This window comes from Nerophis ophidion, unplaced genomic scaffold (genome assembly GCF_033978795.1).
Source record: "Nerophis ophidion isolate RoL-2023_Sa unplaced genomic scaffold, RoL_Noph_v1.0 HiC_scaffold_99, whole genome shotgun sequence".
NCBI classification, from domain to species: domain Eukaryota; kingdom Metazoa; phylum Chordata; class Actinopteri; order Syngnathiformes; family Syngnathidae; genus Nerophis; species Nerophis ophidion.
Genome location: NW_026907021.1, coordinates 77,532 through 149,620, shown reverse-complemented (window position 1 = coordinate 149,620; position 72,089 = coordinate 77,532). Strand labels below are relative to the sequence as shown.

The window sequence follows — 72,089 nt, the reverse complement described above, 5'->3', positions numbered from 1 at the left end:
CACCACTCACTATTGTCCCAGTGAAACACGTGTTTGAAGGAAGTGTGCACCACCTACTATTGTCCCAGTGAAACACGTGTTTGAAGGAAGTGTGTACCACTCACTATTGTCCCAGTGAAACACGTGTTTGGAGGAAGTGTGCACCACTCACTATTGTCCCAGTGAAACACGTGTTTGAAGGAAATGTGCACCACTCACTATTGTCCCAGTGAAACACGTGTTTGAAGGAAGTGTGCACCACTCACTATTGTCCCAGTGAAACACGTGTTTGAAGGAAGTGTGCACCACCTACTATTGTCCCAGTGAAACACGTGTTTGAAGGAAGTGTGCACCACTCACTATTGTCCCAGTGAAACACGTGTTTGAAGGAAGTGTGTACCACTCACTATTGTCCCAGTGAAACACGTGCTTGAAGGAAGTGTGTACCACTCACTATTGTCCCAGTGAAACAAGTGTTTGGCCAACATTTGTTCCGCGGTTGAGAACACCTCGATGACGTCACACAGTAGGAAGAACAAAACAAGATGGCGTCTGGCGGAGAATACGTTGTTTTGGTTATTATGGTTACAGGTCTTAATTACAACGTACATGTGCACATGTGTGTCGTTTAACAGAGTAAACGTCGTTATTAATTGTTTGTATGCGGATACATTAGTCTGAGTGCACTTTGACGTGCTAGCCTAGCCTGCTGGTTAGCTTAGCTTGTTAGCTGCTAACAAAGAGAGGCGGAAGTGATCGACACATCAAAGCAGAGATCCAATGTAAGTGTAAAGTGTTTTTATTGTGTGAACATGTCTACATTACAAATGATGTGAGTGTTGCTGACTCAGCGACTAACTGCTGCCGTTGAAGAAATATTTGTGATGTTGGAAAAAAAAACAACAATAGCAAATTACAAAATAGGAGAAGGAGCGACAACATCAACAACTGGACACTGTTTTCAAGAAACATCAAGTTGTGTTACACATCAGTCCATCTTCTTCTGCTTATCGGAGGTCGAGTCGTGGGGGCAGCAGCCTAAGCAGGGAAACCCAGACTTCCCTCTCCCCAGCCACTTCGTCTAGCTCTTCCCGGGGGATCCCGAGGCGTTCCCAGGCCAGCCGGGAGACATAGTCTTCCCAACGTGTCCTGGGTCTTCCCCGTGGCCTCCTGCCGACTGGACGTGCCCTAAACACCTCCCTAGGGAGGCCTTCGGGTGGCATCCTGACCAGATGCCCAAACCACCTCATCTGGCTCCTCTCCATGTGGAGGAACAGCGGCTTTACTTTGAGTTCCCTTCGGATGGCAGAGCTTCTCACCCTATCTCTAAAGGGAGAGACCCGCCACACGGCAGAGGAAACTCATTTCGTCTGCGGGATGGAAGGTGACGGTCATTCAGTGTTGGTTTCCGGCCATGTCGCTTACGTGGAGTGATTTCTCCAGAATCTCTGAACCTTTTGATGACATTATGGAGCGTAGATGTTGAAATCCCTACATTTTTTGCAATTGCACTTTGAGAAACGTTGTTCTTAAACTGTTTGCTCACGCGGTTGTGGACAAAGGGGTGTACCTCACCCCATTGTATTCCGTTTATATTTACATCTAACACAACTTCCCAAAGGGTATTTTATATATATATATATATATATGTATATATATATATATATATATATATATATATATAAATATACATATTGATTTATGTATATATGTTCAATTTAACAGATGGGATTGATTGAATGCCCTGAGAATTTTTCTGGACATTCTTTTGTAATTGCCACAAAATAATGTGTAGTATTTTGTTAATTTCTTGCCAAAAGTATTTTAATTTTATAAATATTTTCAAAGCAGAATATGGACCTTAGGGCCCTCTGGCCCCCCATGGAGGACCCGTAAAATCTGTGCCTCTTAAGACCTCACTGTTGGCTTTGTAGGCTCATGTTACTTCTCAACTAGTCAAAGTTGATGCTAATCAACCTGTTTCTTCTCCTTTTCACTGAATGTGAAAGCAAAAGTGAGTCCACAAATAACCCAATCATAAAGCAGAATCGAAAATTAAATCTGAATTGGTCAAATCTTATCTATTTCCATCCCAGTATGTGTTTATCTTCTTGTGTCCTGCAGACGTCTGTGAAAAATATCGTCCACCTGAGCAGCAGGAGGGGTCCTCCAGTATGGCGCAGAGGAGGTCACAGTACCTCCACGTGAAAGAAGAGGAGCCACAGCCCCCCTACTTTAAAGTGGAGGAAAAACAGCGGCTGTCCCCCCACTTCATAGAGGAAGAGAAGAGACACCTCATCAGTGTGACGAGTGAAGGTGATGAGGTCAAAGGTGAGGGTGAGGAGGAGAGAGAGGCGGAGCCTCCAAGCAGCAGTTTAGCAGAAGCTGATGGAGACCACTGTGGAGGATCACAAGCAGACAAGCTCTTAGCTCCACTATCAGATAGTGAGGACACAACGTCACACTCTCCTGACACTGATGATGAAGACTCTAAAGATGATAAGACATGTCACACTGACAACACTCACTTCACATGTCCTCTCTGTCACAAAACTTTTAAATACAATTGTCATCTGAAAAGGCACATGAGTACACACACCGGAGAGAAACCTTTTTCCTGCTCAGAATGTGGTAGAGATTTTAGACTAAAACACATGCTAAAAGTACACATGAGAACACACACTGGAGAAAAACCTTTTTCATGTTCAATCTGCGGTAAAGATTTTACTCACAGGCACGATTTGAAAGTACACATGAGAATACACACTGGAGGAAAACCATTTTCCTGCTCAGAATGTGATAAAAGTTTTGCAATAAATCAAAGTTTAAAAGTACACATGAGAACACACACGGGAGAAAAAAAAAAACGTTTTCATGTTCAATCTGCAGTAAAGATTTTTCTCAAAAGCACAGTTTGAAAGCACATATGAGAATACACACTGGAGAAAAACCTTTTATCTGTTCAGTATGTGGTAAAAGTTATATAGAAAAACAGCAATTAAAATCACACATGGGATCGCACTCTGGTGAAATCCATACGCCTGTTCGAGCTGCAACAAAAGCTTTCATCACCTAAACACTCTTACATTACACATGAGAAGACATCCAGGAGAGAAAGTGTTGAGTTGCAGTGTGTGTGGTGAAAGATTGTCTTCTAAGTACCAGTGTAAGAAACACAAGTGTGCTGGTGAGAACAGCAGCAGCAAATGAAACTGCAGGATTTGAAATAAACTGTCCAGACTTTCATTTTGACTTTCTAACAACATCAGCACATATAACATGTGTGACATCATTGTTGTGTGTGTAACACAATCTTGTTAATATGATTCTATCATGTATAGATTAGACACTAAAATGAACAGAACAATTTGACTGAAAGGGTGAGAATAAACAGTACATAAATATGTTACATACAATTAACATTGTATGTGTATATATTAATAATTCACTTTTATACTTATTCAGAATAGTGTTTTATATGTTTTTATTAAATAATGAAGTGTTACATGTTTTATTTTCTAATTGTAGATGATTCCATCGATGAACTCCTTTATATGATGTACATATTTGTTTTACATGTGTTCATACCTTTGCTTTTGAGTACACATAAATCCCTCTTAGTTCATATTTACTGCTTCACATCTGAAACATCTTCTGGACCACTTCTGGAAGCATATTATTATTTACTTTATACATCATTTGAGCCGTTGCATTTATACAAAAACATTGACTTTAAAAATGTGTGACTTTATGAATCATTTGTTGGTTGTCAATAATCCATTCTATTAATCATCTTTATTACTTTCTTGTGTAATATGAATATTGTGGGATTGTTTTATATGTATGTCCCCAGACTTTTATGCAATAAACAATGTATGTTTCAACTAAAGTTGGGTTCAATAATTGTAGTTCAAATTGGAAGGATGTATTTTATTCTAGTTAGTATTGCACTCCATTTTTTTCATGTTTTCTTTATGACTTACATGTAGTGTCCAGCTTACTTCATCATCTATATTAACTCATAAAAATGTGATGACCTTTACTCTTTCCATTTCAATATCATCCGTCATAATTTGTGTTTTACATTTTTACAGTCTCCAAAAATGATATATTTAGTTTTATTGATGTTTAATGACAGTTTATTGATGTGCAGCCATCTTTTTATGGACAAGTTCTCTCTGGAAAAAATAAAATGAGAGTTAAATCAAGCGGTAATGAAGATTATTTTCTACATAATTACACTCAGTAGTGACAATTAAAGACACTTTCATCCTGTTCATTTGAGCAAAGAAAAAGAGTAAAGTGTAATATTGTAAACAATAGAAGAATATTAATATCAGCAGTCAATATTCCAACATTGTGAAGCTGACCTATGGTAAAAAACATATTCAGCATTAAAGGCTTTATGAGAGTGATGTAATTATCACAATCAGGAAAACTTTATTGATCCCCAAGGGGAAATTAAAATGTCAGCACTGTTATAAACATGTGAATATTCAATGTAATAATGTATGATATTAATACCATAATAAAGTGGTACGTTTGGAGATGTGTAATATTGTTTGTATGAACATCCTGACTGGTTTTATGCTAGAATAGTTTTAATTAGTAGAGAGTGAAACAAATGAGGCAGTAATGATAATAATGGTTTGTTTTAAGCCTGTTTATGAATAATTAAAGATAATTAAAATACCAAATGTAGCTTAAATCCTCAGTGAGCTGAACTCCAGCAGTAAAGATGAGAGAAATAATGTGGAAAGGTCAGAAGTCAAATGTTTCTTCAGGTAATACATGGAGCCTCTGCTGCCACCCAGCGGCCGTTGGAAAGAATGCATACATTTAGTTTTGACCTCCTTAAAGGCCTACTGAAAGCCACTACTAGCGACCACGCAGTCTGATAGTTTATATATCAATGATGAAAGATTAACATTGCAACACATGCCAATACGGCCTTTTTAGTTTACTAAATTGCAATTTTAAATTCCGCGCAAAGTGTCCTGTTGCAAACGTCGCGGTATGATGACGAGTGCGCGTGACATCACGGATTGTAGCGGACATTTTGTTCCAGCCCTGATCCCAGCTATAAGTCGTCTGCTTTAATCGCATAATGACACAGTATTCTGGACATCTGTGTTGCTGAATCTTTTGCAATTTGTTCAATGAATAATGGAGACGTCAAAGAAGAAAGATGTAGGTGGGAAGCGGTGTATTGTGGCTGCCTTTAGCAACACAAACACAGCCGGTGTTTCCTTGTTTACATTCCCGAAAGATGACGGTAAAGCTTTACTATGGAACAGAGCGGTCAAGTGAACACGGTTCCCTACCACATGTCCAACGGCAGGTTTCGGTGAGAAAATTGTGGTAATAAGTTGGCTCTTACTGTAGACATGAGCGGAGAGCTTGCGTCATTCCTCCTGCACCTGTCAAAGAGGCAGCTGCAGACTATCTTGCCTCCTCCGACCGGCCGCCCCAGAACATGGGATGTTTCCACCGTGGAGGAGGGGGAAGAAAAAAAATCTCAGGCCGGCCCCAACGGCTGCCTTCGCTTTGCCTCAGAGACACTGGCGGTCAGCACACCCGTGGCCACACCCCTCCGACTTTCAGGTACAACCATATAATCTCACTCAAACACTAGTAACACAATAAGCAGATAAGGGATTTTCCAGAATTATCCTAGTAAATGTGTCTAATAACATCTGAATCGTTCCCACTGCCCTCGTCTTTTTTTTCTTCTAGGCCTTCATTCTCAGTTTCCTCATCCACGAATCTTTCATCCTCGCTCAAATTAATGGGGAAATTGTCGCTTTCTCGGTCCGAATACCTCTAGCTGCTGGTGGCCATGATTGTAAACAATGTTCAGGTGTGAGGAGCTCCACAACCCGTGACGTCACGCGCGCATCGTCTGCTACTTCCTGTACAGGCAAGGCTTTTTTATTAGCGACCAAAAGTTGCGAACTTTATCGTGGATGTTCTCTACTAAATCCTTCAGCGAAAAATATGGCAATATGGCGAAATGATCAAGTATGACAGATAGAATGGACCTGCTATCTCCGTTTGAATAAGAACATCTCATTTCAGTAGGCCTTTAAAGCTGCTTTTTACTTGTAGTCCTGTTTGTGTCCAAGTCTGTAGTGTGGGACATAGTACAAAAGGAGGACAATCTGTCGATAGCCTGTTGAGGGCAGCAATATACCTAAGATATACTACAAGTCTGCTGGAAATAGAAAGAAGAAGAAGAAGAAGAAGAAGAAGGAAAAAGCAAGATGGCGTTTGATGGAGAATGTCTAAACGTTGGCATTCTAGTTCTGTATTTTTAATCAGTGCATACATGTGCACATATATGTCCTTTAATAGAGTAAACATCCTCAATAATTGTTTGTATCCGAATAGCGAATACCGGGCCAGGACATTGGCTTCATTGCAAGTGGACTTTAATTTACATTTACAAGTTACAATGGGATTTCAAAAATAAATATACATCGTCACATCTTTTATGATGATTGTGAAGGATAGAAAAAAATTCCTGCCAAAAATTGCAGTTCCCCTCTAATGTCAAACGATTAAATTTAAAACTTAACGTTTATGAGCATTAACTTATGAAGCCTATTTGGATGAGAGGACCAGTTGTGATGGATTGAATGCCCTGAGAATAAAATGTTGTGCTTACTTGGACTGTGATGAAGCTGTGAGGACTCAGGTGGTTTGTCTTCATGCTCTTCAGTCTTCACAGAGACAACAGTCAGTGGAAACTTGCTGACATCAGCCTCCTCCTGCCCTACAGGACACTCTCCCTCCTGACTCATCCACACTTCCTCCTCTTCCTCTTTAATGTGGGGGGGCTGTGGATCCTCCTCTTCCTCTTTAATATGGGGGGGCTGCTGGACGTCTGTTGGGTAAATAAGTAAATAAGATAAAGAGGGAATAGAAAAAGTTTTGGACTGACACTGTTAACACAAAGGCATTATTTGTGTTCTTTCGTGTGTTGTGTTAAAAGTGTGTCTCACTTAGCTCATTACAGGGGAACATTATCAGCAGACAACATTATCAGCAGACAACATTATCAGCAGACCTATGTAAGCGTCAATACATACCTTGATGGTGCAGAAAAAAAGACCATATGTTTTTTGAACCGATTTCCGAACTCTAAAAGGGTGAATTTGGCGATTTAAACTCCTTTCAATTGTTCGCTGTCGGAGCAATGACCTTTCACCCGTGACGTCACAACATGAAGCAATCCGCTATTTTCTCAATCTTATTACACGCACCGAGTCAAATCAGCTCTGTTATTTTCAGTTTTTTTGACTGTTTTCCCGCACCTTGGAGACATCATGCCTCGTCGGTGTGTTGTCGGAGGATGTAACAACACCAACAGACGGATTCAAGTTGCACCAGTGGTCAAAAGATGCAAAAGTCCCTCGTTTGTTCCGCACACTTTACCGACGACAGCTATGCTACCACAGAGCTGGCAAGAATGTGTGGATATCCTGCGACACTCAAAGCAGATGCATTTCCAACGATAAAGTCAAAGATATCTGCAATATTGGAAAATAGACCACCACTGAATCTGCCTGAGTGCGTGAGCTATTCAGGGTTTTACGACAGTCTGTTCCCGCAGACGAGCGAGGTAAACCCCCTGGATGTCTTGGCTAAGACGTGATTTATGCCACTTCTTTTTCTGTCTCATTTTGTCCACCAAACTTATAACGTTGTGCATGAATGCACAAAGGTGAGTTTTGTTGATGTTATTGACTTATGTGGAGTGTGCTAATCAGACATATTTGGTCACGGCAGGACTGCAAGCTAATCAATGCTAACATGCTATTTAGGCTAGCTGTATGTACATATTGCATCATTATGCCTCATTTGTAGCTACATTTGCATCCAGCCTTTCCCTCCACCCACATTTAATGCCAAACAAACACATACCAATCGTTGGTTAGAAGGCGATCGCCGAATTCGTCCGCGCTTCCTCCCGTGCCGCTGTCTGTCGTGATATGGCTCAATAGCTTCAGTTTCTTCTTCAATTTCGTTTTCGCTACCTGCCTCCACACTCCAACCATCCGTTTCAATACATGCGTAATCTGTTGAATTGCTTACGCCGCTGAAACCCGAGTCTGAATTCGAGCTACTATCGCTATACCTTTTTGTGCTATCCGCCATGTTTGTTTATGGTGGTTTCACGCTGTGACGTCACAGGATAATGGACGGGTGGATATACCGATGGTGAAAATCAGGCACTTTGAAGCCGTTTTTCGGGATATGGCGTGATGGGTAAAATTTTCAGAAAAACTTCGAAAAATAAAATAAGCCACTGGGAACTTATTTTTATTGGTGTTAACCCTTCAGAAATTGTGATGATGTTCCCCTTTAAAGAATCATATAACAGGCATATCCTGGGCAGTTATATGGGGGCCTGTACTACAGCGTTGTATTAAAATGACTATTTCCATCTCCAACATTAAAGTGAGTGTCGCTAACACTACTGCACACAGGAAAACATGTGGAGGAGAATTGCAAGTAGCCGAAACAAAGATTGTGAATGAGTGACAAGAGGCTGACTGTGTTGATGTAAGTCTACTGTGGAATAAACATGCTCAGGTGCTGAGAGGGATGCACAGAGTGAGACCTCTTAGTCCAGTTTGAAATCCACAGACCAAGAAGGACACATATGGACAAAGCAACTTATTGATGAGGGCAAGAATGAAATCATTAGGTTTTTATTCATTTGTATCGGTACCAGCCTATGATTGCATGAATATTTTAATACCTCTGGAAATCGTATTTAATGCTTTTTAATACCATTTTGGGCCTTAATTTAAGCAAAGTCCCTCGAATGACTTTTAATGAGTTTTAATGATCCACAGAAACCCTGCAAAAAATCTCTTAAATTAAAGTATCAAACAACGTATTACATTATTAACTTAATACATGTCAACAAAAGAGAAGAATAAGTGATTATTACATTTTAACAGAAGTGTAGATAGAAACACGTTTCATTACAAAGTTCCTAAATAAAAATATTGTTCATGGAATTATTGAGACATTTCTAGAATGTATTTATGATTTTTATGAGATTCGGATTGAATTTAATATATTCTAAGGCCAGCGTGGCTCGGTTGGTAGAGCGGCCGTGCCAGCAACTCAACGGTTGCAGGTTTGATCCTAGTCACTGCCGTTGTGTCCTTGAGCAAGGTACATTACCCACCTGCTCCCAGTGCCACCCACACTGCTTTAAGTGTAACTTAGATCATGGGTTTCACTATGTAAAGCACTCTGAGTCACTAGAGAAAAGCGCTAAATAAATATGCTTCACTTCATTTAAAAGGGAATCTTACTTTATTTGTGTTTCGCCTATCAAGAACACACGTTTCTTTTCTTCTTTTTCATGCATTCTAAGTAGTAAATAAATGCGATCAAAAGTCTGTTTACAATAGAGGCAATTAGAGTTGCATTATTCTGCCTACAAAGAACTTAAAAAGCATCCAAACACCTCCATTTAGGTTTTATGTACATGCAGTATGTATATATTGGTAGGTTGGTAATGCATGTCATCCTGCCAGCTGCTATGCTGACACTTATTTTAGTAGCTGTCATTAAAGACAAGGCTGGTAAGGTAGGGACTATGGACAATTATCAACCTATCGCCCGAGCCAGCATGCTATCTAAAGTGCTGGAAAGTGTGCTAATATACAGAGTTGGGGATCTTATTTGCACCGCAGACATCCAATTTGGCTTGAAGAGCAAGTACAGCACTGACTTGTGTATTTATGCTTTAAAAGAAGCAGAAGAATAATACAAAACGCAGGGTTCTACAATGTCGGTGGGGTTTATTGACGCATCTAAGGCATTTGACAGAGTCAACCATCAGCAATCTGAAGCACAGGGGTGTTGTGGGTATATTCTGGCATATTGCTACCACAGGCAGACCATGCAGGTCAAATGGGGGAGTAGTTTATCCTCTCTCTTTAGAGTTGGCAATGGGGTACGGCAGGGTGGGCTTCTATCACCAGGCAGAACAGAATGCATGATGGGGAACACCTTCATCAACCACTTGATGTACGCTGATGATTTGGCCATTATATCTCCCAGTAGTGCAGGGTTCCAGCAGCTTCTTAACATATGCTCACACTTTGGAGTCAGCCACAAAGAGTATGGTAATGATATGTAGGACCAAGGAGGATCAACATCCTCATTTCCAAGGTTTCTATTTGTCTGGTCAAACCCTGTCTGTGTGCAACAATGTCAAATACTTAGGCCGCATCATCAATGACAAGATGGAGGATGATGCTGACATGCTTAGACCGAGAAGAAAGCCAATATGCTGGTGAGAAAATGTCATTACTGCTCTGATAAGGCGAAGGTGTACTTGTTTAGAGCTTACTGCACCCCTATGTACACAGCACCCCTCTGGGTGAGGTTCAAGAAAAAGAACTTGCACAAACTCCAGGTTGCATATAATGAGTGTCTCAGAATCCTGCTCAGAAAGGCCAGGGGTAGTAGTGCCAGCAAGCTTTTTTATCATTTAGGGATAAACACCTTCCACGCCACCCTGAGAAAACTGATGTTTAAGTTTATATGTAGACTGCAGGGGCCTGAGAATGCTTTTATTATACAGACAACCAATTCTAGGTGTAGTTCTGTTAGGTACCAATCCTATATATGGAAACACTGGTATGTGTGCCTCATAATGCCAAGGTCCTGGGTTCGGATCTTTCTGTGTGGAGTTTGCATGTTCTCCCCGTGACTGCGTGGGTTTCCTCCGGGTACTCTGGCTTCCTCCCACCTCCAAAGACATGCACCTGGGGATAGGCCCCTCCCACCTCCAAGGACATGCACCTGGGGATAGGCCCCTCCCACCTCCGAAGACATGCACCTGGGGATAGGTTGATTGGCAACACTAAATGGGCCCTAGTGTGTGAATGTTGTCTGTCTATCTGTGTTGGCTCTGTGATGAGGTGGCGACTTGTCCAGTTTATACCCCGCCTTTCGCCCGAATGTAGCTGAGATAGGCTCCAGCACCCCTCGCGACCCTGAAAGGGACAAGTAGTAAAACATGGATGGATGGATGTTATCTGTGCCTTTAAAATAATGTGTAGAAGCATCTTAATGTATATTTTTATTGCAGTTTAAATTTATGTTTTATTTTTTTACTGAATATGCACAAGCATCGATTTCAGTTTATTCTACAAATGGACTGGCATAGGTAACTCATTTTCACGGGTAGTTAAATTTGACAGAACAAGGACAACCATGGGGTTACAAGTAACATCATGTCATGGCTGTCTTCAGTTTGCAATCATTTCTACAACTCTTATTTATTTGTGATGTAGTGATTGGAGCACATACTTGTTGATCACTAAAAACATTCATGAAGTTTGCTTCTTTTATGAATTTATTATGGGTCTACTGTACATGTGAGCAAATGTGCTGGGTCAAAAGTGTACATACAGCAATGTTAATATTTGCTTACATGACCTTTGGCAAGTTTCACTGCAATAAAGCACTTTTGGTAGCCATCCACAAGCTTCTGCTTGAATTTTTGACCACTTCTCTTGACAAAATTGGTGCAAGTCAACTAAATATGTTGGTTTTCAGACATAGACTTGCTTCTTCAGCATTGTCCACATGTTTAAGTCAGGACTTTGGGAAGGCCATTCTAAAACCTAAATTCGAACCTGATTTAGCCATTCCTTTACGTTTTTTGAGGTGTGTTTGGGGTCATTGTCCTGTTGGAACACCCAACTGCGCCCGAGACCCAACCTCCCCCCTGATGATTTTAGCTTGTCCTGAAGAATTTGGAACTAATACTCCTTTTTCATTGTCCCATTTGAAGCACAATACTACCACCAGCATGTTTGACTGTAGGTATGGTGTTCCTGGGATTACAGGCCTCACCTTTTCTCTTCCAAACATATTGCTGGGTATTGTGGCCAAACAGCTCATTTTTTGTTTCATCTGACCACAGAACTTTACTCCAGAAAGTTTTACCTTTGTCCATGTGATGTCAGATGAAACAAAAATGTAGCTGTTTGGCCACAACACCCAGCAATATGGTTGGAGGAAAAAAAGGTGAGGGCTTTAATCCCAGGAACACCATGCCCACCGTCATTGCTGTTTGTATACTAACATTGCTGTATTTATAATAATATTGCTGTATATATACTGCATATAACATTGCTGTATTTATAATAATATTGCTGTATATATACTGCATATAACATTGCTGTATATATAATAATATTGCTGTATATATACTGCATATAACATTGCTGTATTTATAATAATATTGCTGTATATATACTGCATATAACATTGCTGTATATATAATAATATTGCTGTATATATACTACATATAACATTGCTGTATTTATAATAATATTGCTGTATATATACTGCATATAACATTGCTGTATTTATAATAATATTGCTGTATATATACTGCATATAACATTGCTGTATATATAATAATATTGCTGTATATATACTGCATATAACATTGCTGTATATATAATAATATTGCTGTATATATACTGCATATAACATTGCTGTATATATAATAATATTGCTGTATATATACTGCATATAACATTGCTGTATGTAGACTTTTGACCCAGCATATTTGGTCACGTTTTCAGTAGAGCCATAATAAATTCATAAAAGAAGCAAAGTTCATTGTTTTTAGTGAGCAACAAGTATGTGCTCCAATCACTACATCACACAAAATAAGGGTTGTAGAAATGATTGCAAATGGCCATGACATGATGTTCTTTACAAGTGTATGTAAACTTTTGAACACAACTGTATTTACATCATCCTCACAAGACAACCAAACTTGTCATCCACAATATATTTAAGAATGATGTTTGTAATGAAGTATAAAGTTAGTAAAGATGTGAGAGTAAGAAGTAAACAAAGCTGTTCTGTGTAACACAACTTGATGATGTTTCCTATAATAAACATCCAGTAGTTGATGTTGTCGCTCCTTCTCCTCTTTTCTTGGACAAAGTTCCTCCTCGTACTTTGCTCTCCTTCTTTGGCACATTTTCCCACAATCACAAGACTTTACACTCACATTAGTTCCCTACTTAGCGATGTTTAAATAACGTCCTTGTCTCTTTGTTAGCAGCTAACAAGCTAAGCTAACTAGCCAGCTAAACTAGCTGCAAGCTACCTTAAGTGAAGCTATCAAACAGGAGAAGTAAACTCAGACTGATGTATCCGGCTACAAACAATTATTAACCGTGTGTACTCTATGAAACAACATATATGTAAAAATACAGAAATATAATGCCCGCCTTTAGGCCTTCTCCGTCAGACGCCATCTTGCTTTATCACCCCATCGGTCCAATCAACCTATCCCCAGGTGCATGTCTTTGGAAGTGGGAGGAAGCCGGAGTACCCGGAGGGAACCCACGCATTCACGGGGAGAACATGCAAACTCCACACAGAAAGATCCCGAGCCTGGATTTGAACCCAGGATTGTAGGACCTTCGTATTGTGAGGCAGACGCACTAACCCCTCTGCCACCGTGAAGCCCTCACTTACTTACCATGCTTCTTTAGTCCTTCCATCGATCCATTTTCTACCGCTTATTCCCCTTTTGGGGTCGCGTTCTTTGGTGTCATCTGTACTTCAATAACAATGTCATCATAAACCATTACATACAAAACAAACATTAAAAAATACGTTGTTCTTTATGAAATCGCACACCTTAAAGATGTATCTAGCAGCCTTAAATGGAAAACAAAACGATTTTTTTTACTCTTTTATAATAATTCATTTATTTCTGAAAAGGTAAAATATATTTTTTGTTAGGTTTTTAGTAAGTGCTTCATTTAAAAAATATCATCATTTAAAAAATAAATGATGCGATGGGAGTTAGTGGCGCCCCCGTGCGTCATTCGTTGCAATGACAGAAGTGGTTAAAATTGTGGCGATACACCTTGTCCATCCATTTTCTACCGCTTATTCCCTTTTTTTTATTCCCTCTGAACACCAGGTTGACTGATGGATGCCAGGTTGATTGACAATTGAAAGGGTGAAACTGTAGGACACAAACATTGTAAATGCATGAATTAAATGAACTTAATAATGTCATATCACAGACCACAGACTATCAAGTATTCCATGTGACTTAAATCTAAGTTTAACTTTGTCACACACCACTGTATGTATTGTTATAATGACTAAATACCAGTGACAGATGAGATGTCTACTATTTACCGGTGAATTCTATAAGTAACAGTACAACAAACGTCCACTAGATAGAGGCAGATGACAACAAATGAAAGTTAGCTGGCATGGACAAGTGATGTAATCAGAGATCGTCTAACATCATAAAAAACACACATTTCACAGCTAAATATGATTCATTGTGTACTATAAACATTAAAGATAGGTACATACGAAGAGCATGAGATGTAATAGTTGGTCAAATCCCCTCAGGTGACTAGAGGGCGCCTTGTTAGACACTGACTCCAAACCCGGGTTGGCCAAACTCTCTCTCCACACGACTCTGGAAAGGAGCACACATCAGTGACCTCTAGAGGACTACGCCAGTAAATACACAACATTGCTACTATGTCTTACATTGTTGTATTCATATATGTTTATTCATCCATCCATCCGTCTTCTTCCGCTTATCTGAGGTCGGGTCGCGGGGGCAGCAGCCTAAGCAGGGAAACCCACACTTCGCTCTCCCCAGCCACTTCGTCCAGCTCCTGGATCCCGAGGCGTTCCCAGGCCATCCCGGAGACATAGTCTTCCCAAGGTGTCCTGGGTCTTCCTGGTGGCCTCCTACCGGTCAGACGTGTCCTAAACACCTCCCTATGCGTTCAGGTGGCATCCTGACCAGATGCCCTAACCACCCCATCTGACTCCTCCATATGTTTATATTAATATATGTTTATATTGTTCACAAAATGAAAGTCTAAACCATTCAATGATTTTGAAAACGTTCCTTGAATTTACTGGGTGGTGTGATCAATACCAACATGTACAGTAACGCCCACAAACACTTGCCTTTTGTCAGCAAAGTTCTTGTAAAAAAGAAAAGCTAATGTCCCGCCTATCCTCCCCCGAGCCACTCACGACTTCATCTGGGACACAAAGGACAAGACAAAAAGTGAAAGACAGCTTTAAGGACTTCAACACAAAATGTGTGCATCCTTTCTAACGGCCACTGGGGGGCAGTAGAGGTAACTATTCCAGCAAGGTTTTCCAAAGTGTTTTACAAGGTCTGACTCCAATTGCCTACCTGGTCTGTGTGACTACACTCTGGCAACCCATGTTGTCTGATATAGTCCTCAAACATACATTTTGCTACTGTAAAGACACGCTGGAAAAGGTTGACATAGCGTGTAAAGTAGTCTTTAAACCACAAGTACACACCTGTTGTCCTGAGATGTAACAGGTAACTCAGTAATATTCATAGTAGCAGATCTTATCATGTTGAAATGTACCATCTTTATCTTTCATGATGGTCCCTGCTCTTAAAGGCCTACTGAAATGAGATGTTCTCATTTAAAGGGGGATAGCAGCTCCATTCTATGTGTCATACTTCATCATTTCGCCATATTGCCATATTTCTGCTGAAAGTATTTAGTAGAGAACATCCACGATAAAGTTCGCAACTTTTGGTCGCTAATAAAAAAGCCTTGCCTGTACCAGAAGTAGCAGACAATGTGCGCGTGACGTCACGGGTTGTGGAGCTCCTCACATCTGAACATTGTTTACAATCATGGCCACCAGCAGCTAGAGTGATTCGGACCGAGAAAGCGACAATTTCCCCATTAATTTGAGCGAGGATGAAAGATTTGTGGATGAGGAAAGTTAGAGTGAAGGACTATGAAAAAAATGAAAAAAAAGGCGACGGCAGTGGGAGCGGTTCAGATGTTATTAAACACATTTACTAGGATAATTCTGGAAAATCCCTTATCTGCTTATTGTGTTACTGTTAGAAAAATTGTGTGTAAATTATCAAAAAACTTTCAGCTCTCTGAGATTCCGCTGAGCAGTTGAGAGCGTTACTAGTGTTTTAGTGAGATTATATGGTACCTGAAAGTCGGAGGGGTGTGGCCACGGGTGTGGTGACCGCCAGTGTCTCTGAGGGAAGCCACGTTTCCCGACAAGGCGAAGCGAAGGCAGCCATTAGGGCCAGGCTGAGCTTTTCTTCCCCCTCCTCCACGGTGGAAGCATCCCACGTTCGGGGGCAGCCGGTCGGAGGAGGCAAGAGAGTCCGCAGCTGCCTCTTTGACAGGTGCAGGAGGAACGACGCATGCTCTCCGCGCATGTCTACGGTAAGAGCCAACTTATTACCACAATTTTCTCACCGAAACCTGCCGTTTGACATGTGTTAGGGAACCGTGTTCGCTTGACCGCTCTGTTCCATAGTAAAGCTTCAACGTCATCTTTCGGGAATGTAAACAAGGAAACACCGGCTGTGTTTGTGTTGCTAAAGGCAGCCACAATACACCGCTTCCCACCTACATCTTTCTTCTTTGACGTCTCCATTATTAATTGAACAAATTGCAAAAGATTCAGCAACACAGATGTCTAGAATACTGTGTCATTATGCGATTAAAGCAGACGACTTAAAGCTGGGATCGGGGCTGGAACAACATGTCCGCTACAATCCGTGACATCACGCGCACGCCTCATCATACGCGTCATCATACCGCAACGTTTTCAACAGGATACTTCACGGGAAATTTAAAATTGCAATTTATTAAACTAAAGCGGCCGTATTGGCATGTGTTGCAATGTTAATATTTCATCATTGATATATAAACTATCAGACTGCGTGGTGGCTAGTAGTGGCTTTCAGTAGGACTTTAAGTGGCTTGAAACAAGCGTCCAGTCAATGTTTGGCTTTACCGTGTCGGATTTCACATTTCACTTTCCTTTTCTTGGATGCTTTGCCACCAGAAGATTCAGCCTCACACTTTTCCCCTGCTCCCACTTTTAGTAGTTTGGCCACAGCGATTCAATGGCATGAATTGTTTCAGCTTTAGTTTTTACTTCCTGATCCAACACTGGCTTGGAATCTAACCCATGCAAGGCAGAAGTGCCAAATGTGACTGACGATCCCAAACAGAAAGAAAAGTCTAAAATGGGTGAAGTCAGCAGAAAGCGTCAGATGGACACAACAACTGTGCCAAGAGCCAAGGTGAAAGATGTTCTTCTGCTTGGAGACGGCACATATCTAACATTAACATACACACCTTGATGAGTTACCCACTACAGGGTATCTGCAGGTTTCAGCAAGTCAAATGTAAGACTTTTTAAGACCTTTTTAATGCCACCTTGAGTGAAATTTAAGACCGGAAAAAATGATAAAAAAATCTATAAATATAAGCGATGGTTGGGGATCCCACTGTACTACAACCTCAATGACAATCAGTCAAGTTTACTTTTTGTATGTTTATTAATAAACAAACTGATAAGCACCACTCTGCCAAACAGCTTATCAAAAATCTTGAGAGATCCAAAAACTTTGAAATCCAAAACAAACAAAGCAACACCAACGCCAGTAAAAACATAATAACCCAGGTGAGGGTAAAAATAAATGACATTTGGTCAATAATAGTGCAAAACAGTATTATAACATTAACAACAAAACATGGACATCCAGTTGTTTCTTCTTCGTGCTGTGATTCAGTGTTTCATCGAACATTAACACATACCGAGACCCGTTGACTTAGTCGAATAGCAGCTTTTGGATGTGAGGTGCTAATCCGTGTCTGCTAATATATGCTGTTTTATCCCTTCCCCAGGAAAATGTATTAGCAACCTGAGAATCAGGAAACATCACACGAAAAAGATGGCCAATCCCGTCAGTTGAGGTGTAGGATTGATGTTTCACCACAGTGTGCAAGATCCATAACACCTGGGATTTTAATGTTGCTGTCCCGCCGAAGATTAGTGTCAGGTCAGTGCTGCTAGCGGCAGTTGTTGCTAGCTGGGGGGGGTGTTGGCGCTGGACCCAAGCAGAACTGAGAGATGCCCGGTGTTTGTTTTTGGCTCTCTGCCGCCATTTTATGCTTACCGCACTGCATGTGCGATTCCACAGCTCTAATTCTCATGTTTGAAATCCCTCTTACAAAGTAAGCACCTGGCCTCCTCGGGATTGGCAACAGGCTTAAGACAGCTTTTAAACCGGCTGTCCTCCAGCCAACACTCGCAAAACTTGCATTTCCCCATGCTGACTGAAAGGCGGGACGCCAGGAAGAAAGGAAGGAGTCTGCGTGCGACCCGACTATGCGCGCGACTGACACTGAAATCACTCACTTTTACTCAAAGACGTGCTGTAACTTTTACTCAAAGACGTGCCCCGAAAAAAACCCCCCCAAAACTGGCCCGACAATTTAAGACCATTGAGTACTGAATTTAAGACCATCTTAGGAATTTCTAATAAATGTAATACTTTTTAAGGCCTTAATTTTAGATACATGAATTTAAGACTTTTTAAGACTTTTTAAGGATCCGCGGATACCCTGCCGCTATATTTCTAAAGTCTGTGCTGAGCAGTTTGTCAGCACAATTCCTTCATCTAGTTAAGGTCTCACTTCAGACTGGAACATTTGCAAAGCCCTTAAAGGGGCTGTTTGCAACATTTACACAGATGTCTAGAGGGCGCTAACTTTCCAATTGATTTCACACAGCATATCCCTCCTTCTTTCAGCTTCTAGGACGTAATGATGTAACTACATACCTGCGTAACACATGCATTAGATGTTAGCTAATAATAGTCATTTGGATGTAATGATGTAACTACATACCTGCGTAACACATGCATTAGATGTTAGCTAATAATAGTCATTTGGATGTAATGATGTAACTACATACCTGCGTAACACATGCATTAGTTGTTAGCTAATAATAGTCATTTGGATGTAATGATGTAACTACATACCTGCGTAACACATGCATTAGTTGTTAGCTAATAATAGTCATTTGGATGTAATGATGTAACTACATACCTGCGTAACACATGCATTAGATGTTAGCTAATAATAGTCATTTGGACGTAATGATGTAACTACATACCTGCGTAACACATGCATTAGATGTTAGCTAATAATAGTCATTTGGATGTAATGATGTAACTACATACCTGCGTAACACATGCATTAGTTGTAAGCTAATAATAGTCATTTGGATGTAATGATGTAACTACATACCTGCGTAACACATGCATTAGTTGTTAGCTAATAATAGTCATTTGGATGTAATGATGTAACTACATACCTGCGTAACACATGCATTAGATGTTAGCTAATAATAGTCATTTGGATGTAATGATGTAACTACATACCTGCGTAACACATGCATTAGTTGTTAGCTAATAATAGTCATTTGGATGTAATGATGTAACTACATACCTGCGTAACACATGCATTACATGTGGCTGTTGTTAGCTAATAATAGTCATTTGGATGTAATGATGTAACTACATACCTGCGTAACACATGCATTACATGTTAGCTAATAATAGTCATTTGGATGTAATGATGTAACTACATACCTGCGTAACACATGCATTAGTTGTTAGCTAATAATAGTCATTTGGATGTAATGATGTAACTACATACCTGCGTAACACATGCATTAGATGTTAGCTAATAATAGTCATTTGGATGTAATGATGTAACTACATACCTGCGTAACACATGCATTAGTTGTTAGCTAATAATAGTCATTTGGATGTAATGATGTAACTACATACCTGCGTAACACATGCATTAGATGTTAGCTAATAATAGTCATTTGGATGTAATGATGTAACTACATACCTGCGTAACACATGCATTAGTTGTTAGCTAATAATAGTCATTTGGATGTAATGATGTAACTACATACCTGCGTAACACATGCATTACATGTGGCTGTTGTTAGCTAATAATAGTCATTTGGATGTAATGATGTAACTACATACCTGCGTAACACATGCATTAGATGTTAGCTAATAATAGTCATTTGGATGTAATGATGTAACTACATACCTGCGTAACACATGCATTAGTTGTTAGCTAATAATAGTCATTTGGATGTAATGATGTAACTACATACCTGCGTAACACATGCATTAGATGTTAGCTAATAATAGTCATTTGGATGTAATGATGTAACTACATACCTGCGTAACACATGCATTAGTTGTTAGCTAATAATAGTCATTTGGATGTAATGATGTAACTACATACCTGCGTAACACATTAGATGTGGCTGTTGTTAGCTAATAATAGTCATTTGGATGTAATGATGTAACTACATACCTGCGTAACACATGCATTAGATGTGGCTGTTGTTAGCTAATAATAGTCATTTGGATGTAATGATGTAACTACATACCTGCGTAACACTTGCATTACATGTGGCTGTTGTTAGCTAATAATAGTCATTTGGATGTAATGATGTAACTACATACCTGCGTAACACATGCATTAGATGTGGCTGTTGTTAGCTAATAATAGTCATTTGGATGTAATGATGTAACTACATACCTGCGTAACACATGCATTAGATGTGGCTGTTGTTAGCTAATAATAGTCATTTGGATGTAATGATGTAACTACATACCTGCGTAACACATGCATTAGTTGTTAGCTAATAATAGTCATTTGGATGTAATGATGTAACTACATACCTGCGTAACACATGCATTACATGTGGCTGTTGTTAGCTAATAATAGTCATTTGGATGTAATGATGTAACTACATACCTGCGTAACACATGCATTAGTTGTTAGCTAATAATAGTCATTTGGATGTAATGATGTAACTACATACCTGCGTAACACATGCATTAGATGTTAGCTAATAATAGTCATTTGGATGTAATGATGTAACTACATACCTGCGTAACACATGCATTAGTTGTTAGCTAATAATAGTCATTTGGATGTAATGATGTAACTACATACCTGCGTAACACATGCATTACATGTGGCTGTTGTTAGCTAATAATAGTCATTTGGATGTAATGATGTAACTACATACCTGCGTAACACATGCATTAGATGTTAGCTAATAATAGTCATTTGGATGTAATGATGTAACTATATACCTGCGTAACACATGCATTAGTTGTTAGCTAATAATAGTCATTTGGATGTAATGATGTAACTACATACCTGCGTAACACATGCATTAGATGTTAGCTAATAGTAGTCATTTGGATGTAATGATGTAACTACATACCTGCGTAACACATGCATTAGTTGTTAGCTAATAATAGTCATTTGGATGTAATGATGTAACTACATACCTGCGTAACACATGCATTAGTTGTTAGCTAATAATAGTCATTTGGATGTAATGATGTAACTACATACCTGCGTAACACATGCATTAGATGTGGCTGTTGTTAGCTAATAATATTCATTTGGATGTAATGATGTAACTACATACCTGCGTAACACATGCATTACATGTTGGCTAATAATAGTCATTTGGATGTAATGATGTAACTACATACCTGCGTAACACATGCATTAGTTGTTAGCTAATAATAGTCATTTGGATGTAATGATGTAACTACATACCTGCGTAACACATGCATTACATGTGGCTGTTGTTAGCTAATAATAGTCATTTGGATGTAATGATGTAACTACATACCTGCGTAACACATGCATTAGTTGTTGGCTAATAATAGTCATTTGGATGTAATGATGTAACTACATACCTGCGTAACACTTGCATTACATGTGGCTGTTGTTAGCTAATAATAGTCATTTGGATGTAATGATGTAACTACATACCTGCGTAACACATTAGATGTGGCTGTTGTTAGCTAATAATAGTCATTTGGATGTAATGATGTAACTACATACCTGCGTAACACATGCATTAGATGTGGCTGTTGTTAGCTAATAATAGTCATTTGGATGTAATGATGTAACTACATACCTGCGTAACACATGCATTAGTTGTTAGCTAATAATAGTCATTTGGATGTAATGATGTAACTACATACCTTGCGTAACACATGCATTACATGTGGCTGTTGTTAGCTAATAATAGTCATTTGGATGTAATGATGTAACTACATACCTGCGTAACACATGTATTAGTTGTTAGCTAATAATAGTCATTTGGATGTAATGATGTGACTACATACCTGCGTAACACATTAGACGTGGCTGTTGTTAGCTAATAATAGTCATTTGGATGTAATGATGTAACTACATACCTGCGTAACACATGCATTAGTTGTTAGCTAATAATAGTCATTTGGATGTAATGATGTAACTACATACCTGCGTAACACATGCATTAGTTGTTAGCTAATAATAGTCATTTGGATGTAATGATGTAACTACATACCTGCGTAACACATGCATTAGATGTGGCTGTTGTTAGCTAATAATAGTCATTTGGATGTAATGATGTAACTACATACCTGCGTAACACATGCATTAGTTGTTAGCTAATAATAGTCATTTGGATGTAATGATGTAACTACATACCTGCGTAACACATGCATTAGATGTGGCTGTTGTTAGCTAATAATAGTCATTTGGATGTAATGATGTAACTACATACCTGCGTAACACATGCATTACATGTGGCTGTTGTTAGCTAATAATAGTCATTTGGATGTAATGATGTAACTACATACCTGCGTAACACATGCATTACATGTGGCTGTTGTTAGCTAATAATAGTCATTTGGATGTAATGATGTAACTACATACCTGCGTAACACATGCATTAGTTGTTAGCTAATAATAGTCATTTGGATGTAATGATGTAACTACATACCTGCGTAACACATGCATTAGATGTGGCTGTTGTTAGCTAATAATAGTCATTTGGATGTAATGATGTAACTACATACCTGCGTAACACATGCATTAGTTGTTAGCTAATAATAGTCATTTGGATGTAATGATGTAACTACATACCTGCGTAACACATGCATTAGTTGTTAGCTAATAATAGTCATTTGGATGTAATGATGTAACTACATACCTGCGTAACACATGCATTAGTTGTTAGCTAATAATAGTCATTTGGATGTAATGATGTAACTACATACCTGCGTAACACATGCATTAGATGTTAGCTAATAATAGTCATTTGGATGTAATGATGTAACTACATACCTGCGTAACACATGCATTAGTTGTTAGCTAATAATAGTCATTTGGATGTAATGATGTAACTACATACCTGCGTAACACATGCATTAGTTGTTAGCTAATAATAGTCATTTGGATGTAATGATGTAACTACATACCTGCGTAACACATGCATTACATGTGGCGGTTGTTAGCTAATAATAGTCATTTGGATGTAATGATGTAACTACATACCTGCGTAACACATGCATTACATGTTAGCTAATAATAGTCATTTGGATGTAATGATGTAACTACATACCTGCGTTACACATGCATTAGTTGTTAGCTAATAATAGTCATTTGGATGTAATGATGTAACTACATACCTGCGTAACACATGCATTACATGTGGCTGTTGTTAGCTAATAATAGTCATTTGGATGTAATGATGTAACTACATACCTGCGTAACACATGCATTAGTTGTTAGCTAATAATAGTCATTTGGATGTAATGATGTAACTACATACCTGCGTAACACATGCATTAGATGTGGCTGTTGTTAGCTAATAATAGTCATTTGGATATAATGATGTAACTACATACCTGCGTAACACATGCATTAGTTGTTAGCTAATAATAGTCATTTGGATGTAATGATGTAACTACATACCTGCGTAACACACGCATTAGTTGTTAGCTAATAATAGTCATTTGGATGTAATGATGTAACTACATACCTGCGTAACACATGCATTAGATGTTAGCTAATAATAGTCATTTGGATGTAATGATGTAACTACATACCTGCGTAACACATGCATTAGTTGTTAGCTAATAATAGTCATTTGGATGTAATGATGTAACTACATACCTGCGTAACACATGCATTAGATGTTAGCTAATAATAGTCATTTGGATGTAATGATATAACTACATACCTGCGTAACACATGCATTAGTTGTTAGCTAATAATAGTCATTTGGATGTAATGATGTAACTACATACCTGCGTAACACATGCATTAGTTGTTAGCTAATAATAGTCATTTGGATGTAATGATGTAACTACATACCTGCGTAACACATGCATTAGATGTGGCTGTTGTTAGCTAATAATAGTCATTTGGATGTAATGATGTAACTACATACCTGCGTAACACATGCATTACATGTTAGCTAATAATAGTCATTTGGATGTAATGATGTAACTACATACCTGCGTAACACATGCATTAGTTGTTAGCTAATAATAGTCATTTGGATGTAATGATATAACTACATACCTGCGTAACACATGCATTAGTTGTTAGCTAATAATAGTCATTTGGATGTAATGATGTAACTACATACCTGCGTAACACATGCATTAGTTGTTAGCTAATAATAGTCATTTGGATGTAATGATGTAACTACATACCTGCGTAACACATGCATTAGATGTGGCTGTTGTTAGCTAATAATAGTCATTTGGATGTAATGATGTAACTACATACCTGCGTAACACATGCATTACATGTTAGCTAATAATAGTCATTTGGATGTAATGATGTAACTACATACCTGCGTAACACATGCATTAGATGTTAGCTAATAATAGTCATTTGGATGTAATGATGTAACTACATACCTGCGTAACACATGCATTACATGTTAGCTAATAATAGTCATTTGGATGTAATGATGTAACTACATACCTGCGTAACACATGCATTAGTTGTTAGCTAATAATAGTCATTTGGATGTAATGATGTAACTACATACCTGCGTAACACATGCATTACATGTGGCTGTTGTTAGCTAATAATAGTCATTTGGATGTAATGATGTAACTACATACCTGCGTAACACATGCATTAGTTGTTAGCTAATAATAGTCATTTGGATGTAATGATGTAACTACATACCTGCGTAACACTTGCATTACATGTGGCTGTTGTTAGCTAATAATAGTCATTTGGATGTAATGATGTAACTACATACCTGCGTAACACTTGCATTACATGTGGCTGTTGTTAGCTAATAATAGTCATTTGGATGTAATGATGTAACTACATACCTGCGTAACACATTAGATGTGGCTGTTGTTAGCTAATAATAGTCATTTGGATGTAATGATGTAACTACATACCTGCATAACACATGCATTAGATGTGGCTGTTGTTAGCTAATAATAGTCATTTGGATGTAATGATGTAACTACATACCTGCGTAACACATGCATTAGTTGTTAGCTAATAATAGTCATTTGGATGTAATGATGTAACTACATACCTGCGTAACACATGCATTACATGTGGCTGTTAGCTAATAATAGTCATTTGGATGTAATGATGTAACTACATACCTGCGTAACACATGCATTAGTTGTTAGCTAATAATAGTCATTTGGATGTAATGATGTAACTACATACCTGCGTAACACATTAGATGTGGCTGTTGTTAGCTAATAATAGTCATTTGGATGTAATGATGTAACTACATACCTGCGTAACACATGCATTAGTTGTTAGCTAATAATAGTCATTTGGATGTAATGATGTAACTACATACCTGCGTAACACATGCATTAGTTGTTAGCTAATAATAGTCATTTGGATGTAATGATGTAACTACATACCTGCGTAACACATGCATTAGATGTTAGCTAATAATAGTCATTTGGATGTAATGATGTAACTACATACCTGCGTAACACATGCATTAGTTGTTAGCTAATAATAGTCATTTGGATGTAATGATGTAACTACATACCTGCGTAACACATGCATTAGATGTTAGCTAATAATAGTCATTTGGATGTAATGATGTAACTACATACCTGCGTAACACATGCATTAGTTGTTAGCTAATAATAGTCATTTGGATGTAATGATGTAACTACATACCTGCGTAACACATGCATTAGTTGTTAGCTAATAATAGTCATTTGGATGTAATGATGTAACTACATACCTGCGTAACACATGCATTAGATGTGGCTGTTGTTAGCTAATAATATTCATTTGGATGTAATGATGTAACTACATACCTGCGTAACACATGCATTACATGTTAGCTAATAATAGTCATTTGGATGTAATGATGTAACTACATACCTGCGTAACACATGCATTAGTTGTTAGCTAATAATAGTCATTTGGATGTAATGATGTAACTACATACCTGCGTAACACATGCATTACATGTGGCTGTTGTTAGCTAATAATAGTCATTTGGATGTAATGATGTAACTACATACCTGCGTAACACATGCATTAGTTGTTGGCTAATAATAGTCATTTGGATGTAATGATGTAACTACATACCTGCGTAACACTTGCATTACATGTGGCTGTTGTTAGCTAATAATAGTCATTTGGATGTAATGATGTAACTACATACCTGCGTAACACTTGCATTACATGTGGCTGTTGTTAGCTAATAATAGTCATTTGGATGTAATGATGTAACTACATACCTGCGTAACACATTAGATGTGGCTGTTGTTAGCTAATAATAGTCATTTGGATGTAATGATGTAACTACATACCTGCGTAACACATGCATTAGATGTGGCTGTTGTTAGCTAATAATAGTCATTTGGATGTAATGATGTAACTACATACCTGCGTAACACATGCATTAGTTGTTAGCTAATAATAGTCATTTGGATGTAATGATGTAACTACATACCTTGCGTAACACATGCATTACATGTGGCTGTTGTTAGCTAATAATAGTCATTTGGATGTAATGATGTAACTACATACCTGCGTAACACATGCATTAGTTGTTAGCTAATAATAGTCATTTGGATGTAATGATGTAACTACATACCTGCGTAACACATGCATTAGTTGTTAGCTAATAATAGTCATTTGGATGTAATGATGTAACTACATACCTGCGTAACACATGCATTAGTTGTTAGCTAATAATAGTCATTTGGATGTAATGATGTAACTACATACCTGCGTAACACATTAGATGTGGCTGTTGTTAGCTAATAATAGTCATTTGGATGTAATGATGTAACTACATACCTGCGTAACACATGCATTAGTTGTTAGCTAATAATAGTCATTTGGATGTAATGATGTAACTACATACCTGCGTAACACATGCATTAGTTGTTAGCTAATAATAGTCATTTGGATGTAATGATGTAACTACATACCTGCGTAACACATGCATTAGTTGTTAGCTAATAATAGTCATTTGGATGTAATGATGTAACTACATACCTGCGTAACACATGCATTAGTTGTTAGCTAATAATAGTCATTTGGATGTAATGATGTAACTACATACCTGCGTAACACATGCATTAGATGTTAGCTAATAATAGTCATTTGGATGTAATGATGTAACTACATACCTGCGTAACACATGCATTAGTTGTTAGCTAATAATAGTCATTTGGATGTAATGATGTAACTACATACCTGCGTAACACATGCATTACATGTGGCTGTTGTTAGCTAATAATAGTCATTTGGATGTAATGATGTAACTACATACCTGCGTAACACATGCATTAGTTGTTAGCTAATAATAGTCATTTGGATGTAATGATGTAACTACATACCTGCGTAACACATGCATTAGATGTGGCTGTTGTTAGCTAATAATAGTCATTTGGATGTAATGATGTAACTACATACCTGCGTAACACATGCATTAGTTGTTAGCTAATAATAGTCATTTGGATGTAATGATGTAACTACATACCTGCGTAACACATGCATTAGTTGTTAGCTAATAATAGTCATTTGGATGTAATGATGTAACTACATACCTGCGTAACACATGCATTAGATGTTAGCTAATAATAGTCATTTGGATGTAATGATGTAACTACATACCTGCGTAACACATGCATTAGTTGTTAGCTAATAATAGTCATTTGGATGTAATGATGTAACTACATACCTGCGTAACACATGCATTAGATGTTAGCTAATAATAGTCATTTGGATGTAATGATGTAACTACATACCTGCGTAACACATGCATTAGTTGTTAGCTAATAATAGTCATTTGGATGTAATGATGTAACTACATACCTGCGTAACACATGCATTAGTTGTTAGCTAATAATAGTCATTTGGATGTAATGATGTAACTACATACCTGCGTAACACATGCATTACATGTGGCTGTTGTTAGCTAATAATAGTCATTTGGATGTAATGATGTAACTACATACCTGCGTAACACATGCATTACATGTTAGCTAATAATAGTCATTTGGATGTAATGATGTAACTACATACCTGCGTAACACATGCATTAGTTGTTAGCTAATAATAGTCATTTGGATGTAATGATGTAACTACATACCTGCGTAACACATGCATTAGATGTGGCTGTTGTTAGCTAATAATAGTCATTTGGATGTAATGATGTAACTACATACCTGCGTAACACATGCATTAGTTGTTAGCTAATAATAGTCATTTGGATGTAATGATGTAACTACATACCTGCGTAACACATGCATTAGATGTGGCTGTTGTTAGCTAATAATAGTCATTTGGATGTAATGATGTAACTACATACCTGCGTAACACATGCATTAGTTGTTAGCTAATAATAGTCATTTGGATGTAATGATGTAACTACATACCTGCGTAACACACGCATTAGTTGTTAGCTAATAATAGTCATTTGGATGTAATGATGTAACTACATACCTGCGTAACACATGCATTAGTTGTTAGCTAATAATAGTCATTTGGATGTAATGATGTAACTACATACCTGCGTAACACATGCATTAGATGTGGCTGTTGTTAGCTAATAATAGTCATTTGGATGTAATGATGTAACTACATACCTGCGTAACACATGCATTACATGTTAGCTAATAATAGTCATTTGGATGTAATGATGTAACTACATACCTGCGTAACACATGCATTAGTTGTTAGCTAATAATAGTCATTTGGATGTAATGATGTAACTACATACCTGCGTAACACATGCATTACATGTGGCTGTTGTTAGCTAATAATAGTCATTTGGATGTAATGATGTAACTACATACCTGCGTAACACATGCATTACATGTGGCTGTTGTTAGCTAATAATAGTCATTTGGATGTAATGATGTAACTACATACCTGCGTAACACATGCATTAGTTGTTAGCTAATAATAGTCATTTGGATGTAATGATGTAACTACATACCTGCGTAACACATGCATTAGTTGTTAGCTAATGATAGTCATTTGGATGTAATGATGTAACTACATACCTGCGTAACACTTGCATTACATGTGGCTGTTGTTAGCTAATAATAGTCATTTGGATGTAATGATGTAACTACATACCTGTGTAACACTTGCATTACATGTGGCTGTTGTTAGCTAATAATAGTCATTTGGATGTAATGATGTAACTACATACCTGCGTAACACATGCATTAGATGTGGCTGTTGTTAGCTAATAATAGTCATTTGGATGTAATGATGTAACTACATACCTGCGTAACACATGCATTAGATGTTAGCTAATAATAGTCATTTGGATGTAATGATGTAACTACATACCTGCGTAACACATGCATTAGTTGTTAGCTAATAATAGTCATTTGGATGTAATGATGTAACTACATACCTGCGTAACACATGCATTACATGTGGCTGTTGTTAGCTAATAATAGTCATTTGGATGTAATGATGTAACTACATACCTGCGTAACACATGCATTAGTTGTTAGCTAATAATAGTCATTTGGATGTAATGATGTAACTACATACCTGCGTAACACATGCATTAGTTGTTAGCTAATAATAGTCATTTGGATAGTTCCATTAAATGTAAATAATAATAACATGATTGCAAATTGTTTGTTGCCTCTCTTGGACTGCTTTTGTACGTGTGCACGTGTTCTCTGCACGTACGTGTTGACCAGACAGGGTGAGTGACCGCCGTAAACACCAATCATTTTATACGCACTGGTTATTACACAACCTTAGTAATTGTAAAAGTAATAGTCTTTATGCCACATTGCTCAACAACCATCTGCCCATATCAAACCTGCCATTTTTGGGAAAAGTCCTGGAGAAGGTGTCTCCCAATTCTGGTAATGTGCAATACCACTGATTTTTATTCAGAACCGATACCAAGTAAAATCCATGCCGGTATCGGCAATATGGGTCTGATACTGATACTTTGCGCAAATATACTGTACATTATGGGTCTCGTATTGTTTAAAAAGTAGTGTAATTTAAGTGTTGCTAATCTTGGCACCACCTTAAAGGCACCTGGAATGCTGTCCTCAGAGTCCTCCACCATAGGGAGGATCTTAGTTGTGGCATTTCCAGTTTTGCTGGCTTCAATGCCACAGTGTACAGCCAGCTTGGCGTAGATTGAGTGGAATTGCTGTGTGTTGGCATTGTTGTTGCAGCCTCCTGTTTATAATAAGAGAAGACTACATACATAAGATTGTGCATTAGCACCCTCATCTTACATTCTTATTGACATATACAAATATAGTTATTAATATTGTATTTCTTGAAATGCCTTATGCCTATATAAAAGATGAAACAATTAAAATGTTTCTCTTCGTTTCATATTTTCAGTTATCAACACACAACACATGATTTATGAAGGTGAACAAATGTAACAAACAATCCTTGATGTGATTAAATGAGTGACCCATTAGAATATATATTTTTTTATTATTTTTTAAGTTTAAGTCTCAACGATAGTCACACACACACTCGGTGTGGTGAATTTATCCTCTGCATTTGACCCATTACCATGTTCAGATCCTGGGAGGTGAGGGGAGCAGTGAGCAGCAGCGGTGGCCGCGCTCAGGAATCATTTTAGTGATTTAACCCCCAATTCCAAGCCTTGATGCTGAGTGCCAAGCAGGGAGGTAATGGCTCCCATTTTTATAGTCCTTGGTACGACTCGCCCAGGGTTTGAACTCTCCACCTTCCAGTCTCAGGGCGGACACTCTAACCACAAGACCACTGAGCAGGTCTTATAAACTCTCCACCTTCCAGTCTCAGGGCGGACACTCTAACCACAAGGCCATTGAGCAGGTCTTATAGACTCTCCACCTTCCAGTCTCAGGGCGGACACTCTAACCACAAGACCACTGAGCAGGTCTTATAGACTCTCCACCTTCCAGTCTCAGGGCGGACACTCTAACCACAAGACCACTGAGCAGGTCTTATAGACTCTCCACCTTCCAGTCTCAGGGCGGACACTCTAACCACAAGACCACTGAGCAGGTCTTATAGACTCTCCACCTTCCAGTCTCAGGGCGGACACTCTAACCACAAGACCACTGAGCAGGTCTTATAAACTCTCCACCTTCCAGTCTCAGGGCGGACACTCTGACCACAAGACCACTGAGCAGGTCTTATAGACTCTCCACCTTCCAGTCTCAGGGCGGACACTCTAACCACAAGACCACTGAGCAGGTCTTATAGACTCTCCACCTTCCAGTCTCAGGGCGGACACTCTAACCACAAGACCACTGAGCAGGTCTTATTAACTCTCCACCTTCCAGTCTCAGGGCGGACACTCTAACCACAAGACCACTGAGCAGGTCGTATAAACTCTCCACCTTCAGTCTCAGGGCGGACACTCTAACCACAAGACCACTGAGCAGGTCTTATAGACTCTCCACCTTCCAGTCTCAGGGCGGACACTCTAACCACAAGACCACTGAGCAGGTCTTATAAACTCTCCACCTTCCAGTCTCAGGCGGACACTCTAACCACAAGACCACTGAGCAGGTCTTATAAACTCTCCACCTTCCAGTCTCAGGGCGGACACTCTAACCACAAGACCACTGAGCAGGTCTTATAGACTCTCCACCTTCCAGTCTCAGGGCGGACACTCTAACCACAAGACCACTGAGCAGGTCTTATAGACTCTCCACCTTCCAGTCTCAGGGCGGACACTCTAACCACAAGACCACTGAGCAGGTTCTTATAGGACTCTCCACCTTCCAGTCTCAGGGCGGACACTCTAACCACAAGGCCACTGAGCAGGTCGTATAAACTCTCCACCTTCCAGTCTCGGGGCGGACACTCTAACCACAAGGCCACTGAGCAGGTCTTATAAACTCTCCACCTTCCAGTCTCAGGGCGGACACTCTAACCACAAGACCACTGAGCAGGTCTTATAAACTCTCCACCTTCCAGTCTCAGGGCGGACACTCTACCACAAGACCACTGAGCAGGTCTTATAGACTCTCCACCTTCCAGTCTCAGGGCGGACACTCTAACCACAAGACCACTGAGCAGGTCTTATAGACTCTCCACCTTCCAGTCTCAGGGCGGACACTCTAACCACAAGACCACTGAGCAGGTCTTATAGACTCTCCACCTTCCAGTCTCAGGCGGACACTCTAACCACAAGACCACTGAGCAGGTCTTATAAACTCTCCACCTTCCAGTCTCAGGCGGACACTCTAACCACAAGACCACTGAGCAGGTCTTATAGACTCTCCACCTTCCAGTCTCAGGGCGGACACTCTAACCACAAGACCACTGAGCAGGTCTTATAAACTCTCCACCTTCCAGTCTCAGGGCGGACACTCTAACCACAAGACCACTGAGCAGGTCTTATAAACTCTCCACCTTCCAGTCTCAGGGCGGACACTCTAACCACAAGACCACTGAGCAGGTCTTATAGACTCTCCACCTTCCAGTCTCAGGGCGGACACTCTAACCACAAGACCACTGAGCAGGTCTTATAGACTCTCCACCTTCCAGTCTCAGGGCGGACACTCTAACCACAAGACCACTGAGCAGGTCTTATAGACTCTCCACCTTCCAGTCTCAGGGCGGACACTCTAACCACAAGACCACTGAGCAGGTCTTATAGGACTCTCCACCTTCCAGTCTCAGGGCGGACACTCTAACCACAAGACCACTGAGCAGGTCTTATAGACTCTCCACCTTCCAGTCTCAGGGCGGACACTCTAACCACAAGACCACTGAGCAGGTCTTATAAACTCTCCACCTTCCAGTCTCAGGGCGGACACTCTAACCACAAGACCACTGAGCAGGTCTTATAAACTCTCCACCTTCCAGTCTCAGGGCGGACACTCTAACCACAAGACCACTGAGCAGGTCTTATAGACTCTCCACCTTCCAGTCTCAGGGCGGACACTCTAACCACAAGACCACTGAGCAGGTCTTATAGACTCTCCACCTTCCAGTCTCAGGGCGGACACTCTAACCACAAGACCACTGAGCAGGTCTTATAAACTCTCCACCTTCCAGTCTCAGGGCGGGACACTCTAACCACAAGACCACTGAGCAGGTCTTATAAACTCTCCACCTTCCAGTCTCAGGGCGGACACTCTAACCACAAGACCACTGAGCAGGTCTTATAGACTCTCCACCTTCCAGTCTCAGGGCGGACACTCTAACCACAAGACCACTGAGCAGGTCTTATAAACTCTCCACCTTCCAGTCTCAGGGCGGACACTCTAACCACAAGACCACTGAGCAGGTCTTATAGACTCTCCACCTTCCAGTCTCAGGGCGGACACTCTAACCACAAGACCACTGAGCAGGTCTTATAGACTCTCCACCTTCCAGTCTCAGGGCGGACACTCTAACCACAAGACCACTGAGCAGGTCTTATAAACTCTCCACCTTCCAGTCTCAGGGCGGACACTCTGACCACAAGACCACTGAGCAGGTCTTATAGACTCTCCACCTTCCAGTCTCAGGGCGGACACTCTAACCACAAGACCACTGAGCAGGTCTTATAGACTCTCCACCTTCCAGTCTCAGGGCGGACACTCTAACCACAAGACCACTGAGCAGGTCTTATAAACTCTCCACCTTCCAGTCTCAGGGCGGACACTCTGACCACAAGACCACTGAGCAGGTCTTATAGACTCTCCACCTTCCAGTCTCAGGGCGGACACTCTAACCACAAGACCACTGAGCAGGTCTTATAAACTCTCCACCTTCCAGTCTCAGGGCGGACACTCTAACCACAAGACCACTGAGCAGGTCGTATAAACTCTCCACCTTCCAGTCTCAGGGCGGACACTCTAACCACAAGACCACTGAGCAGGTCTTATAGACTCTCCACCTTCCAGTCTCAGGGCGGACACTCTAACCACAAGACCACTGAGCAGGTCTTATAAACTCTCCACCTTCCAGTCTCAGGGCGGACACTCTAACCACAAGACCACTGAGCAGGTCTTATAAACTCTCCACCTTCCAGTCTCAGGGCGGACACTCTAACCACAAGACCACTGAGCAGGTCTTATAGACTCTCCACCTTCCAGTCTCAGGGCGGACACTCTAACCACAAGACCACTGAGCAGGTCTTATAGACTCTCCACCTTCCAGTCTCAGGGCGGACACTCTAACCACAAGACCACTGAGCAGGTCTTATAGACTCTCCACCTTCCAGTCTCGGGGCGGACACTCTAACCACAAGGCCACTGAGCAGGTCGTATAAACTCTCCACCTTCCAGTCTCGGGGCGGACACTCTAACCACAAGGCCACTGAGCAGGTCTTATAAACTCTCCACCTTCCAGTCTCAGGGCGGACACTCTAACCACAAGACCACTGAGCAGGTCTTATAAACTCTCCACCTTCCAGTCTCAGGGCGGACACTCTAACCACAAGACCACTGAGCAGGTCTTATAGACTCTCCACCTTCCAGTCTCAGGGCGGACACTCTAACCACAAGACCACTGAGCAGGTCTTATAGACTCTCCACCTTCCAGTCTCAGGGCGGACACTCTAACCACAAGACCACTGAGCAGGTCTTATAGACTCTCCACCTTCCAGTCTCAGGGCGGACACTCTAACCACAAGACCACTGAGCAGGTCTTATAAACTCTCCACCTTCCAGTCTCAGGGCGGACACTCTGACCACAAGACCACTGAGCAGGTCTTATAGACTCTCCACCTTCCAGTCTCAGGGCGGACACTCTACCACAAGACCACTGAGCAGGTCTTATAGACTCTCCACCTTCCAGTCTCAGGGCGACACTCTGACCACAAGACACTGAGCAGGTCTTATAAACTCTCCACCTTCCAGTCTCAGGGCGGACACTCTGACACAAGACCACTGAGCAGGTCTTATAGACTCTCCACCTTCCAGTCTCAGGGCGGACACTCTAACCACAAGACCACTGAGCAGGTCTTATAAACTCTCCACCTTCCAGTCTCAGGGCGGACACTCTAACCACAAGACCACTGAGCAGGTCTTATAGACTCTCCACCTTCCAGTCTCAGGGCGGACACTCTAACCACAAGACCACTGAGCAGGTCTTATAGACTCTCCACCTTCCAGTCTCAGGGCGGACACTCTAACCACAAGACCACTGAGCAGGTCTTATAGACTCTCCACCTTCCAGTCTCAGGGCGGACACTCTAACCACAAGACCACTGAGCAGGTCTTATAGACTCTCCACCTTCCAGTCTCAGGGCGGACACTCTAACCACAAGACCACTGAGCAGGTCTTATACACTCTCCACCTTCCAGTCTCAGGGCGGACACTCTAACCACAAGACCACTGAGCAGGTCTTATAAACTCTCCACCTTCCAGTCTCAGGGCGGACACTCTAACCACAAGACCACTGAGCAGGTCTTATAGACTCTCCACCTTCCAGTCTCAGGGCGGACACTCTAACCACAAGACCACTGAGCAGGTCTTATAGACTCTCCACCTTCCAGTCTCAGGGCGGACACTCTAACCACAAGACCACTGAGCAGGTCTTATAGACTCTCCACCTTCCAGTCTCAGGGCGGACACTCTGACCACAAGACCACTGAGCAGGTCTTATAGACTCTCCACCTTCCAGTCTCAGGGCGGACACTCTAACCACAAGACCACTGAGCAGGTCTTATAGACTCTCCACCTTCCAGTCTCAGGGCGGACACTCTAACCACAAGACCACTGAGCAGGTCTTATAGACTCTCCACCTTCCAGTCTCAGGGCGGACACTCTAACCACAAGACCACTGAGCAGGTCTTATAAACTCTCCACCTTCCAGTCTCAGGGCGGACACTCTAACCACAAGACCACTGAGCAGGTCTTATAAACTCTCCACCTTCCAGTCTCAGGGCGGACACTCTAACCACAAGACCACTGAGCAGGTCTTATAGACTCTCCACCTTCCAGTCTCAGGGCGGACACTCTAACCACAAGACCACTGAGCAGGTCTTATAGACTCTCCACCTTCCAGTCTCAGGGCGGACACTCTAACCACAAGACCACTGAGCAGGTCTTATAAACTCTCCACCTTCCAGTCTCAGGGCGGACACTCTAACCACAAGACCACTGAGCAGGTCTTATAAACTCTCCACCTTCCAGTCTCAGGGCGGACACTCTAACCACAAGACCACTGAGCAGGTCTTATAGACTCTCCACCTTCCAGTCTCAGGGCGGACACTCTAACCACAAGACCACTGAGCAGGTCTTATAAACTCTCCACCTTCCAGTCTCAGGGCGGACACTCTAACCACAAGACCACTGAGCAGGTCTTATAGACTCTCCACCTTCCAGTCTCAGGGCGGACACTCTAACCACAAGACCACTGAGCAGGTCTTATAGACTCTCCACCTTCCAGTCTCAGGGCGGACACTCTAACCACAAGACCACTGAGCAGGTCTTATAGACTCTCCACCTTCCAGTCTCAGGGCGGACACTCTAACCACAAGACCACTGAGCAGGTCTTATAGACTCTCCACCTTCCAGTCTCAGGGCGGACACTCTAACCACAAGACCACTGAGCAGGTCTTATAGACTCTCCACCTTCCAGTCTCAGGGCGGACACTCTAACCACAAGACCACTGAGCAGGTCTTATAGACTCTCCACCTTCCAGTCTCAGGGCGGACACTCTAACCACAAGACCACTGAGCAGGTCTTATAGACTCTCCACCTTCCAGTCTCAGGGCGGACACTCTAACCACAAGACCACTGAGCAGGTCTTATAAACTCTCCACCTTCCAGTCTCAGGGCGGACACTCTAACCACAAGACCACTGAGCAGGTCTTATAGACTCTCCACCTTCCAGTCTCAGGGCGGACACTCTAACCACAAGACCACTGAGCAGGTCTTATAGACTCTCCACCTTCCAGTCTCAGGGCGGACACTCTAACCACAAGACCACTGAGCAGGTCTTATAGACTCTCCACCTTCCAGTCTCAGGGCGGACACTCTAACCACAAGACCACTGAGCAGGTCTTATAGACTCTCCACCTTCCAGTCTCAGGGCGGACACTCTAACCACAAGACCACTGAGCAGGTCTTATAGACTCTCCACCTTCCAGTCTCAGGGCGGACACTCTAACCACAAGACCACTGAGCAGGTCTTATAGGCGCGTTTACACTGCACACCAAATCTGATAATTTTTTGCCCTCAAGTGACAAAGATCTGATTTTTTGTGACAGTCCAAACTCTCCAAAGTCCTTCAAATCTGATCTTTTGGCATCAGATTGAGGCCACCTCAGGAAGTAGTCCTGATTCAAATTGGAATGTCATTTTATTAAGTGGAACTTCTGTCTCAACGTAATGCGACCTGAATGTGACTTGCTCATCAGCTTTGGGCGAGCTACGTCATTCGTGTGTGCCGTGGATATTTGTTTGCTCACCACAACATCCGCTTTTGGTGAGCAAAGACCACCACATTTTGGGTGCATCACTTGTCAGTAGTGTTTAAATAATAGGCTACATATAATATATATATTTATTTGTATATATTATTTACTTTGTTTCCAAAGAAATAGCGATTGTTGAAGGACGGGAATTCACTCTGTGGCGAATTGAAAACTAAAGCTCCTGTAGATCCACGCTGATGTCCGTGTCTCCTCTGACTAAACACTGCATGAACGTAGCGGCCGAGTGCATCAAGTCTGGATGCAAAATTGTCCTAAAAATATACTTGATTGCAAGTTTATGAGCTGAAGTACAATAATAATTAGAGCTATTATTAGGAAAACTAACATGAAATGACTCAGTTGGTCCCCAACATGGCGTCTGTTGTTTGCTTGTCCACACTCTCTCTAGACACCACTCTGGTCACCTTAGCTAGAGAGCACCCCTAGTGGCCACCTCAGGTAAATGTTTGAGTGGCTTTTCTGGGAAATCACGTGACCTGGCAAGCACAACAGGTGTGTCAAGTTTGCAGCCCAACTTCCTCATCAGCTGTTTTTCTTCAACTGAAGCCCAACCTATCCATTGAACAACTAGTCAAACATTTGACTTGATAAGACATCTTGAATGAAGATATCTCAAGTCAACATCTCTACATCTAGAAATGAGCAGTGCCTCTGAAGCTGGAAATAAGTGTTTTATTCTGAAAACAATTAGGGAAGGCCAGTTTATTTATAGAGCACAATTCAAAGTGCTGTACAGAAAATGACAAGAAGGCAACAATAAAATGGAAGTAACCATGGAAAATACTTCAAAATAAAAGAAGAATAATCCTCATAAAACAAGGTTCTCAGAGCTAACATGTCAGAGATGTACTTTGGCACAAGACCATGAAAGGACTTGTACACAAGGAAAGCTGAGTAGCTACAGGAAGCCAGGACTGATATGGACTGATATGATCATATTTCCTAGTTCTAGTCAGGACTTGAGCAGCAGCATTCTGGGTGTACTGCAGTTGCTTTACAGCTGGTTTAAAGAGCCAAGTGAAAAGAGCATTACAGTAGTCCAAACTGCTGGAGACAAAGACTTAGTCTCTCCAAGTCTGATTCAGACATTATTCCTCTGATGTTGACAAAGTGTTTCAGGTGGTAAAAGCTGCTGATGTTATCGACTTCATGCGGCTGTTAAAGTTCAAGTCTGAGTCCATTATTACCTCCAGATTTATCACCTGGTTATTAGGTTTCAGTGAGAGTCTCAAGGTGACTAACAATAGTTTCTCTCTGCTAAATCTAAATGGATTTAGTTTAAGTCAACCACATCACACAACATTTTAGTCAGCTAAAATGACAGTACATTTAGTCCACTCAAACATAAAGTATAAAAGATAAGGTATCTTTAAAGTTGATTTGAAAGCAGGTTTATCTTGACTATTGTACCTGCAAAACATTTGTTCAACAAAAGTAGCATGATCTAAAGCCTTTGCTAGGTTGGAAAAGTCAAAGATTTGTCCAATTCTGTGACATTAATGAGATTTTAAAGGACTTGTTGATGTTGATGTGTTACAAACCTCTTCCTTGTTTATAAGCTACATACAACATCAACTGTTTTTTGTTCATGCACATCATACATATCAATAAAGTGTTTGGATGTATTAATTCAATCAATGAATTGTTGGTTGCCAAAAAGTGATGCAAAGTAATATTTTGAGGCCGACACATCTCATCTGTGCATAAGTGACTAGAATAACTTGGGCAAACTTTTTAACTGGCAGGCCACATCATCACACGCAGGCTTGACAACTCTCTGAAAAAATAAGTAGGAGACATTTTGTTGGCAGATTGTCTTCATCTCTACTGGCATGGTGATTTTTCTGTTTGTTTGCTTGTTTTTGCCTTCTTTATTTATGTGTGTCAGAAATATTGTATGTAAATTATCAAAAAAACTTTCCGTTCTCTGAGTTCCCAGTGAACAGACGGAAGCTGTCTTTGTTGCAATAATCCAAAGGCTTGGAAAATACCACTGTGTACGATGGGAAGAGACGGGAAGGGTTAGCTATTGTGATCCAAGACTTGCCCAAGCTCGATCCAGGACCAGTACAAGCCTGAGGTATCTTTTTCTTTTGTGTTAATGTGACCGAAAACAATGGCTGTTTACATACCCCCATTCCTTTAGAAACAGCTGCTGTTATGTAAACAGGGAATATCCAAATAAAGGAGGAGACGTGAACATTTTTCCGTGAGCGCGTGGGTGACACTGTAAGAGGTTACAGGTCGACATGTTTCTCCTCAAACCGAGCAAAATTGAATTCCGTCTCTATTTCCTTGCTTCTTGTCTTGTTTAATAGATGTCATCGATGTTTGAACCTGACATTGTGAAAAACATGTTTTACTATTTGACTGAAACCTGTATTTAATTACACACGTCTCGGAGTAATAAGATCACACCGTAATAAAAACATGACCAAATAATTAATGTTGGAGTGCAGAATAACACAATTAACAGAATTAAATCAGTAAATGTCTTTCATTTTTTCCCATGAGAGGTCGCCACAGCACAACAATCATGATGATTCAGATCAATGTTTACCTTCCACTCCTGACCAGGAATCGTACCCACACCCACTGTCACACACAGCAGATGTGTATACCATTCCACTACTAGCATCAACAGAAGAACAGGTGAATTGTGTTATTTTACTCTCTTAAATTTGCAGTCATTTCCATTAAAAACTGTGTTTTAATAAAGAGCTCTGTCATTCATTCTTTCTGTTGACAATTGACAAAATATTTCAAATTGTCACTTTTCCGACATGGTAAAGGCTTAAGATCATTTAATACTTGTTTTGCATGACTGCAAGGAAGAAGTGTTATCATGTGTGTAATGACAAACCACCTCCAAAACAGAAATTGTATTTGACAAGTTTTTACTGAATAAAACCCCCAGAATGTACATGAAACATTGTACACATAAAACACTGAATATCAAGAGTATATGAACGGCCTACCTTGTTTACTTCCCAAATGACATCCTCGGCATGTTTGGCAATCAAGCAAAAATATGATTATGCAAAAAGGAACGGAAAAAACAGCAAATTGTTTCAAAAATATAAATATTTGACAATGCTTTGTCATAAAAATTTTGTGTCACTGTCCCCCTCCGTCACACTAACTGGTAAGGTTGGCTACCCAATTCTGTACTTTTGTAGGTGATGACCCAATTCCCTCAGTACTATCAATTATGTAAAATCAAGTTGGATACCTTTGTTGCATGTGACGTCATGTCTGCTTTCAGACTAAACACGGGCTCAGATAAACAATCACTCAAGCAGCACTCAGGCCGGACTCAGCCAAACTCCCTCTAAGTCATGTTGCCATTTTCAACACCAACACAGTGCTTAATAAAAAAACAGCGCAAACATAAAGTAATGCGACACTCTTCCAAAATGCGCTAGCTTATTGCTAATTTACATAGGATTTGCCAAAGACAGGCTACTATTTACATGAAGGATTTTACATGGCGATTTCAACACCTTGGAATTTGGTAAAGGAAACAACTAAGATTATAGTTCGAATTTTACAATTTTGTGTAATAACTATTCTTACAGTATTGACACTTTGTAGGGGGCAACCTAAAAAGTTAATTTCCTGAAAAAAAAAGCTACTTTCTAGTTTTACAACATAGCATAAATAGTTATAGAGTGCTGCCATCTAATGGTCTTGGAAGTGCAATTGCATTGCAAATGAGACTAATGTCATCAGAAAAGAAGATATAACAACTGGACAGCAGTTCTCATAATCATCATTCTTAAATGTTACATCAAAAACAATTAATATTAGCATACGGAAGTAGTTAAAAATGGTACTATTGTTCCAAAATATTGTTAAAAATAATGATGAGATGTGACACAAGGTGATATTCACTGATAAGCAGCTGTCTATTGGTTTGAAAAGGAAAGAAGAAATCCTTGTCAATGTGATGACACATGAGCCCCAAATGATGACATCACAACTACATGGACACAAAGATCAACATCTGATAAAATATTGTTGACAAATGCAGATTGAAGGTGTTTTGTCAGCCACAAACAGCCAAAGAAGACATGGTGTAAGACGAGGAGCAATTAGTGCAGATGTGAAAGAAAAGTCCAAGTGTGATGAGGTCCCTCAGCGATGGAGACATCTCTCTGTGTTCCAGTGCACAAAGCATCCTGGAGGAAGAAGATGACTCAGCACATTCCCAACAAAAGCAGGTGCAGATGTTAGCATGTGGCAGAGTGAACATCATCTTCACACAAAGTCAGAAGAACATTTGGAGGTGCGTGAAAAAGCAAAGTCCTCACTGTGCTGTGTGTCACTCAGCCTTCAGCCTTCAGCCTTCACGTCTCTCTGAGAGCTGGTTACCACCGTCACCAGCTGGCGGAGCACAAAACGCACCGTGAGCTGCTTACGCTGCTCATGCTAAGCCCACACCTCACTCTGGTGAAGGAAGTCCATCTTCACTCATATCACATCTTTGCAGCTGGGAATTCTGCTCTTCTACTTCCTGACTAGTCTAAGACTAAGTCTCCAAACAGGTTCAGCTTGGCTTCAAGGCTCATGTGCAAGCAGCCCTCCAGTGTCTTAGTCAGGTCAAAAGTTTACATACACTTGTAAAGAACATCATGTCATGGCTGACTTCAGTTCCCAATCATTTCTACAACTCTTATTTATTTGTGATGTAGTGATTGGAGCACATACTTGTTGCTCACTAAAAACATTCATGAAGTTTGCTTCTTTTATGAATTTATTATGGGTCTACTGTACATGTGAGCAAATGTGCTGGGTCAAAAGTGTACATACAGCAATGTTAATATTTGCTTACATGTCCTTTGGCAAGTTTCACTGCAATAAGGCGCTTTTGGTTTTTGACCACTCCTCCTGACAAAATTGGTGCAGTTAAGCTATATTAGTTGTTTTTCTGACATGGACTTGTTTCTTCAGCATTATCCACACATTTAAGTCTGGACTTTGGGAAGGCCATTCTAAAACCTTAATTCTAACCATTCCTTTACCACTTTTGAGGTGTGTTTGGGGTCATTGTCCTGTTGGAACACCCAACTGCGTCCAAGACCCAACCTCCAGGCTGATGATGTTAGCTTGTCCAGAAGAATTTGGAGCTAATCTTCCTTTTTCATTGTCCCATTTAAAGCACCAGTTGTATTGGCTGCAAAACAGGCCCAGAGCATAATACTACCACCACCATGCTTGACGGTAAGGATGGTGTTCCTGGGATTCAAGGACTCACCTTTTCTCCTCCAAACATATTGCTGGGTATTGTGGCCAAACAGCTCACTTTTTGTTTCATCTGACATCACATGGACAAAGATAAGGCTTTCTGGAGGAAAGTTCTGTGGTCAGATTTAACAAAAATTGAGCTGTTTGGCCACAATACCCAGCAATATGTTTGGAGGAGAAAAGGTGAGTCCTTTAATCCCAGGAACACCATGCCAACCGTCAAGCATAGTGGTGGAAGTATTATGCTCTGGGCCTGTTTTGCTGTAAATGGAACTGGTGCTTTACAGAGAGTAAATGGGACAATGAAAAAAGGAGGATTACCTCCAATTTTTTCCGGACAACCTTAAATCATCAGCCAGGAGGTTGGGTCTTGGGTGCAGTTGGGTGTTCCAACAGGACAATGACCCCAAACACATGTCAAAAGTGGTCAAGGAATGGCTAAATCGTGTTAGAATGAAGGTTTTAGAATGGCCTTCCCAAAGTCCTGACTTAAACGTGTGGACAATGCTGAAGAAAAAAGTCCATGTCAGAACTGCACCAATCTTGTCAAGAGAAGTGGTCAGAAATTCAAGCAGAAGCTTGTGGATGGCTACCAAAAGCGCCTTATTGCAGTGAAACTTGCCAAGGGACATGTAAGCAAATATTAACATTGCTGTATGTATACTTTTGACCCAGCACATTTGCTCACATGTACAGTAGACCCATAATAAATTCATAAAAGAAGCAAACTCCATGAAAGTTTTTAGTGAGCAACAAGTATGTGCTCCAATCACTACATCACAAACACATAAGAGTTGTAGAAATGATTGGAAACTGAAGTCAGCCATGACATTATGTTCTTTACAAGTGTATGTAAACTTTTGACCAGGACTGTACATGAAGACAGACACACTAAATGGATTGCGCTCTCTATTTTGCTCATTTCAGAGACTCTGGGCAGGAGTTAAGTAGATGAGGTTTGCACATGTTTGAATACACACAAACCTTTAATAGATCAGGCCCTTGATGTTCATGATCATGAGCACTCATCAAAAGTTGGCTGTGATACTTTCTATTGTGTGGGCTTACACCAGTATCAAGGAGGGAAGCTTTTATTTCCCTGCTAAACTTGTAACAGGTGTCTACATCACACCTTCAAACAGCAAGTTTGCAAGTTGACCCTTACAAAGATACCAACAATCCAGAATGTAACAGAAAGTCAATATTATATTGAATATAGCTGACATAAAAGGTGTATAACAAAGATGAATCAGTCATAAATGATCGTCTTTGTGGGGGTAAACTTACAAAGTGTGCTTTGTTTATTGTTCTGGTTTCCAAGAAAGAGAAGATGTTTTACTTACCAGCTTCATGGTATTGGGCTGAAATGAAAGAGAAAGCAGGTGAAATTCACATCTGATGAATGCCGGCAGAGACTTGTTGGCGTCTTCCTGAAAGAGGAAACATTTGTGTCCCTCACCTTGTCTGCTTGGGCGACGCTTGATGATGAAGATGATGATGATGGGGGCCGCCAGGAGGACCACCACAGCGAGGACCGCCAGCGTGGCAGTGACGCTCACGTTGCCTGTTGGTATGGTATGATTGATTTGTTTGACAAGTCACATCAGGTGCTTCCATTGACACTATTCAACATGTCCTAGACGTGTCTTTCTCACCTTCATGGCTTGCGTTGCTCAGGATGCTTCTTCTCTCCAGCTTGGTGACCAGGTCCTCCTCCACGCCAGACAGCTGGAACACACATTCGTACTTGCCCTCCACCTCGGCCGTCACCTCCACTTTCAGCTCCACCGACAACTGGAAGGTTCCGTCGTGGTTGGGGAGCAGCTCTCCGTGCTCCACGTCCTCGAAGATCTGCTCGCCGTCTTTCCTCCAAAACAAGTCGGCTCGGTTGGGGTAGAAACCTGTCGCCATGCAGGTGACCGGAGAGGATGGCGTCTTCTGGAGGAGGAACACCTTTGGAAGCTCTGCCCAGGAAGTCACGTGGGAATGGAGGATGACAGGGAGAGAAGATGGAGGTAAAGATGTAACAAATGAAGGTAAGGATGGAACAAAAGGTAAAGGAGAAAATGAAGTTAAGATGGCAAAAAAAAAGGAGAGAATGGAGGTAAAGATGGAGAAAAAAAAGGAAACAATTAAGGTAAAAAGAAAGAGAAAAGGTGAGCATGAAGGTAAAGATGGAGAGAAAAGGAGAGAATGGAGGTAAAGATGGGGAGAACAAGAGATAAGGGAGGTACAGATGGAGCAAATGAAGGTAAAGAAGGAGAGGGAAGGAGAAAATTAAGGTGAAGAAGAAGAGAAAAGGAGAGAATGAAGGTAAAGATGAGGTGAAGAGGCAATAATGAAGTTAAAGATGGAGAGAAAAGAGAGAATAAAGGTATAAATGGAAAGAATGGAGGTAAAGATGGATAGAAAAGGAGAGAGTGGAGGCAAAAATGGAGAGAAGAACATGGAGGTAAAGATGGAGAGAAATTGAGAGAATGGACGTGAAGGAGAGATAAGGCGAGAATGAAGTTAAAGATAAAGAGAAAATGAGAGAAAGCAGGTGAAGATGGAGAGAATTGTCATAAAGATTGAGAGAAAGGTTGAGAATAAAAGTAAAAATGGAGAGACATTGAGAGAATGGGGTAAAGAAGGAGAGAGAAGGCGAGAATGAAGTTAAAGATAAAGAGAAAAGGAGAGAAAGAAGGTAAAGATGAAGAGAATTGACATAAAGATTGAGAGAAAGGTTGAGAATAAAAGTAAAAATGGGGAGAAAAGGAGGGAAATAGATAGAAAAGGAGAGAAATAAGGTAAAAATGGAGACACAATGGGAGAAAGAAGATAAAGATGGAAAAAAATGAGAGAATGAATGTAAAGAAGGAGAGAGAAGGAGAAAATGGAAGTAAAGATGGAGAGAAAAGGAGGGAATGGAGGTCAAGATGGAGAGAATTGACAAAGATTGAGAGAAAAGTTGAGAATAAAAGTAAAAATGGGGAGAAAAGGAGGGAAATAGATAGAAAAGGAGAGAAATAAGGTAAAAATGGAGACACAATGGGAGAAAGAAGATAAAGATGGAAAAAAATGAGAGAATGAATGTAAAGAAGGAGAGAGAAGGAGAAAATGGAAGTAAAGATGGAGAGAAAAGGAGGGAATGGAGGTCAAGATGGAGAGAATTGACAAAGATTGAGAGAAAAGTTGAGAATAAAAGTAAAAATGGGGAGAAAAGGAGGAAGATGGAAAGAAAAGGAGAGAACGAAGGTCAAAACAGATAGAAAATGAGAGAGAGAAGGTAAAGATGGAGACAAAAGGGGAGAATGAAGGTAAAGATGGAAACAAAATGAGAGAATGAAGATAAAGAAGGAGAGGAGGAGAAATGGATGTAAGGATGGAGAAAAACGGAGAGAAAAAAGGTAAAGATTGGGAGAATAGGAGTGAATAAAGGTAAAGATGGATAGAAAAGGAGAGATTGGAGGTAAATATGGAGAGAAATGGAGAGCATGAAGGGAAAGATGGAAGAAAAGGATAGAAAGTGAGAATGAAGGTCAAGATGGAGAGAATGGACATAAAGATGGCGAGAAAAGGAAAGAATGCAGGTAAAGATGGAGAGAAAAGGAGAGAATGACGGTAAAAGATGGAGAGAAAAAGAGAATGACGGTAAGGATGGAGCGAATAAAGGCAAAGAAGGAGAAAATGAAGGTAAAGATGGAGAGAAAAGAGAAAGATTCAGAAAAAATTAGAAATGGAGGTAAAGATGGAGAGAATAGGAGCAAATAAAGGTAAAGATGGAGAAAAGGGGAGAAAATTGAAGTAAAGATGGAGAGAATGAAGGTAAAGAAAAAATGAGAAATGGAGGTCAAGATGGAGAGAAAAGGAGGTGAAGAGAAAAGAGTATGGAGAGAGAGTGTAATGTGAGTAATGTTCCTATAGGGGGAGTGCTAACATGTGAGAAGGTGAAAGTACAAGGTGTGCTTCTACCTGTTCTCATTAGGACCTTCTTCCCATACTCCACATACTTCTTCAAGTAAGAAGGACATATCTCAGTGTAATAATACTTATAGTAGTCTAGTCCACGTGTGTCCTGGTCCCACTTGAGTTTGGTGGGGAAAGCTTGTTGTTTTGCTGCAGTCCATGTCCATGTCTTCATGTCCAACGATATGAAATCTTCTCCATCATAACTGAACTGCTGCCAACCTTTAACTTCATCAGTCTCATCATTCCATTCACATCCTGTCATCACCTGGTAAGTGTGAACACCTGAGAGACACAAAGTGTTGTAAAGCAGAGTGAAACTAACACACAACATGTCTTGGTTGCAGCTTATTATGGGATGGACGGAGACAAGGTAATGTGTGTTTTTAATACACTACCAAAATATCAAATATATTAGAATAGTAGAAAGTTCAACATAAACAAACCTCCAGTTTGGTTGAAACGCTTCATGGCTATTTCAATGTTGTCTTTGTAGACATGTTCTTTAACAACATTCTTCTCTGTTTCTATCTTCCAGTAGTTTGGATCCTCTGCTGTGATTTTGTTCATCCAGTCCTGTTTGGATTCTGTTTTCCTGGTGTTGCTGTCATAGTAACTCACCTCAACTTCATCAACATAACCAACCTCCACATACTCTGGGAAGTTTGGAACTTGAGAGCATGCGGTGGTGAAATACTGCAGCGTGTGAATCACTGAAAGACAAAACAACATTTGATTCTTGACTTTCATGTTGAACAATTCCTATTTGAAATGATGCTGTCTTCATTTCAACTTCAAACACGGCTGCTTCTCCCAGTAAACAATCACTTCCTGTTCCAGGAGACAATAACAGCGTGTGTCTTTGATGTCATGCATCTCACATTTCTACCTCACTTTAAGACCACACACATGAACAACTGCACTTATTTCAAGTGTCAAATAAATAGATGACATTATTGCCGGCAGAGAAGTGAAAGTTGTTTTTCCAGGTGAGGGGAAGTTCCAACTAGTGATGTCACTGCCAAAGCATGGAAATATAGCACCGCCTGATGGAATGTTGGCAATGGAATACAACAACAATATTATAATACTCTTCTTTTACATATTAGGACTATTACCAGTAAAAAAGCATTTAAGAAACATGTAAAGTCACTTTTTAGACTTAAGAGTTCATCTTTCATGTTTTTTTCTTCTCTTTTATTGTAATTAGACGTGTGTACTGTTATTTTGTATTTTTATTTTTCCTTTCTTTTATTTGTAAATAAATGTGTGCATTATTATTTTACTTTGAACTTTTGAAAAGAGGATCCCCATTAGCCGTTTGTGCGTCGGCTAATGGGGATCCTCAATAAACAAACAATAAACAATAATCCATCCATCCATTTCCTACCGCTTGTCCCTTTGGGGTCAATTATATCCATTATTTCACAATAATTCCCACCAATAAAGTGATTTTTGTGTACATTAAATTATTGTGATCTACATCTCATTTTATAACTGATACTCCTGATTGTTTCCTGGATTAATTATTGTCATTTTCCTATTTAAAAGTGAAACCGACGTTTGCGGGAATGCTAAAGTAAAAAGTTGGATGTATGTTGCTGTTAAAGTGAGACAACTTGAACAAGTTTGACTCGTTCAAAGTTTGAGCAACAAAAGAAGATGCAAACTATTGACTGATGAGAAGAGAAGAGCGTCAATAATAATGAGAAGAAATAAAAGAGAGTATTTTGTATGGACTGAGCATGTAGGAATGAGGTGTATAAAGTTGTAAAGAAAGTGGACTTACCAGGCGTCACGCTGTGTGTTTGTACAACTAGGAGGAAGAAGCAAAGCAAGTTCATCATTAAATGTCACAAAAGTGCGGAAGTCCAGAAAAAAACAAAGTTTCTAGTTTTAATCCTCAGAGAAAAGCAAGGCGACGACAACTTGCTTGACGAGTAAACATGAAATGGACGCCAAGGCGGAAACCAGCTTTTATATCAAATCTCCCCTGAGCCAATGAGAATTGTACACGTCATTGTCACCAGGTAAGCTGGTTTGCTTTGCGCACACATTTGCTAACGGCTGATTTCGGGGAAATCACGTGACTTGAAATCACTTCCTGGAGGAGGATAGAAATATTTGACAGCAAGGCAGTTCCTCCACTGCAGCTAACACATGAATATTAACTCCATAAAAGTCATGTCATCATCACAAGAATAAAAGTGTCGGAGGTGATGTCATGTTTCTTGAAGCAGCTTTATTATAATACACACATAATAAATTAGAAACAAATACACAAAAACAAGTGATATTGTAGGGTCTAAGCGTTTAAAACACTCTTTTAAAAGGACAAAAAACAATGACCTATCACTTTTGTTTTATTTTCAATTGTTTGTGTTTTTGTAATAATTGAACATACATATACAATGCACACACACATCAAGGCACTTTCAACACAACACCATTCAATATTTTATAGCAAGTTCAACAATTACATAGGAATATAAAATACATCAAATTAAATACAATGCTCATACCAAGCAGACCTGGAACAATAAGACACAATACAAATGAGATTAAAATAAAAATATATATAAGTAAATACATTAAATAAAAACTGGGCTTGTTTAAAACAACTTTATTTCTCCAATAGAGATAATAATTTCAGGCTGTTTATCATTTTTACCATTTTCCAAAATGTCATTAATATTTTAATGTAGAAAATTGGGTTTCAGTTTAAGAAAGCGACTTTTGTGCTGGAAAAATGTAGCTTGCACGGGCTGGGTTGCATATGACGTCAAACCGTTTGTTCTTCTTCGTGGCTTAATTGACACGATGGTCAAGCAGCTGGAGGCTAGAAATAAAAGAAGTGAGAGTGAGTGTAGAGTTTGAGCACAAAATGTGGTATAGCTGGGTTGCAATCACGTGACCTCGAGGCACATCTGGACACTTCCGGGTTTCAAACTATGGTCTAGTCTAGAGTCCCATTAGGCTTCTGTTTATTCACCTGAATCCGTGCAGAAAGCTTTAGCGACAAATATAAAAGCGATCATTAAAAAAATATATCTAAAATGGGATGGAGTGGATTTTTACACTCTTAATAAAAATATCGTTTTTAAAGATTTAAAGCATTTATGATCAGCAAGACGTTACTGCTCGCTGCGACCTCACTTCATGTGACACTCACAAGGATTTAGAGAAGAAAGCATTAGATGCACCAATGTCTTTACATCTGAGGGCTCCACTAATTAAACATTCATCCCTGAAAGACAAAGTTGGATTTATTGGTGCTGCTGAGATCGTGACGCTAATGAGGAAAAGGATACGTTTGTTTGCAGTTGATTTCCTGCTACAAATATTAGTCTCATCTACAATTCATCGTTGGGACTTAAACTTACAATAAATGATACCAAAGATGTATTTTAATGATTCATTCATTTAATCACATCAAGGATTATTTGTTACATTTGTTCACCTTCATAAATCATGTGCTGTGTGTTGATAACTGAAAATATGAAATGAAGAGGTACATTTTGATTGTTTCATCTTTTATATAGGCATAAGGCATTTCAAGAAATACAATATTAATAACTATATTTGTATATGTCAATAAGAATGTAAGATGAGGGTGCTAATGCACAATCTTATGTATGTAGTCTTCTCTTATTATAAACAGGAGGCTGCAACAACAATGCCAACACACAGCAATTCCACTCAATCTACGCCAAGCTGGCTGTACACTGTGGCATTGAAGCCAGCAAAACTGGAAATGCCACAACTAAGATCCTCCCTATGGTGGAGGACTCTGAGGACAGCATTCCAGGTGCCTTTAAGGTGGTGCCAAGATTAGCAACACTTAAATTACACTACTTTTTAAACAATACCAGACCCATAATGTACAGTATATTTGCGCAAAGTATCAGTATCAGACCCATATTGCCGATACCGGCCTGGATTTTACTTGGTATCGGTTCTGAATAAAAATCAGTAGTATTGCACATCACCAGTCTTTGTGCGTGCGTATGAAATGATTGGTGTTTACGGCGGTCACTCACCCTGTCTGGTCAACACGTACGTGCAGAGAACACGTGCACACGTACAAAAGCAGTCCAAGAGAGGCCACAAACAATTTGCAATCATGTTATTGTTAAAATAGGATTTACATTTAATTGAACTATCCAAATGACTATTATTAGCTAACAACAGCCACATGTAATGCATGTGTTACGCAGGTATGTAGTTACATCATTACATCCAAATGACTATTATTAGCTAACAACAGCCACATGTAATGCATGTGTTACGCAGGTATGTAGTTACATCATTACATCCAAATGACTATTATTAGCTAACAACTAATGCATGTGTTACGTAGGTATGTAGTTACATCATTACATCCAAATGACTATTATTAGCTAACAACAGCCACATGTAATGCATGTGTTACGCAGGTATGTAGTTACATCATTACATCCAAATGACTATTATTAGCTAACAACAGCCACATGTAATGCATGTGTTACGCAGGTATGTAGTTACATCATTACATCCAAATGACTATTATTAGCTAACAACTAATGCATGTGTTACGCAGGTATGTAGTTACATCATTACATCCAAATGACTATTATTAGCTAACAACTAATGCATGTGTTACGCAGGTATGTAGTTACATCATTACATCCAAATGACTATTATTAGCTAACAACAGTCACATGTAATGCATGTGTTACGCAGGTATGTAGTTACATCATTACATCCAAATGACTATTATTAGCTAACAACTATTGCATGTGTTACGCAGGTATGTAGTTATATCATTACATCCAAATGACTATTATTAGCTAACATCTAATGCATGTGTTACGCAGGTATGTAGTTACATCATTACATCCAAATGACTATTATTAGCTAACAACAGCCAACATCTAATGCATGTGTTACGCAGGTATGTAGTTACATCATTACATCCAAATGACTATTATTAGCTAACAACTAATGCATGTGTTACGCAGGTATGTAGTTACATCATTACATCCAAATGACTATTATTAGCTAACAACTAATGCATGTGTTACGCAGGTATGTAGTTACATCATTACATCCAAATGACTATTATTAGCTAACAACTAATGCATGTGTTACGCAGGTATGTAGTTACATCATTACATCCAAATGACTATTATTAGCTAACAACTAATGCATGTGTTACGCAGGTATGTAGTTACATCATTACATCCAAATGACTATTATTAGCTAACAACAGTCACATGTAATGCATGTGTTACGCAGGTATGTAGTTACATCATTACATCCAAATGACTATTATTAGCTAACAACTATTGCATGTGTTACGCAGGTATGTAGTTACATCATTACATCCAAATGACTATTATTAGCTAACAACTAATGCATGTGTTACGCAGGTATGTAGTTACATCATTACATCCAAATGACTATTATTAGCTAACAACAGCCAACATCTAATGCATGTGTTACGCAGGTATGTAGTTACATCATTACATCCAAATGACTATTATTAGCTAACAACTAATGCATGTGTTACGCAGGTATGTAGTTACATCATTACATCCAAATGACTATTATTAGCTAACAACTAATGCATGTGTTACGCAGGTATGTAGTTACATCATTACATCCAAATGACTATTATTAGCTAACAACTAATGCATGTGTTACGCAGGTATGTAGTTACATCATTACATCCAAATGACTATTATTAGCTAACAACTAATGCATGTGTTACGCAGGTATGTAGTTACATCATTACATCCAAATGACTATTATTAGCTAACAACTAATGCATGTGTTACGCAGGTATGTAGTTACATCATTACATCCAAATGACTATTATTAGCTAACAACTAATGCATGTGTTACGCAGGTATGTAGTTACATCATTACATCCAAATGACTATTATTAGCTAACAACAGTCACATGTAATGCATGTGTTACGCAGGTATGTAGTTACATCATTACATCCAAATGACTATTATTAGCTAACAACTATTGCATGTGTTACGCAGGTATGTAGTTACATCATTACATCCAAATGACTATTATTAGCTAACAACTAATGCATGTGTTACGCAGGTATGTAGTTACATCATTACATCCAAATGACTATTATTAGCTAACAACTAATGCATGTGTTACGCAGGTATGTAGTTACATCATTACATCCAAATGACTATTATTAGCTAACAACTAATGCATGTGTTACGCAGGTATGTAGTTACATCATTACATCCAAATGACTATTATTAGCTAACAACTAATGCATGTGTTACGCAGGTATGTAGTTACATCATTACATCCAAATGACTATTATTAGCTAACAACTAATGCATGTGTTACGCAGGTATGTAGTTACATCATTACATCCAAATGACTATTATTAGCTAACAACTAATGCATGTGTTACGCAGGTATGTAGTTACATCATTACATCCAAATGACTATTATTAGCTAACAACTAATGCATGTGTTACGCAGGTATGTAGTTACATCATTACATCCAAATGACTATTATTAGCTAACATCTAATGCATGTGTTACGCAGGTATGTAGTTACATCATTATATCCAAATGACTATTATTAGCTAACAACAGCCACATCTAATGCATGTGTTACGCAGGTATGTAGTTACATCATTACATCCAAATGACTATTATTAGCTAACAACTAATGCATGTGTTACGCAGGTATGTAGTTACATCATTACATCCAAATGACTATTATTAGCTAACAACAGCCACATGTAATGCATGTGTTACGCAGGTATGTAGTTACATCATTACATCCAAATGACTATTATTAGCTAACAACTAATGCATGTGTTACGCAGGTATGTAGTTACATCATTACATCCAAATGACTATTATTAGCTAACATCTAATGCATGTGTTACGCAGGTATGTAGTTACATCATTACATCCAAATGACTATTATTAGCTAACATCTAATGCATGTGTTACGCAGGTATGTAGTTACATCATTACGTCCTAGAAGCTGAAAGAAGGAGGGATATGCTGTGTGAAATCAATTGGAAAGTTAGCGCCCTCTAGACATCTGTGTAAATGTTGCAAACAGCCTCTTTAAGGCCTTTGCAAATGTTCCAGTCTGAAGTGAGACCTTAACGAGATGAAGGAATTGTGCTGACAAACTGCTCAGCACAGACTTTAGACATCTAGTGGGTAACTCATCAAGGTGTGTATGTTAATGTTAGATATGTGCCGTCTCCAAGCAGAAGAACATCTTTCACCTTGGCTCTTGTTCGCTTTGTGCGGACTTCACCGATTTTATACTTTTATTTCTGTTTATGATAGTCACATTTGGCAGTTCTGCCTTGCATAGGTTAGAGTCCAAGCCAGGGTTAAATTCCAAGCCAGGGTTGGTTCAGGAAGTAAAAACTAAAGCTGAAACAATTCATGTGAATGAATCGCTGTGGCCAAACTACTAAAAGTGGGAGGAGAGGAAAAGTGTGAGGCTGAATCTTCTGGTGGCAAAGCATCCAAGAAAAGGAAAGTGAAATGTGAAATCCGACACGGTAAAGCCAAACATTGACTGGACGCTTGTTTCAAGCCACTTAACCGCAGTGATTGATTACTTGTATTAGTAGATAGCACAGTACAGTACATATTCCGTACAATTGACCACTAAATGTTAACACCCAAATAAGTTTTTCGACTTGTTTAAGTTGGGGTCCACGTTAATCAAGTCATGGTAAGTGACCATCATGAAAGATAAAGATGGTACATTTCAACATGATAAGATCTGCTGCTATGAATATTACTGAGTTACCTGTTACATCTCAGGACAACAGGTGTGTACTTGTGGTTTAAAGACTACTTTACACGCTATGTCAACCTTTTCCAGCGTGTCTTTACAGTAGCAAAATGTATGTTTGAGGACTATATCAGACAACATGGGTTGCCAGAGTGTAGTCACACAGACCAGGTAGGCAATTGGAGTCAGACCTTGTAAAACACTTTGGAAAACCTTGCTGGAATAGTTACCTCTACTGCCCCCCAGTGGCTGTTAGAAAGGATGCACACATTTTGTGTTGAAGTCCTTAAAGCTGTCTTTCACGTTTTGTCTTGTCCTTTGTGTCCCAGATGAAGTCGTGAGTGGCTCAATTCAATGTCCAGTACTGTGGAAATATGTTTGGATATGACAATCCGTTTATTTTAAGCTATCAAACTGAAATCAAATGTAGACTATAGAACATAAAGTATGCTGACCTTGGCTTGAATGGAACATTGTCACAGCAGCGAGACCTGACCACGCACGGCACCGTCCTAAACTGTTTGTGTCCTCCATGCAATCGCCCTGAATACTCCTACCTGAACCCAATTAAATCACGTTACCATGGCAACTGCACCATAGCAACGGTCCCATCCCTGTCAACATTTCCTGGCACTCAAGAGGAAGTGGGCGGAGCAATCTGCCAAAAAGGAAATTCAGCATCAACAGAGCCAGCAATCAAATGGAGAAAACAAAATAAAAACAAAATAAACAAATAAGGAAATTTGGCTCCAACAAAATGCAAAGTAAATATCTGTAGGATGATGTACAATATTGGCTTTTGCCTGACACTCCGAACTTTGATTGATATTGATATTGTTTTGGGGATGTTTAAAAAGAAAACACATTAAACACAAAACCCAATATTGGAATTTTTTGTTTTATCCACGAATGTAAGTTCGTAAAAAAAATAAAAAAAAAATAAAAAAAAAATAAACATCCTTCCACAAACAATTCAGCCATTTTCTCCCACTGTTATATTGCATAAAGGTCTGGGGACATACATATAAAATAATCACAACACAATCATCATACTACAAAAGAGAGTAATGGAGATAATTAATCAAATGGATTATAGAAACCCAACAAAAAAATCATGAAGTCACACATTTTAAAAATTAATAAAAGACAACTGTTCAAATGATGTATAAAGTAAATAATAAAATGCTTCCTGAAGTGGTCCAGAAGATGTTTCAGATGTGAACCAGTACATATGTATATCATATAAAGGTGATAATCTATGGGGTTATTAACAATTACAAGTACAAGTATGTAATATTTTCATATTTCAAACTATGTAATCTATAAATGTAGAAGCATATTAAACAGATTGTTAGACAAACAACAATGTCACACATGTTATATGTGCTGATGTTGTTAGAAAGTCAAAATGAAAGTCTGGACAGTTTATTTCAAATCCTGCAGTTTCATTTGCTGCTGCTGTTCTCACCAGCACACTTGTGTTTCTTACACTGCTACTTAGAAGACAATCTTTCACCACACACACTGCAACTCAACACTTTCTCTCCTGGGTGTCTTCTCATGAGTCTTACAAGCTTTGATCGGTCACAAAAGCTTCTGTTGCAGATTGAACAGGAATGTGATTTTTTTCTCCAGTGTGTGTTCTCATGTGGACTTTCAAATTGTAACTTTGTGTAAAACCTTTACCACAGAGTGAACAAGAAAAAGGTTTTTCTCCAGTGTGTGTTCTCATGTGTACCTTCAAATTCTGACGTTGTGTAAAACCTTTACCACAGAGTGAACAAGAAAAAGGTTTTTCTCCAGTGTGTGTTCTCATGTGTCTTTTCAATTTACTAGGATATTTAAAGGTTTTGTGAGAGTGAGAAGATGTGAAGTGAGTGTTGTCAGTGTGACATGTCTTATCATCTTTAGAGTCTTCATCATCAGTGTCAGGAGAGTGTGACGTTGTGTCCTCACTATCTGATAGTGGAGCTAAGAGCTTGTCTGCTTGTGATCCTCCACAGTGGTCTCCATCAGCTTCTGTTGTCATGTGTTGTGTTGAGCTGCTGCTTGGAGGCTCCCCCCCTCCCCTCTCCTCACTTTCACCTTTCACCTCATCACCTTCACTCTTCACAGGGACACCAGTCACTGGGAACTCCTCCAACCATTTAGGCTGACTGATGCCCTCTTCCTCCTCTTCCTCTTTAATGTGCGGCGCCTCTTGGTCCTCCTCTTCCTCTTTAAAGTAGGGTGTCAGTGGGTCCTCCTCTTCCTTTTTAATGTGGGAGGGCTGTGGCTCCTCCGTCCGCATCCTGAAGCTCCACTTCTGTTGCTCAGGGTGAAGATGTTCTTCACAGATGTCTGCAAGACAAACACACCATCTCTGCTCAGTCACACAATGCATTAAGTACTTTTACATGCACTTAGGAAAAACAAGTTATCGTATGAACTGTCTTGAAATCTCAGTGACGCAGAAACACGCTGCTCTTTACAACTTTATTCACAGGAAAAGAAAAACAAACCAGGACGACAGGACTTTTTACTATGGATGACCGATACGGTTTAAAATTGATTTTGCGAGATATTATTTCATATAGAATTACTAATAGAACCATTTTAAAACAGGCTACACAGGCTCCTAATGTAGTTGCTGAAAGATGCATTCAAATATGACATCATTTCCAGTATTATATTCTCAAATAAAGTAACCAGATATTAACAGTAAATAAACAATTACATTAAAGGCCTACTGAAATGAGATTTTCTTATTTAAACGGGGATAGCAGGTCCATTCTATGTGTCATACTTGATCATTTCGCGATATTTTGCTGAAGGGATTTAATCCACGATAAAGTTTGCAACTTTCGGTGCTAAGAGAAAAGCCCTGCCACTACCGGAAGTCGCAGACGATGATGTCACATGTTGATGGCTCCTCACATCTTCACATTGTTTTTAATGGGAGCCTCCAACAAAAAGTACTATTCGGACAGGAGAAAACGATAATTTCCCCATTAATTTGAGCGAGGATGAAAGATTTGTGTTTGAGGATATTGATGACGACGGACTAGAAAAAAAAAAAAGAGATTTTATTGGGACGGATTCCGATGATTTTAGACACATTTACCAGGATAATTCTGGGAAATCCCTTATCTTTCTATTATAATTCTAGTGTTTTAGTGAGTTTAACAGTACCTGATAGTCGGAGGGGTGTGTCCACGGGTGTGTTGACGCCAGTGTCTCAAGGAAGTCGATGGCAGCTTTATGGGCGGCACAAGCTCAGCTGATTTCCGGTAAGAAGCGGCTTTTTACCACAATTTTCTCACGGAAACCTGCTGGTTGACATTTGGTCGGGATCCATGTTCGCTGTGATCCATAGTAAAGTTTCACCTCTGTGAATTTCAAACTAGGAATCACCGTGTGTTTGTGTGGCTAAAAGCTAAAGCTCCCCAACTCCATCTTTCTACTGTGACTTCTCCAATATTAATTGAACAAATTGCAAAGGATTCAGCAACACAGATGTCCAAAATATTGTGTAATTATGCGGTTAAAGCAGACGACTTTTAGCTGTGTGTGTGTGCAGTGTTAATATTTCCTAACAGCCCGTGACATTACGCGTACACGTCATCATTATGTGACGTTTTCAAGAAAAAACTCCCGGGAAATTTAAAATTGCAATTTATTAAACTAAAGCGGCCGTATTGGCATGTGTTGCAATGTTAATATTTCATCATTGATATATAAACTATCAGACTGCGTGGTCGCTAGTAGTGGCTTTCAGTAGGCCTTTAATAATCATTGTTTCGACACAATAATACAATTAGAAATGACACAATATGTTACTGCATATGTTAGCTGCCAAATTAGGAGCTTTTCTAAACCCGCGTTTAGAAAATCTAGGATCTAGATATTAGGTCACATCGCCCATACCAAACATTGGTTCGCTGGCCCACCAAATATATTTATTTTTATATTCTTCCGAAGTGTGTGTATGTTTAAAATGTTAGAATATAATATCTTTATCGTCATAGTACATTGCACAACCAAATTGCAAGCAAACTAATTTAGTGCATATTCATAATAACACATCAAAACATAAGAATATGGTACTCAGATGAATAGATAAAAATACATAAAATACATAAAAATACCAAGCACACAGTCCTTCTTTTTCATGCCTTGTGTTCAGCGACACTATTGCTCCCAGGTAAAAAGTGTTCTTAAATCCGTTTCGCCGGCATTTTATTGTCCTGTATCTCCTGCCTGAGGGCAGCAGTTCAAAAAGTTTATGGGTCCCTTATGATGGACCTTTTAGAGGCACCTGGCACTGTACAGTTCATCTAGGGAGGGAAGAGAGCAGCCAGTGATCTTCATGGCAGTTGTTATGACCCTCTGAAGTGTGTTTCTCTCTGCCGCCGTGCAGCTGGCGTACCACACACACATGCAGTATGTCAGCACACTCTCTATTGAGCAGCCATAGAAGGACACCAGCAGTTTTTGTGACAGGTGGTTCTTTTTGAGGAGTCTCAGAAAGTAAAGTCTCTGCTATGCCTTTTTGATGGTCACTGAAGTGTTCGCACTCCTCGACAGGTCTTCCTCCATCCGGATGCCCAGGAATCTGAAGTTAGAGACCCTTTCCACATAGTCCCCGTTGATGTACAGTGGTTGGATGTTTATCGTTTTTTTACTTCCGAAAGTCCATGATCAGCTCCTTCGTCTTGGTGGTGTTTAAGGGGAACATTATCAGCAGACCTATGTAAGCGTCAATATATACCTTGATGGTGCAGAAAAAAGACCATCTATTTTTTTTTAACCCATTTCCGAACTCTAAATGGGTGAATTTGGGTGAATTAAACGCCTTTCTGTTTATCTGGCTGGAGGCGATGACGTCAGAATGTGACGTCACCGAGGTAACACACCCGCCATTTTCATTTTCAACACATTACAAACACCGGGTCTCAGCTGTTATTTTCCCTTTTTTTGACTATTTTTTGGAACCTTGGAGACATCATGCCTCGACGGTGTGTTGTCGGAGGGTGTAACAACACTAACAGGGAGGGATTCAAGTTGCACCACTGGCCCCAAGATACGAAAGTGTCTGCCGCCAGACCCCCATTGAATGTGCCAGAGTGTCTGCACATTTTACCGGCGAAGACAGACATGGCACAGAGATGTATGGATAACCTGCAGATGCATTTGCAACGATAAAGTCAATGAAATCACAAAGGTGAGTTTTGTTGATGTTGACTGCCAGCTAATCGATGCTAACATGCTAGGCTAATCGATGCTAACATGCTATTTACCGGCGGTGCTAAAGCAAACAGAGATGTATGGATAACCTGCAGATGCATTTGCAACTATATTACGTTTCCTTCCACCCACATTTAATGCGAAAAAAACACTTACCAATCGACGGATTTAAGTTGCTCCAGTGTCACAAGATGCGAAAGTCCTGAGCGTTTGGTCCGCACATTTTAGCGGCGATGCTAACGCAGCTATTCGGCCATGCTATGGCTATGAATAGCGTCAATAGCTATTCGCTCAATAGCTTCAGTTTCTTCTTCAATACTTTCATCCTCCAACCATCTGTTTCAATACATGCGTAATTTGTTGAATCGCTTAAGTTGCTGAAATCCGAGTTTGAATCCGAGCTAATGTCACTATATCTTGCTGTGGTATTCCCATTGTTTGTTTACATTGGCAGCACTGTGTGACGTCACAGGGAAATGGCCAGTGTCTTCGCAGAGAGCCGAAAATAAGGGACTTTAAAGCTTTATTTAGGGATATTACGAGACCGGTAACATTTTGAAAAAAACTTCCAAAAATACAACAAGCCACTGGGAACTGATTTTTATTGTTTTCAACCCTTTTGAAATTGTGATAATGTTCCCCTTTAAGATGGGTGTTTGCAAGCTAAATACAATGTGATCGCCACACTCCTCACACTGATGGATGAAAATCCGGACATAATATTTCTTACTCATTTATGGGTGTGATGTTAGCGGGAGCTGCTGGATTAGTCGACATTGAGGATTTACTTTGTGCAATAACGGCAATACGATCCCATCAACACGGACAAAGAGCCAGAATGTGATCACGTGATGGCAACAAACAAAAAGGCAACATCTTTATCCAGCTGGGGAAAAAAAGCACTTTAAGATGTTGTATATTTATTTAAACACAACTTTTGTTTACATAAAGGAGTCCATTCAATTGTTTTGTTTGTTTATCTATATAGGATACAGTTATTATTGTCCAATTACAGTACAATGATAAACAATTCTACAGTAATGACAAATACAAGTTTAAATAATTTCAACAGGTTAGTTGCCATCCATCCATCCATACATTTTCTACCGCTTGTCCCTTTTGGGGTCACGAGGGGTGCTGGAGACTATCTCAGCTGCATTTGGGCGGAAGGCGGTGTATACCTTGGACAAGTCGTCGCCTCATGGCAGGGCCAACACAGATAGACAGACAACATTCGCACACTAGGGACCATTTAGTGTCAACCTATGCCCAGGTGCATGTCTTTGGAGGTGGGAGGGGCCTATCCCCAGGTGCATGTTTTTGGAGGTGGGAGGGGCCTATCCCCAGGTGCATGTTTTTGGAGGTGGGAGGAAGCCGGAGTACCCGGAGGGAACACACACAGTCACGGGGAGAACATGCAAACTCCACACAGAAATATCTCGAGCTCGGGATTGAACTCAGGACTACTCAGGACCTTCGTATTGTGAGACACATGCACTAACCCCTGCCCCACCGTGCTGGTTAGTTGCATTATGATTATATATTACTATGACATTATAATCACTGCATAGTTTTCATCGGTTATTTATTCAGTTCAAGAGCATGATGTAAACAAAAGCCCTGAGGCTGTCTGCCAAAGCCAAATAAAAGTAAACTATTGCATTATTGTTCCAACGTGTGGCACCTTGAGACAAGAATACGATGATTGATAGTCTAAACGTAACTTGTCTTCCTTCACCCGTTATATTTGTAGTTTTATGCATTTATATGTATAAAATATCCATCCATTTTCTACCGCTTGTCCCCTTTGGGGTGGCGGGGGGTGCTGGAGCCTATCTCAGCTGTATTTGGGCAAAATATAAAAATGAAAAATTTAATTGAGATTTGGGGGGAAAATCGCAATTAGTTTTTTCCTCAAAATGAAGCAGCCCTAATGCAAACAGCAACTTAGTTATGTCATATTTGGTGTGATGAGGTGGCGACGTGTTCAGGGTGTACGCCGTCTTCCGCCCGATAGCAGCTCAGACAGGCTCCAGCACCCCCCGCGGCCCCAAAAGGGACAAGCGGTAGAAAATGGATGGATGGATATCCACATGCACAGTTTGTCGTATACACCTTTGTTTGAGTCTTTCTTACTCCAGGAGTGCATAAACTGCAGTCAAACTACATCAAAAATACAAATATGTTGTCGGTTATCATTATCGACCTTGAAGAGCAGAAAGTTATCAATATCTGTTTGTGTATCCTAAGCGTTCATATATAAAAACATTACCATTATCTGATGCACCCAGAAGACACAGATATTGTTGCCCAGATGTACTTCTTTCAGTGCCTAAATACACAAGTCTGTGCTGTGTTTAGTTTTAAAAGCACATTATTTGTCAGTGGTTATGTATTTTTGAAACTAAAGGATGTATTCAAATACTTGACCAGAGCTGTCCAAAGTGGGGCCTTGTTTGCAGCTAATTTTTCATGCCCTGCGAAAGATTTGAAAAATATAAATGAAAAAACATGAAGCGGGAAAGTCTGGGCTTCCCTGCTTAGGCTGCTGCCCCCGTGACCTGACCTCCGATAAGCAAAAGAAGATGGAAAAACACAAAACATAAAATCTGGAATTGAAGAGCAAACAGGTGTAATCAGAGATGTAAAGTTTTAACTCGACCAAGGCTTCAGTATTCCACTTTTATGGGGGAAATCTTTTGCAAAATCCTTTTTTTTTTTTTTTCTTTATCATGATAAAAGGACGTTTTTGTCATGAAAAAAATAGGTTTTTGTGGTTGGTGCACTAATTGTAAGTGTATATTGTGTTTTTTATGTTGGTTGGGGACCACTGCTCTTCAGGATACCTTTAGTCAGACTTTTTAATAAACTTGCAGCTGTTGTGTATTTTAAAACGGCAACTTCCGGTTCCCGACTTTGAAAAAGACGTCGGTTATTAGTCCGTTATTTCCTTTTTGATAACTGGCGATTTTTTATTTTTAGCATTTGAACTATTAAGTGAAAATCAAACCATCTTAGAATCTAATTATTGCTTTATTATTATTGCAACACACACACACACAAAAAAGAAAGCTACGTTGTCCAATTGAACATTTAGGAGTTCAAGCCTCTTCCTAAGTTCCTCCTCCACCAACCAGGGAGCTTTGTTTATTTTTATAATATTATTATGTATCTTACCTGTATTTCCTGTGGAGACGTGGAGCAGTTCTAGCCTCTTCCTAAATTCCTCCTCCTCTTTCTTTAGTTCACCTCTTAGTCCAACACCGGTAATTCACAACTCTACTTTCGGTTCGTGAAGCGCAACATCCGGTTTACAGCAGTAAGGATACTTTCACAATAAAGGTTTCAGCCGTAAATATTACACATGATATTTGTGTTAAGCCTAAATTTCCATGTCTGAGTGGAAAAAGCAGCGTTGTTTCACTTTCGAGACCTGAATGGCTGTTATAGTGCGTGTTGTATTATAAAGACGACAAGAGTCCTGCTGTGTGTCAGTACCGTGTATGCAGGCTGCATGTAGGAAGTACAACTCAGGTAAACACACGTGACACAGTGACAAGTTATAGGTGCGGGCACCGGGGCTGCCACAGGGTGGCGCCGTATGTCAAGACAATCACCCTGTAACATCTCCCTTCCTTTAGCAAAGTATCCACACTGGAACAATGCTGCCTGTAAATCAACTGTAGACCATCAACATACTAGTAACCCCATATTCAACCTCAGATAGCGATACCTGGTTTAACATCCAATATCAGATATCAAATATATAGCAAAAGAGAACATAACATTACATAGTAGCAGGATAAGAGCACACCTGTCATCAAATCACACTCCATCAGAACATCACTTTTTTTTTTTTTTTTTTTTTTTTTTTTTTTTTTAAACAAAATCCACTGTCCATGTGTGTTTGAAAGTGCAAACAGTCCATGTATGTTTATTCGAGTGTGTGAGTGTGTGTGTGTATATGTGTGTCACAGTCCATGTGTGACCTAGAGGTTAAGTCTGTCAGGAGGCCTAATCAGCCTCCCACTCCGGGAGAAAGTCTGGCCCTGAAGCACACGGCGCGGTGTGTCTCTGGCCTGCGGAGAAGACGGTGATGACCTTGGGGCCGGTGAAGACCTTGGAGACTCCCCAGCACCGCCAACACTGTCTCGGTTGCCACTGCCACTCGCAGGCTGCTCTGGGGCCAATTCTGGTCGAGCCAGCGGTTGCTCAGGCATTGCCTCGGCCGGTCTAAGATCAATTCTGTTGCGTCGATATGTGGTCCCCTCTACGTCGACCAGATAGAACACCCCTCTCCTCCATCTGCCCGTCCTGTCCCCCGGGAGTGGCTTCATTCTGACAGGCTGGCCGACGTTCAGCTCCGGAAGATCCCTCGCCGATTTGTCATACACTAACTTCGCTGCCTGATGCTTCCCCCTCAGGTTTTCGGAAACCCCTGTGATGACCTGAGGTGCAAGGAGCTGGTCGGCCACCGGAAGAAGTGTTCTCAGCCTTCGTGACATGAGACGCTGTGCTGGGCTGCAATGTATGCCCTCAGTGGGCGTGTTTCGCCAATGCAGAATGGCCTTCCAGGGGTCCTCTTTGGCACGGTCCGCCTTTTTGCACAAGCCTTTCACAATCTTTACTGCAGACTCTGCTTTGCCATTAGCCTTTGGGTGCCGTGAGGACATGACATGTTCGAAGCTCCACTCCCTTGCAAATGCCCGCAATTCACTGCAGGCAAACTAGCTTCCCCCATCCGTAATGGCTCTGTCCGGGACGCCATAACGTGCAAACTGTGCCTTGATTCGTCGGATTGTGGTGTCGGCCGACAAGTCAGGGAGCAGGTCTATCTCCCAGAAGTCGGAGTAGTGGTCCACCACGAGCAAAAAGTTCTGTGCTGCATAGCTGTACAAATCCATGCTTACCAGCTGCCATGGACGTGTGGGGAGCGGGTGTGACATCATGGTCTCTTTTTGTTGTTCGTGCGCATACTCGTTACATACAGAACACTGCTGTACATAGTCTTTGACTTCCCCTTGCATGCCGGGCCAGTACAATGTATCGCGAGCATGTCTGTAACATGCTTCACCACCCACATGATTGTAGTGGATCCTCCTCAGCATTTCCGGACGTATGGCTTTCGGAATGATGACACGCTGGCTCCTGAAAAGCACGCCATCCTGTGCGCTTATTTCATCTCTGATGGCCCAGTAGTCCCTGATGAGTACGGGGGCTTCCTCTTTGTGTTCTGGCCATCCCCGCAGTACGACTGCCTTGAGCGTTTGGAGACACACATCCTCCTCTGTGTGTGCTCGGATCTGTGCCAGGCGTTGGCTGCTGACATTGAGGTAGTCTGCCTGCTGAATGGCCGCTGCGTCACACTGCTCCTGTTGCATGCTGCAGACCATTTCTCGTCGGTACAGTGTGTCTGTCTTCCGTGGCGGGGTGGTGGCTCTACTAAGCGTGTCACTTATGTACATTTCAGGGCCTGGCTTGTACACCACCGTAAGGCAGTAATTCTGAAGTGTCAGGAGCATGCTCTGTAGGCGCTTGGGCGCGCTGAGGAGGGGCTTACTGAAGATGGACACTAAAGGCCGGTGGTCGGTCTCTGCTGTCACATCACCCCGTCCATATAGGTAGTAGTGGAAGCGTTGACAGGCGAACACGATGCTCAGGCACTCCTTTTCTATCTGTGCATAGTTTTGTTCCGTCTGGGTCAGGGCGCGGGAAGCAAAAGTGACAGGCTGCCCTTCCTGTAGCAGACAGCAGCCCAGGCCTGTCTGACTGGAGTCGCTCTGTATGGTGACTGGCTTGATGGCGTCATAATAGCGCAAGACCGGTACTGCTGTGACCAGTGTCTTCATTTCCTTCATGGCAGCATCATGTTTTGGCAGCCAGTGCCACGCCACGTCTTTGTCTAGCAGCCTCCTCAATGGTTCACATACCTCTGACAGGCGGGGCATGAATCTGGAAAGATAGTTCACAAAGCCAACACACCGCTGGACCCCTTTAGCGTCTGTGGGGTTTGGCATGTCCAGAACCGCCCTGATCTTCTCAGGGTCAGCCTTGAGGCCCTCGGCAGACAGTATGTGGCCGTGGAAGCGAACCTCCTTCACTCGGAACTGCAACTTTTTCAGGCTCAGCCTGAGCTTAACTTCTCTGCATCTGTCCATTAGGGAAATGAGGTTTGTGTCATGGTCGCGGTTGGCCTCCTCGTCCGTATCCCCGCAGCCAACTATGAGGATGTCATCGGCTATGGGCTCAATCCCAGTTAATCCAGCTAGGAGCTCATGTTGCTTTCTCTGGTACAGTTCCGGAGCAACTGACACACCAAAGGGAAGCCTCAGCCACCGTTTTCTGCCCCATGGTGTCCAGAATGTTGTCATCAGGCTGCTCTCCTCATCCAGTCGGCACTGCAGGAATGCATCACGCGCATCCACCAGCGTGAATATACGCGCCTTTGGCAGCTTGTACAACACATCATCTAAAGTGGGCATGAGGTAGTGGGACCGTTTCAGGGCTCGGTTGAGTGGCTTTGGGTCAATGCATAGTCTCAATTTATCAGTTTTTTTCACTATGACCAGATTGCTAATCCAGTCTGTGTGCCGTGTGACTGTGGTTAAATGTCCATCCTTTTCGTATTGATCGAGCTGTGCTTTAACAGCTGCCTTGAGGGCCACTGGAACATTCCTGGGGGCACACTGCACCGGCACCACACTGCTGTCCAGCTCAAAGTGAACATCACCAGGCAGGGACTCGACTGGGCTGGTGAACACGTCGTGTTGATGAGACGCTCTTTGGTCAGGTCTCCCATCCTGCAGTGTTCCACTTTATTTAGCTCCTCAGGAATGGTGAATCGTATCAGGCCTAGTCTCTCATATGTAACCCCGGAAAGCAAGGGCCTTTGGCCTGTATGCACAACCTCAAAGTCCAGCTTGTGTGTTCTGCCCCTAATGACACACTGTGTGCTGTATAACCCCAGCGAGTTCATCCACTCACTGTTGTACAGCTTCAATCTGGTGTGACTCTTCTGAAGAGGCGTTCTGGGCGCCAGTCTCATCTTGTCCTTCATGCTAATCACATTGCAGGTTGCTCCCGAGTCGAGCTGGCACCTCTGGACCCCCTGTTGCAGTGGCAGATTGACAAACCACTTTTTCCCTTGCGTGTTCACCGCTCCCACGCTCTCTGCTGTGTACACATCCCTTTCATCACTGTCCTCCTGTTCCCCTGTTGACGGGTCATCCACAGCATTCAACTGGCGTGCGTGCTGACCCCCCTTCATGCATACTTTGGCGAAATGGTTGGCAGTGCCACAAGAGCGGCAGGATTTACCAAATGCAGGGCACTGGTCTCGCCCACGTGCGTGTCTTGTACCACAGTACTTGCATTCCACTGTGTCTCTCATTCTCTGGAGCTGTGCACTGGTGTTGGTGGGCTCAGATGACCTACCGGCAGACCTGCGTCCATATCTTTGTCCCCCCTGCGCGGCATTGATGCTCTCTCCAGGCCCAGAGTTGCCCAGTGACATAGACTTTAATTTATTGTCCATGACCTCAGCTGTACGGCAGATCATGATTGCTTGATCCAATTTGAGATCATTTTCTCTTAGCAAACGACGTCTGGCGCCCTCATCAGCAATGCCAAGGACAAGCTTGTCCTTTATGAGTTCATCTTTTATAGCTCCATATTCACAAGAGGCAGACTTTTCTCGCAGCCTTGTAACAAAAGCATCTATGGATTCTCCTTCCTCTTGCTTTAAGTTTCCAAAAACGTACCTCTCGAATGTGACGTTCTTCGCGGGGGTAAAGTATCCCTCCAGTGCCTCCAGAATAGCATCGGCATCTTTCTGTTGGTCGACAGTGAGTCCCAGGTTGTATTTGTAAACATGGAGGCAGCCGTTCCCCATTAGCCGTCTCAGCGCCGCTGCTTGGACGGGCTTCTCCTTCTCGTTGAGCCCCGTCGCCAGCAGATAATCCTCAAACTATGCTCGGAAGTTTTTCTGGTTACCGTGAGTGTCTCCAGCCATCTTCATGGGCTCCGGAGGCGGGATGTTGGATGCCATTATACCAACGCGGTGCTAAAGCTAACAGGCTAACTGAAACTGCCAAAACTCACCAAGACAGATAAATGCACACTGTCTCGACAACAGACAGAATGTGGGGCATAATCGGGTCCTGCTTGGACTTCTGACACCATGTTATAGTGCGTGTTGTATTATAAAGACGACAAGAGTCCTGCTGTGTGTCAGTACCGTGTATGCAGGCTGCATGTAGGAAGTACAACGGAGAGGAACACACGTGACACAGTGACAAGTTATAGGTGCGGGCACCGTGGCTGCCACAGGGTGGCGCCGCATGTCCATACAATCATCCTGTAACAATGGCGCGCGTATGTTTGCTGTAAAAGAGTCTATTAGTCACCATTTGAGCAACCGTGCTTCTTCCGGTCACCGGCGAATACACCGTTGCATGATGGGCAGTGTAGTCACGTGACGCTGGTGCAAACATCACACAATTGCAATGACGTATTTTGTAGCAAGTTGACGATGAAGGTAGCGCTTTTATGTCCTTCTTCTCCTTTATTTTCATGTCACTTTGTTGGCCCCTGTCAGCGTTAACGTGAAGGTAAGCTATTATGTTTGTTGTCAAAGTACTTTGGAAAACTCTTCGCTTTTTACTAGGCTAATAGGCTGCTAAAGTAGCTGCTGCTAAGCTAAACGGCTCGTTAGTAACTGCGTTTGACGCACTTTGAAAAAGTGATATTTGAAGACTTCCTGAGGGTTAAAGCACTCCTTGCAGCAAACATAATTCATATGTTAACTCATTAGCCTTCCTGTGCTTTGTTATGACTTAGCAACTAAATGTCACAATTGCTGTAATTACTCACTGTGTAACACTGGAAACGTTGATGTGCGGTCGTCATACAGGAAATATAAATACGTGAAATATAAATACTTAGTAATGGAAGTGGACGTTGATGTGCGGTCGTCATACAGGAAATATAAATACGTGAAATGTAAATACTTAGTAATGGAAGTGGACGTTGATGTGCGGTCGTCATACATGAAATATAAATACGTGAAATATAAATACTTAGTAATGGAAGTGGACGTTGATGTGCGGTCGTCATACAGGAAATATAAATACGTGAAATATAAATACTTAGTAATGGAAGTGGACGTTGATGTGCGGTCGTCATACATGAAATATAAATACGTGAAATATAAATACTTGGTAATGGAAGTGGACGTTGATGTGCGGTCGTCATACAGGAAATATAAATACGTGAAATATAAATACTTAGTAATGGAAGTGGACGTTGATGTGCGGTCGTCATACATGAAATATAAATACGTGAAATATAAATACTTAGTAATGGAAGTGGACGTTGATGTGCGGTCGTCATACATGAAATATAAATACGTGAAATATAAATACTTAGTAATGGAAGTGGACGTTGATGTGCGGTCGTCATACAGGAAATATAAATACGTGAAATATAAATACTTAGTAATGGAAGTGGACGTTGATGTGCGGTCGTCATACATGAAATATAAATACGTGAAATATAAATACTTGGTAATGGAAGTGGACGTTGATGTGCGGTCGTCATACAGGAAATATAAATACGTGAAATATAAATACTTAGTAATGGAAGTGGACGTTGATGTGCGGTCGTCATACATGAAATATAAATACGTGAAATATAAATACTTAGTAATGGAATTGGATGTTGATGTGCGGTCGTCATACAGGAAATATAAATACGTGAAATATAAATACTTAGTAATGGAAGTGGACGTTGATGTGCGGTCGTCATACATGAAATATAAATACGTGAAATATAAATACTTAGTAATGGAAGTGGACGTTGATGTGCGGTCGTCATACATGAAATATAAATACGTGAAATATAAATACTTAGTAATGGAAGTGGACGTTGATGTGCGGTCGTCATACAGGAAATATAAATACGTGAAATGTAAACACTTAGTAATGGAAGTGGACGTTGATGTGCGGTCGTCATACATGAAGTATAAATACGTGAAATATAAATACTTAGTAATGGAAGTGGACGTTGATGTGCGGTCCTCATACAGGAAATATAAATACGTGAAATATAAATACTTAGTAATGGAAGTGGACGTTGATGTGCGGTCGTCATACAGGAAATATAAATACGTGAAATATTAATACTTAGTAATGGAATTGGATGTTGATGTGCGGTCGTCATACATGAAATATAAATACGTGAAATATAAATACTTAGTAATGGAAGTGGACGTTGATGTGCGGTCGTCATACAGGAAATATAAATACGTGAAATATAAATACTTAGTAATGGAAGTGGATGTTGATGTGCGGTCGTCATACAGGAAATATAAATACGTGAAATATAAATACTTAGTAATGGAAGTGGACGTTGATGTGCGGTCGTCATACAGGAAATATAAATACGTGAAATATAAATACTTAGTAATGGAAGTGGATGTTGATGTGCGGTCGTCATACAGGAAATATAAATACGTGAAATGTAAATACTTAGTAATGGAAGTGGACGTTGATGTGCGGTCGTCATACATGAAATATAAATACGTGAAATGTAAATACTTAGTAATGGAAGTGGACGTTGATGTGCGGTCGTCATACATGAAATATAAATACATGAAATGTAAATACTTAGTAATGGAAGTGGATGTTGATGTGCGGTCGTCATACATGAAATATAAATACGTGAAATATAAATACTTAGTAATGGAAGTGGACGTTGATGTGCGGTCGTCATACATGAAATATAAATACGTGAAATATAAATACTTGGTAATGGAAGTGGACGTTGATGTGCGGTCGTCATACAGGAAATATAAATACGTGAAATATAAATACTTAGTAATGGAAGTGGACGTTGATGTGCGGTCGTCATACATGAAATATAAATACGTGAAATATAAATACTTAGTAATGGAAGTGGACGTTGATGTGCGGTCGTCATACAGGAAATATAAATACGTGAAATATAAATACTTAGTAATGGAAGTGGACGTTGATGTGCGGTCGTCATACATGAAATATAAATACGTGAAATATAAATACTTAGTAATGGAAGTGGATGTTGATGTGCGGTCGTCATACAGGAAATATAAATACGTGAAATATAAATACTTAGTAATGGAAGTGGACGTTGATGTGCGGTCGTCATACATGAAATATAAATACGTGAAATATAAATACTTAGTAATGGAAGTGGACGTTGATGTGCGGTCGTCATACATGAAATATAAATACGTGAAATATAAATACTTAGTAATGGAAGTGGACGTTGATGTGCGGTCGTCATACAGGAAATATAAATACGTGAAATGTAAACACTTAGTAATGGAAGTGGACGTTGATGTGCGGTCGTCATACATGAAGTATAAATACGTGAAATATAAATACTTAGTAATGGAAGTGGACGTTGATGTGCGGTCGTCATACATGAAATATAAATACGTGAAATATAAATACTTAGTAATGGAAGTGGACGTTTATGTGCGGTCGTCATACATGAAGTATAAATACGTGAAATATAAATACTTAGTAATGGAAGTGGACGTTGATGTGCGGTCGTCATACATGAAATATAAATACGTGAAATATAAATACTTAGTAATGGAAGTGGACGTTGATGTGCGGTCGTCATACAGGAAATATAAATACGTGAAATATTAATACTTAGTAATGGAATTGGATGTTGATGTGCGGTCGTCATACATGAAATATAAATACGTGAAATATAAATACTTAGTAATGGAAGTGGACGTTGATGTGCGGTCGTCATACAGGAAATATAAATACGTGAAATATAAATACTTAGTAATGGAAGTGGATGTTGATGTGCGGTCGTCATACAGGAAATATAAATACGTGAAATATAAATACTTAGTAATGGAAGTGGACGTTGATGTGCGGTCGTCATACAGGAAATATAAATACGTGAAATATAAATACTTAGTAATGGAAGTGGATGTTGATGTGCGGTCGTCATACAGGAAATATAAATACGTGAAATGTAAATACTTAGTAATGGAAGTGGACGTTGATGTGCGGTCGTCATACATGAAATATAAATACGTGAAATGTAAATACTTAGTAATGGAACTGGACGTTGATGTGCGGTCGTCATACTTGAAATATAAATACGTGAAATATAAACACTTAGTAATGGAAGTGGACGTTGATGTGC

General features: G+C 40.4%; 1 protein-coding gene and 1 long non-coding RNA gene across 7 annotated transcripts; both read right to left on the bottom strand.

Moving 5' to 3' along the window:
• Positions 1–12,656: 12,656 nt before the first annotated feature.
• On the bottom strand, positions 12,657–19,574 carry LOC133547424 (uncharacterized). 2 transcript variants are annotated; one of them, XR_009805482.1, is made up of 3 exons: positions 14,569–19,495; positions 14,386–14,494; positions 12,657–14,023 (listed from the first exon to the last, which is right to left on the bottom strand). It is a non-coding gene; the product is annotated as an uncharacterized LOC133547424 (long non-coding RNA). The 2 variants fall into 2 exon arrangements; XR_009805481.1 differs by lacking the exon at positions 12,657–14,023 and having other exon boundaries at positions 14,330–14,494; positions 14,569–19,574.
• Positions 19,575–30,124: 10,550 nt separating this feature from the next.
• On the bottom strand, positions 30,125–48,828 carry LOC133547423 (major histocompatibility complex class I-related gene protein-like). 5 transcript variants are annotated; one of them, XM_061893100.1, is made up of 8 exons: positions 48,647–48,828; positions 47,304–47,570; positions 46,864–47,142; positions 44,565–44,873; positions 44,369–44,473; positions 44,253–44,270; positions 41,976–42,048; positions 30,125–30,446 (listed from the first exon to the last, which is right to left on the bottom strand). In XM_061893100.1, the coding sequence occupies exons 1-7, from the start codon at positions 48,702–48,704 to the stop codon at positions 42,005–42,007; spliced, it is 1,080 nt and encodes a 359-aa protein (XP_061749084.1). In that variant the 5' UTR covers positions 48,705–48,828; the 3' UTR covers positions 30,125–30,446; positions 41,976–42,004. The 5 variants fall into 5 exon arrangements, with proteins under 5 accessions (XP_061749084.1, XP_061749086.1, XP_061749083.1 ...); XM_061893099.1 differs by lacking the exon at positions 30,125–30,446 and adding an exon at positions 38,321–41,843; XM_061893102.1 differs by lacking the exon at positions 41,976–42,048 and having other exon boundaries at positions 44,197–44,270.
• Positions 48,829–72,089: the final 23,261 nt, after the last annotated feature.

Coding starts and splice junctions, on each gene's coding strand:
- LOC133547423 (XM_061893100.1), bottom strand. CDS start 48,704: ATGATGAACTTGCTTTGCTTCTTCCTCCTAGTTGTACAAACACACAGC. Junction 47,143..47,303: donor GCGTTTCAACCAAACTGGAG/GTTTGTTTATGT, acceptor TGTGTCTCTCAG/GTGTTCACACTTACCAGGTG. Junction 44,474..44,564: donor GAGCAACGCAAGCCATGAAG/GTGAGAAAGACA, acceptor CCATACCAACAG/GCAACGTGAGCGTCACTGCC.